We start from the raw sequence: 72089 nt of genomic DNA, 5'->3' as shown, positions 1-72089 counted from the left end.
AGATTAAATTTTGTCACTATGGGGTGCTAAAAAGGTCGCTAAATTCCTATTTAAGCAATATAAAAGTTAAAAGAAATTGTTGTTGAAAAAGAGTTGAAGTCGCTAGATTGGCAACACTGAACAAACCTGTCCGCGCATCACGTTTTTCACCTGTTTATGCGATGTTGCCAAATCCTTTTCACGTGAACTTAGATTTCATTTGAACCAAGGTAATTTGATCGCAGGAAAGTTTTATACAATAGAAGAAGTGTCTGAACTCGGTTCACTTTTCGATCTTCGATCAAAGTTGATCTTTAGTCAGGGAGATTTATACAATTGGGCCTACATGGCCTTAGATGGCAGTTATTTTAAAAACTCATTTATCTCATTAAATATCAGTCCTATTAAAATTTTTCAAGGAATAAAACTTATCGGAAATTATTTTTAAAGAAACTTTTGTTATGTAACATTTTCCACAAAAATCAATAATAAGCGAGATATTTTGATTTATTTAATTCAGGCCCCCTTATAACCCCCCCTTTAAATAATGTATTTTGAATGCCATATAGCCTAAAATCTAAGTTACAACGAACTTAATTTATATTCCAATTTTCATCGAAATCCGTTCAGCCATTATCGCGTAAAAAGGTAACAAACATACAGACAGACAGACAGACATACAAACAAAAATTTCAAAAAAGCGATTTTCGGTTTCAGGACCAATTATTTTTGGAAAATCGAAAATTACCAGAAAAATTTCGGCTACAGATTTATTATTAGTATAGATACGCAACTGGTTTTATATGGTTTAATTTTTGTCCACTACAATAAAATTTTCCCCGAATTTCTGGGGAATATCTCTGAATTCAAAGCTGGATTAGCATTTCACAAAGCCCATGACTTCTAATATTATGTTTACAAGGTTATATAACAAATCAAGCTCTCTAATAACTTGCAGAATCCATTTTTCAGGGACAGAAGTTCCCTTCCCACGACTGTTGAAGATATCTAAACCATGCCATAGGACACATGCAAGGGGACACTGCCCTCCCCTCCCCTCAGCCCTGACCCAATACCCACGCAATCAGACACGCTCTTTAACACACTGTTGTCTGTTCCCATAGCGAGATTTTTAATAAAAATTCACTAACAATATCAATTTTATCTACCAGGAAGTGGAATTAGTATTGTCAGGTCTTGGTAACATCATTTTTCTTCAGGCTAGACCAGAGAGAAAGAAAATATCGTAAACAATAACCACGCGAACATAACACTTCTGAGACATTAAAACCATTTTGTGCGAGATCGTGCGTATTTGCTTGGTTTCCGCACAAAACCAATCCGAGGAAAGTCTCAAATTCCACATTCAGTATTCCCAACCTAACACACATAACAATTTCCCTCTTCTTACCGCTTAAGTGACATATAGATTTTACTGCTTTAGGCTTTTAACATATTATTTTTAGAGACTTTCAATATAGTAATAATTCGAAATTGGAAACTTACCACTGCAATTTCACCTAAATTGCACTGTTAATTATTGTTTTAAAATATTTGCAAAAATTAAATTAACTCTAAATCATTACATAGCCTTACCGTTTGTTTTAAGTTCGCATTTATAGACTGGGGGGAAAAAAAAGACTGACGTATATCACGGCCTGCTGGAGTATAGTAAACACAGAAAACATTTTAAAGCAACAATGTTGAAGATAGATATTTTTGTTTTGCAAATTTGCCGTCATTGAACAGAAACCAAGATGGAGATTTCATTGCAACTAATTAGAAATTCCTCTTTCAGGTATGTAATAAACGATCTTCGCACAAAATAATGTACGATACACGAGCGGTATGTTTTCTTTCAATTCTCGGAAATTAAAAAAGCTCAACTACGTTTCGCTTTTTCAAACTTTTCCTCGAACATGAAAACTTCAACATACCGCTCTTGTAACGCATATTACTATTACTATGTACTTCGAGTAATGATCTTCAAATAAAAATAATAGGCATGGATAATTATTAATGGCGAAAATACAGATTACACAGTTATAGACTGACAAATCGAATCCTGACCGAGTTACTACGTGAGCGCTGGCTGTCTTGGGGAGGAGCAAGTGAGAAAACACGGGGGGAAGGGAGAGAGCACTATGCACTATGTACTTGCAGGTCCACTCACAGTTTGTCAAACCTTCTAACAAAAGCATTAAAACAGTGACCAGCATGTTCCGTGCTCTGTGACGTCATACCACGGAGCCGCCACGCTCTTTGCTCGGCAATCTCTGCATACTGAGCACAGCGAGGAGAGAAGGTTCAACTGAACAGTGGTGGTACGGCGCCTATGCACTGACAGAGCGCGATCCATTCGTCTGAGGTAGTATGGGAACAGCACAATTACAATACATTTGTACGAAAACAAAACTGTACATTCATGATAAGTCAATGTAACAAAATATTTTGGTTTGTAATCAAATTTAATATACTTATAATAATATGAAATTCATAATACAGCCAGCTTCAGGAGCGTTCGCATTATGTGAATGAGGCTCCGAGACTGCTATGAATATACAAATATAGAAATAAATAGTTTAAGCAGTACTACAACACTTTGTCTACTCGGAAACTTGAAAACAGTTCAAGTGTTTTTAACAGACATTTTCCTACACAATATACAGATTGAACTATATAGGCCCTAACTTGGTGAGTAGTATGCATATATTTCAACTTTTGAAACACACCATCACTTTGTGTTACTACCGTGCCCAAGTTGAATGTTTTGTCGAGATCAAACTGTGTTATGGAGTATGGAGGAATGGTGAAGTGTTTGATTTGTGGCAAGCTGTTTTAGCATGTAAAGAAATTCAATATACAACGCCATTATTCTGTATGCCACACAAATGATTACGACAAATATGGGAGAGAATATCGACAAGTACTAGTGCAGCAATTGAAAGATAAATTGTTAAGTGAAGCTAGGGAACACACTGTCAGTGAATCAATGGTAAGCTTAAGGCTTAAGATATAGGATTTCACTAGCCATTGGAAAGAACGTGCGTTCTTTTAATGACGGGGAATTTGCTAAGAATGTTGCCATCATGACCGCAGAGTAGTTATTCCCTAGCAAAATACAGGAATGTGATTCCGTCAATTTATCTCCAAGAACTGTCGTATCATTGCTGCACTGACGCCAATACGCTGGTGCGTGTTAACAGTAACACGACTCAACTGCTCGCTCTTCCGAGCTCTTGAGGCCTGACTGGCTCTTACGTCATAACTGCAGCATCTGCCGGCCACTGCATTAAAAGGTTGACTAGTTGCCTGCAATGCTAGCATAATGGAACCTTCCTAGCCGACAGTCGAGGCAAAAATGAAGAATCCGTTATTGTGGTAATACTGGACAGTGGTTCTTCTATTGGTCACGATGCCCACACACACCCTCTTATGTGGTGATTGGTGACTGAATGACGAGGAGCGAGGGAGAGAGAATAAAGAAAGAGAGAGATTCCAGAAGTTGGCGTGTTTTACGGGGTTTCACTTGAAGTTGTCGAACTATACATTTAAAATATGCGCCTACTTTGAGGTTGCCACGTTCATAACATGCGACACTTACAAACCTCAACCTAGAGAGGTGACTGCATTCGGGAGGTCCGTGGTCGATTCCCGGACCAATCAACCTGATTTTTTCCCTGGTTTTCCATAGTTACTTAAGCAAATGCTGGGTTGGAATTTTCATTGTCATGGTCCATTTTTCTTCCTCTCCCGTATTGAAAAAGAATTTTGACTTCGCAACCGTTCCTGGGTTCCCAGCCTTCCGCAATATCTCTGCCAGGATTAATTCCTTAAGAGCACTTCCAAGGACGCTTAGACACCTTAGAAGGGCCGTTGAAATGGATCCTGTGGTGCTTGGTCATCTTGGCGGTATGAACTTAGGGCAGGAGGGGTAGGGGACCCTATTGGGTGAGGCGTCACATGCGGCCGGTGGGCTGGTACACCTCATCCTCATTTATCCCACACATTCGGGGTGCACAATAGGGCTCAGTATGGGCGACGTGCAAAGGGTCGTCCCTAACCTGCCCCTAGCCACTGTTACCTAACCTAACAATACATCAGGTCAGATTTTTTTGGTAAACATTTTTCAAAATTTTCGTGAAAAATGAATAAAATATCGAACTTGTGGTTAAAAATGACAGTAAGTTCGTGTTATTTTTTTCATCATGTAATGCCATAGTCCAGTGATGTCAAAGCAAGCGCATTTTTCTGATCTTGACGTCGTGCGCAGGCAGCAAGCGCTAAGTATGGAAAGAGGAAGGGTTGTGTATATGAATAAGCAACCTGTTGGATTAGGAAAACAGTAGTGTACAAACTTCAAACGGAATGTGAAATTTTATGTCGTTATCTTTATATGGCTTCTTTCTGTTTGATATTATCTATATTGTCTGTAAAACAAAAGTACTAACACTGATTTCTTAATATTGCACTTGTGTTTTAAATCTTAATAACATAATAGAGAGTTAAGAAGGAATATTCACTTCAATTTCATAGTAGTATAATATTATACTGCATTAAGTGGATGAAACAGATCATTCATAAAGAAAGTGATATTCCAAAGAAAGAGACTGAGTATGACATGATAAGTTGGAATTTATATTGATGGAATCTTTAGCTTTACAAAAGTAATCAATAAACTAATCAAAACAATATTACAGTAAAAAGCAAAGTTACCTAGGTGCTGTATCTGTTTTAACTGTAACTAATATTACATTAACAAAACTCTTATCGCATTATGCTTTTAAGGTGATATTTGTGAGCAACTTCCTATCATCACTTACTTACTTGCTTTTAAGGAACCCGGAGGTTCATTGCCGCCCTCACATAAGCCCGCCATTGGTCCCTATCCTCAGCAAGATTAATCCAGTCTCTATCATCATATCTCACCTCCCTCAAATCCATTTTAATATTATCTTCCCATCTACGTCTCGGCCTCCCAACTAACACACTATATGCATTTCTGGATTCGCCCATACGTGCTACATACCCTACCCATCTCACACGTCTGGATTTAATGTTCCTAATTATGTCAGGTGAAGAATACAATGCGTGCAGTTCTGCGTTGTGTAACTTTCTCCATTCTCCTGTAACTTCATCCCTCTTAGCCCCAAATATTTTCCTAAGCACTTTATTCTCAAACACCCTTAACCTATGTTCCTCTCACAGAGTGAGAGTCCAAGTTTCACAACCATAAAGAACAACCGGTAATATAACTGTTTTATAAATTCTAACTTTCAGATTTTTTGACAGCAGACTGGATGATAAAAGTTTCTCAACCGAATAATAACACGCATTTCCCATATTTATTCTGTGTTTAATTTCTTCCCGAGTGTCATTTATATTTGTTACTGTTGCTCCCAGATATTTGAATTTCTCACTTCTTCAAAAGATAAATTTCCAATTTTTATATTTCAGAATCTCATTTTTTTTAAGATAAGATGGGTTTTGCAATGAACTTCCATTTTGTTTGAGCCTATAAAGTTCCAGAATTTTTTTCATGCACACAATTTCCAAAAAGGACCAGCAACAAAAATAGCTCTGCTTAATGTTTTGTACAGAAAAAAATTGTAGTTCTATGAGATTTCAAGGCAGCATTAGAAAGCATATCCAATAAGAAAACATAAGAAAACCTACAGGATAACTACGAAAGTATCAAATTAAGAAATAAGCAAATTCTTACATTGAATAAGTACCATCATACAGTAGAACCTCTATTATCCGTGGTAATGAAGGGGGTGGACTGAATGGTTAATTGAAAAAATCGGATAATCCGTATCATAAAAAGTTTTAAAAAACAAAGTGCAAAATATTTTCGTAATTTCCTTCATGGTCGTTTCTTTTACTACACGTCCACACCTGTGGAGTAACGGTTAGAGCGTCTAGCCGCGAAACCATGTGGCCCGGGTTCGATTCCCGTCGGGGCAAGTTACCTGGTTAAAGTTTTTTCAGGGGTTTTCCCTCAACCCAATATGAGTAAATGCTGGGTAACTTTCGGTGTTGGACCCCGGACTCATTTCACCGGCATTATCACCTTCATCTCATTCAGACGCTAAATAACCTAAGCTGTTGATAAAGCGTCTTAAATTAACCTACTTTTACAACGCTAGGTACTGGATCACATGTTCACTAGTTTAAGTCTGTTTTTTTACAATTCATGTTTGATTTTCCGATAAGTCAGTTAGTAAACATTATTTGTGCGAGATGGTGTGTATTTGCTTGTTTTCCGCACAGAACCAATACGCGGCAAGTGTGAAATGCCACATTCAGTATTCCCAACGTAACACACATAACAATTTCCCTCTTCTTACCGCTTAAGCGCGACATTCATTTCACTGCTTTAGGCTTTTAACATATTATTTTTAGAGACGTTTAACATAGTAATAATTATAAATTGGAGACTTACCACTGCAATTTCACCTAAATTGCAATGTTAATTATTGTTTTTAAATATTTGCAAAAATGAAGTAAATTCTACTACTCCACGAAACTTATTGCATTCCTGATACAAGTAACATTAAGGAAGCCGTGAAAAAATCGACAAGATTCCAGATGCCGATGTTATTACTGCAATATGTTATATAAATAATATTGTTAAAATATTAAAATGAAAAATAAATCATTACATAACCTTACCGTTTGTTTTAAGTTCACATTTATAGACTGGGGGGGGGGGGAAAGAGACGTATATCACGGCCTGCTGGAGTATGGTAAACACAGAAAACATTTTATAGCAACAATGTTGAAGAAAGATATTTTGGCTTTCCGAAGTTGCCGTCATTAAACAGAAACCAAGATGGAGATTTCATTGCAACTAATTAGAAATTCGTCTTTCAGGTATGTAATAAATGATCTTCGCACAAAATTATGTACGATATACTAGCGGTATGTTTGTTTTCATGTTCTCGGAAATTAAAAAAGCTCAACTACGTTTCGCTTTTTCAATCTTTTCCTCGACCATGAAAACGTCAACATACCGCTCTTGTAACGCATATTACTATTATTGTGCTTAAGTCTGGTTTTCAATGACGGGTTTTTAATGACCACGGAAACTCCTTATAACGACTGTCTGTCAGTGGCGGCTCGTAGTCAAATGTCCAGGGTAGGCAAAATTTACAGAACATTTTTATGTAATTCCCGCGATTCAATGACAGCTCGCTTTCATCATGCCCCCCCCCCCCCCCGAAAACTTAACTCTTGCTTACATAACAATACTGTTACATCAATGAGCCGTCTCATAATTTGTCGGTTTTTTCTAGTTTATTGTTATACTGTTGTCTTGCAACCCTTGTTGTTCAGACATTTCCGAAATTGGATTCAAATTCTTTTCAAGTCTCTTTAGACTTACCGAGTTACAAATATGATCTGATTCCAAGTACCTTCTTTAGATTACAATAACAAACGTGACCACCTACAGCTTAGCTTTAACTTCACTTCCTGTTAGCCATTTATGTGTTTCATACCATACTTACTTACTTACAAATGGCTTTTAAAGAATCCGCAGGTTCATTGCCGCCCTCACGTAAGCCCACCGTCGGTCCATACACTGTGCAAGATTAATCCAGTCTCTATCATCATATCCCACCTCCCTAAAATCCATTTTAATATTATCCTCCCATCTAAGTCTCGACCTCCCCAAATGTCTTTTTTCCTCCGGCCTCCCAACTAACACACTATATGCATTTCTGGATTCGCCCATACGTGCTACATGCCCTGCCCATTTCAAACGTCTGAATTTAATGTTCCTAATTATGTCAGGTGAAGAATACAATGCGTGCAGTTCTGTGTTGTGTAACTTTCTCCATTCTCCTGTAACTTCATCCCTCTTAGCCCCAAATATTTTCCTAAGAACTTTATTCTCAAACACCCTTAACCTATGTTCCTCTCTCAAAGTGAGAGTCCAAGTTTCACAACCATACAGAACAACCGGTAATATAACTGTTTTATAAATTCTAACTTTCAGATTTTTTGACAGCAGACTAGATGACAAAAGCGTCTCAATCGAATAATAACACGCATTTCCCATATTTATTCTGTGTTTAATTTTCTCCCGAGTATCATTTATATTTGTTACTGTTGCTCCAAGATATTTGAATTTTTCCACCTTTTCGAAAGATAAATCTCCAATTTTTATATTTCCATTTCATAGTGTTTCATACCATGAAGGATTAAATTTTCTTGCACCTTTAGCACTGACTTTATGAACAACAGAGCTTAATGCAGGAGTGGGTCGTCCATTGTCCAAAATACTTCTCTTTTCAATGTCATTACGACTCGAAAACGGACAACGTAACAGTTTACTTATTATATCAGTCATAATATAATATTATTGTTATCACTTACATTAATTATAAATCACCAAATATACATAACACTAATATACAGTACCTACTTGCAAAAATCACATTTTCTAAAATACACTGTTAAAAAAACATCTTTTAAAACACACTGTTTACAAACTGTTATACTACTCGTAACAATCTACGTTCCAACTCGTGAAACTTTCAAACAGAAATTTCGCAAATCGTAGGTGTTCGATAATGCTCGTGGGTTCTCGTTAGGGCAGGCAGAATTCAAGCGCGCTGGCTTAAGCATAGAACGCATGCGCTAAGAAAGCATTTAGAATAGCGATCTCTTTTAATGCTTACTCCAGGGCCAGCTTTGAAGTTACGTGGAAGGTCGGCTAACTTCGCTTCTGCCTACCTTCTGAAGCATCGTGATCTGTCCAGTGTATTCTTGTCGCATAAATCGAACTGCCAGTAGTAAGCAACGTCCAACTAACCCTCAAAAAATCCCATTCATAGTTAATTGAAGAATTTCTAAGCATCTAGACAAGAGTATATAATTATATAAGGTTTTCCAAATGTGTTGGGGTAGTTAATAAATATCCACTTTTAGGTTTTTCTAAATGTGTTGAGGTAGGCTTAGCCTACCCTGCCTGCCCTGAGGAGCCGCCTCTGCTGTCTGTGGAAAGATTGGAATAGAAGAGGTCTCATGTTGTAGATTTACAAATTTTATAGTTTATATTTTCACAGTTGTAATTACTATATCGTACTGTGATGTGAGATAAACCACATTTTTTCCCCCAAACCACTCAATTACTTGCACTTTTTTCAGTAGTACAACATGTTTTCTTTTGACACTTGAAGAGTCCACTGCAAGAATGATGGATGTCATTTGGAATACATTTTGCAGGAGAAGCAATTGAAAGTTTGAAATGCTTAGCGCTCAAAGCTTAACTGTGATTTTCCGATCATTACTGGACAATGCCTATCAGTGTTAATGCCATATAACTCTGCATGTACATTCTATATGTCTTAAGCTATGCATTGACAGTCTTGGCTCATTTTCGACAAGAAAGTGACATCCATCATTCTAGCAGTGGACTCTTCACTTGTAGAAGACATTTTGTAGCAGTTAAACAGTACGGCCACTCGAAGAGTAGGCCATTATCGGAAAAATATGCGACCAAAAAAAGGAATTATATTTCATTATCTTTCAATTATTTTTTGTGAATATAAAGAATATGCAGTACTCACCAGTATACATTATGCTGTCTCACCAAGTGCTGAAGAATTACAGTACGCAGTGAGATTCATCCTCAAGTTGTCCATCACAAATGACTGACGATTGTTGCGAAACACTGCCTTGTACTGGGGAAAAGAGCGCCCTGGTCATTGAGATACAACATGCACTCCCTAGAGACATCTTTATGATTTAAAACGAAAACAGATGCAGCTGATGTTTATGAAATTATAATTGCTTCCTGAATCAGCGTTATAACTTACAAGGCACTCCTAAATGACACATCAATGTTCATGTGTGAGCACAATTTTTTAGTGGTGACAGCTCTTATTGCTTGTGGTGAGAGAGCAGACTTACAAGGCATTCCTAAATGACACATCAATGTTCATGTGTGAGCACAATTTTTTAGTGGTGACAGCTCTTATTGCTTGTGGTGAGAGAGCAGACTTACAAGGCATTCCTAAATGACACATCAATGTTTATGTGTGAACACAATTTTTTAGTGGTGACAGCTCTTATTGCTTGTGGTGAGAGAGCAGACTGCAGCTCCACAGACAGGCAATTGCTAGAAACAGTTGCCTGAACATGGGTGATATTAATCTGAAATGGGGCTTTTGTCGAAAGTTATATGGTGAAAACTTGATTTTTATGTAAATATTTAAAGATATGTATTTAAAAAAAAAAAGTGAAATAAAATTTAAAATATATGCTCAGGTGACCTTGTCTGAAACTTAAAACACAATTTTTTTATTTTTGTTTTATTTTCTGTGTGCTACAGTTCAGAGAGAACCAAAGGCAGACTGCACATACCTCAGCAGAGGTGAACGATCATCCAACAACTACAGGAGTAATGTGTGGTCAGCAAATCTCCATTTCGCTACTCACTACAGCTCTAATTTTTTTTTTCTATGGAGGCCATAATCACTGGTATATCTTATCTCGACATGCTCCAATGGTGGTTAATGCAGCGATTGGATGAAGATTCTAATGATTACCTGTACCAACAAGACTGTGCACCTTTCCGCTATCACTGTAAAGTTCATCACTACCTGAATTGAGTGCATCTAAAACAATGGATAGGATGAGCTTTCATGAAATGGTCTCCAAGATCCCAATTTAACCTCGTACGATTTTTTCTTGTGGGTTAAATGAAGGACAGAAGATTGGACTGGAGAAGCTGCAGCCACGGTGACACCTGACATGGTTACCCAGAGTCTGGCAAGAGTTGGATCATCGCATCGATGTTTGTTGCATCACACTTTGGCACTCACATCGAGTGACAAAATTGGATGCCTGACAGTATACTCCAGTTTTCGTTGAATCTCCCTATATTTATCTTAGCAGATATTGTACAAAATTGATCAGGGTTGCCAATCTCAGTCCGCAAAATATTCTGTATAACCACCACATCATTTTATGTTGTTCATTTATCTCTTCAGTTACTGAATAACCCAGACAGGCAAATGAAATCATTTGTGTGTTTGTAGATATTTTTTATTTATAATCTCGACAAGGAATATATTTGACTTCATTTATAAATTGCATAGCTTAAGTAGAAAGATGCATCTAATTAAATTCGTAGATTCACATAAGTAGCTAGCTATTCATACATTGGTAATTGCTTGCTATGACATTATTTTTGCATTTACGAAAATAGGTATTTCAATTGACAGAAATTTTAACAGGGAATAATGGTAAAGAGATTTTCATATTATCTACTTGCCAAATACTAAGGGGAGATATCCTTTTTGAGTTTCCAAACAATATTGTATTATGTACAATGACTTGGTGTAGCAAGGATATACAGTTGACTCTCGATTATCCAAAATGAAGGGGCAAAAAATAATTCCTGATAAGAGAAATCCTGGTTAAACCATTGTGAACGGGAAATAAAAAGAACAGTATTAAAAACAATCGATATTTACTTAATTACTGCTCGAAATACGACAGCAATGAGATATGAGCTTTTGTTTCTTTTTAATAAATTTAAGGCATTAGTGCATGAAGGGGTTATGTAACAATCAGTTTCAATTTTCTTAGTGAACAAAAGTGATATGTAGTGTTCTTTCACATAGCACTTACTTCAGTTTTTCATGTAACAGAATATAGCAATACAAAGAGGCTAAAGGACGTATGTTACAGAAACGAGTCTGCTTCCAGTGGATAAAAATGTTATTTGTGTTGTTGTTTTCTAATGCCAGGCGTTTGACAATAAAGTCATTTGACCTCTTGCACTCCAATATTTTTCAAAGATATCATCATGGTCAGCCACTGAAGCACAGATTTTGAGGTGTTCCGAATCCATTTCTTGGTTTGAGAGCGTTATTTGTGTTTGTAACATAAAAATTTCATCCACTAATGCCTTCAATAATTATGTCGAGTATAATTTGGTCTCCTACATTACATTCATTAATCAACGATTTCACTGTTTGGCCATTTTCAGATATCTTATTTCGATTTTTTTATTTATCAAAAGAACGACTCTTTTATGCTTGAATTGTACAAGGTTGGCAGAAATACAAATAAGTCAAGGAGCAAGTCAGCCATAGAGGAAGTTGATGTGCAGCTCACGACAGGAAGAAATTGGCTGTGAGATCAAACTGAGCATGTGCGGACTTGGTTAATAAAAACCTAAACCAACCAAACCTAACCTTCGTATAATATGCAAGATATATAACCGGAGCAAGAAAAGAACTTCTTGATTTGATCTGGAATGTGCACGCAAAAATAAATCCAGCTAAGAATCACGCTGGCACTGCATAAGAAATCTGCACATGTGCAGTCTGATCTCACAGCCAAGTTTCTTCCTGTCGTGAGACCCTACTATGAAGCTGTTGCAATGTAGGCATCATAAAATAGAGATGTAACTGCCAACATTTGTATTCTATTTTTGGTGCAGGGAAAATACTAGTATCACAGTCTACTATATACAGTCGCGAAGCTTGAGGTGTTTTTTCGCAAATCTCGTGATAAAGTGCTCCAAGCGGTTAGCAACTAGAAACAATAGACTGTCCATGGTCGACTTTGGACTGTGTCGTATTTCTATCGAGTGCTAGCTCGTTGCGTATTTCACATTGATGCTTGTGAAATGTTCGTTATTGGTTGTAATGAAAATGTTAATGGCTAAAATATAATAATTGGAATAATAATATGGGACAAGGAGGAGACGTTTGTAGTGCTATAAATTGCAGCAACAGTAAGAGAAAGAGGCCAGAGTTATCCTTTTTCCGATTTCCGAAAGATTCAGAAACTGTGCAGAAACAAAACTGTTAATTTGAAGTTCTTTGTGACTGTTAGAATACATTATATCCTTAAATTTCACAATGAAATGTTTCAGTCTAACCGAAAGGACATTAGATACCGGTTAAAGTTCTGTCACTTAGGCTGCTAAATTTCCAGAGAAATAAAGGTTAGGTCTACTTTTTTTTAAGAGGATATATTTTTAATTGTAGCTATTAATTTTGTTATTATTTTTATTTGTTGTTTTACTAGAGACGTAGAAAAAGTCTGTTACAATAAAATTTACTGATCACGTTTTATTTCCAATTCTGGTGTGATTAATATTGCGTAACCTCATCCCACTTTGTTAACTACGTAAGCCTGCACTACAAGTACCGGTACACGTAAGTTACTCCATTAATTCATATTTCCATTATTATTGTTGTAAAGAGAAATGCAAATTAATATTTATCGGTTTCATAGTTAATTATCGCTATAATCTTGAATGAGTGAAGCTATTATAGTAAATTTCAGTTCGTTTTGCACAAACAAAAATTATATTAACCCATTTCTTGCAGGTATCTTCGAGTTTATGGTGGAATTTAATATACTTCATTAAAATAATAAATTAACTTTATGCATTTAATATTTCAATAATGGAAGGAAGGTGTTAATTTTTTCCAAAAGAACACGACAACGAAAGTTTAACATATTTTGTCAGCTGCTAGAGTTCTGCGATGATGAGGCGATAGTAGCGATCCTAGTGGTGGGCAACTACCCATGTTTGCATTTTTACTACATATTGAGCTTCGCGACTGTATATAGTAGACTGTGCTAGTATTTTGCTTCTGATTTATAGCATTATTTTTTGTTCCAGGGAAAATCGTCTTTTTGGCAGCAGGCTTGAATGAAATAAGGTTGCTAGCACAAAAGCAAGATGGCAGATCTATGTATATTACAAAATAGGGGGACAAATGGAAAGTAGAGCCTCGACGACAGCAACACAATCACTATAGTACGTGAAAAAATTTAACTGAAATACAAACAGAACACTAGACAAGCCTTACTAGACTAGACGGCATTTCAGAAGGCGGTCGGCTGCTACATGTGCCGTAGCATTTCTGGTATGTGACATCACAAGCTTGTGCAGTAGAAACAATCAGAATCAGTCTATAACAAGTACGTCCAGAGTTCGTTTGTTCACGTGCGAGTGTTTAAATACATTGAATAAGTAAAACTAACATTTACTGTGTGTATGTAAGGTAAATAAATGGAAGAAGAGACTGTGAAAACACAAGTATTACAGAAGCAGGCACGGAAAATAGTGTTTAAGATGTATAATTATTATAAAAACGTTAACGAGCAGAACGCTGCCGGCCATCTCGATGCTGGCAGCAACGTTGCCAACGTGCAAGAAACGACTGCAGAAGCATGTGGTGTGGGATTGAGAACCGTGCAAAGAATATTGTTAGTGAAGAGAGAGGGTTTGTTTGGTGTCATGCTTACAGTAATCAACGGCTAAGGTCATTATTGTCTTTTGATCATTTAAATTCTCTCCTGCGCTATTTGTATTGCACGTACTCGTGAAGTACGATTGGCAATGTTGTACGCTGCCTTGCTCTCTCTATCTGTCTCTCTCAACGCAAATGCTAGCAGACAACCACCTTCGAGTTGCCATCGACTCTAACTGCTACTAAGGACACGAAAGTCAGAACTACCATTACAGACGATACTGTGTTATAGCTACTGCTCAAAAAAGTTTCCGCACAAACAAAACTTCGTCAATTAGGGGCAGTGAAAAATATTCACTTGTCCATAGTTGGCTTACTTTATGTCTAGCATGTAACCCTGTGAGAAATGTTATGTTTTATTTAACGACGCTCGCAACTGCAGAGGTTATATCAGCGTTGCCGGATGTGCCGGAATTTTGTCCCGCAGGAGTTCTTTTACATGCCAGTACTCTCGGCTCCACAAGTAAAGAACCCTGGCCTCATACCACTTCTACACAGATGACAGTGTTTGACAGGCCAGTTAGAGGAAGTAAACTTGCTAAAACTTTCAGCTGTTGCCATGTTTGCGCTTGGCTTGACTCTTTAAATGTATTTTCTTTTGCAACTGGTTGGATTCTTTCAAAAATGGAAAATTCACAACACAGCATTCTCGGCAGTCTTCTGGCGGTATCTTTGTCCACAGTTTCACTAATTGGGGGAGCGTGTCAGTCAGATTTATGGCTTCCTGAACCCAACCCTGCAACGAAGGTTCTTTACTTGTGAAACCAAGAGTAAATCTACTGACATGAGCCTGTCATATTTAAGCACACTTAAATGCCATAGACCTGGCCCGGGATGGAACCCGCAACCTTGGGCATAGAAGGCCAGCGCTATACCAACTTGCCAACCAGGTCGACACCCTGTGAGTGTAACTACCCGAGTTTAAAACATTTGCTTCCTTTAGAGTGTTACTATTAAAACATTTGCGTCTTTGTAATACTGTATTCGAAAAAAAAATATTTGTTTTAGTTTTCTTTATTCTTTTCCTTGTTTTCCTGGAGTTTTCCGGATAATTTAAAACCTGATTAACCCAAACCTGGATAATGGAGAGTCTACTGTAGTATGGCATCATTTTCAATAACTTGAAAGACCAGGCATGTTTCCTCCTGTCTTCAAAATTATTTGTGGCGAGAAAGAAATACAGACACAGAGTACAATCCTCTACAAATAAGTAAAGTTTGCGTATAAAAATACAGTCTTTATTTCGCTCTACTCCCGTAATGGATAGGGTTATGTCAACTTTATAAAGTTATTCGTGCAGATATCTTTAAACCCTAAAGTTGTCTGAAGAAGTTTCGACGTCAATTAGTTTCACAGAGAAAAGAAGTCTCCTTGTTCTATTTCTATTCTGGCTAAGGCTACATTAATTATGATGTTACTTGTACACATAAATTTAAGTCCTATGCATCCTGTCTTAAGTTTTCAAGTGGAGACGTGATTATGTAAATAATAATTTACTTATCATAAATTTAAACAAAACCATGGGAGAGGTGGAGGGGGGGAAATAAGTAAAAATAAAATAAATGTTGGAATCAATTTCCAGTGAACTGCCACTATGTATAATTTTTCATTAATTTGTAATAAAAATAAAATTTGATGTGCAGAATTTCCAGTAGATACTGAATACGAACAAAGTTCGTTCTTTAATTTAGGAGAAATCACTCTTCACAGACAGAAAATCATTCTACTGATATAAGGATACTGAAACGTGTACTTCAGTGAACATTTCTAAACCGATTTTTCGCAGCATCATATTTCTCTTTATTACTTCTTATAATGGGGCAAAGTACAGTAAGAAAAAAAAAAGAGTATTTAAGGATTTTAGAAAGGAAGGATGAAGTGAAATCCCTAAGAAACTTAGTTCTTAGTTTGTCAAGTTTTATGTGATCCAATTAATAATTTTCCCAGTTTTCCTTGAAGGGTTAACTTTATTCCATATTTATGGAACATGGGCTAGCTAAACAGTCTTGTGACATACATAACCAATTTATTTTCAGAAAAAAAAAATGTAAAACCCTGCTGACTTAATATGTATAGTTAAATTAGTATAAATTAGTGAGATGGGGTAGGATCAACATACGAGCCGCAAGCCTTCGAATACTGAAAACACGAACTGCCACACAGTAACAAACGTGAGGCTGTCATTTGTCAGGGTGACCAGAGATGCTGGCCACATCTGTGGTAGTTAATTTTAATGTGGAATACGATTCCACTGAGGCATATGAGACTTTTTTTAGAACAAGGAACTTAGACAACAGAGTACATAAAACCGTGTACTGGAAATTACATTCTAATGTCCTGATTTTTAATTTCAAAATCTGGTCACCCTGATTATTATGTATCATAGAAAATATTGCTATATTATTGTAGTTGTGGGCAGTGCCAGTGCTGAAAGGAGGGCATCTGCCCTCCAATACCCCACGTGCGATCTGCCGACAACCCTGTGACTTCTCTACAGAAAAACTAAAGTTGAACACTGAAAATTATAAATATAATTTAAGTTACTCTATTCTCATTGACACAGATGGTGGCAGAGTCAGAACCAATTGAGTCTGGATTCAAACTTAACTCCCAATAGCCCAACGCAGTCCAGTTGCATCCGTCATGCAGCAACTGACTATGTGCGTGCGGGTTCCAATGCATGCACATCGTTAGCAACCCCGTTTGCGACCACTTTCTTCTCTTCCTCTTCGTCTCTGTGCCTGTTCGGGTCATCTGGCTTCATAGCCGGGAAGAACAGCACTTCCTAAAAAGAATGGACAAACACAGAAGTTAATCTTCCCGTACATGCAACCCCACCTCACTACTCTACTGTTAGATCCCGCAACTACACGGCCCATTCATGAGATTAGTTCATGATGGATCAATGAGACTTACAATTAATTGTATAGCTAAAAACTTGCAAACTCCATGCTTCAGAAGAGTATTTTTGATCAAGGGAAATAGCTGAAAAAAAAAAAAAAAACTTGAAATAATGTCTGTATAATACAGAAACGGTTGCTTTTTTAAATTTGTAACTACAGTCGGGCCCCTCTTTTACAATTCCCATGGGACTGTGAAAAAAATGGCGTAAAATGAGGGAATGTGTAAATCACTGGGAATGGTTTACACATACCAATAATGTTAATGATTTGTAATCAATGCTTGAAACTTTTACAACACAAATGACTATACTGAATATTATAATTAAATATTTAATTTAGAAAAGGTAAAATATCATATACATTATTTTAATCACTTGAAAATCTCAAAACATACATTTCAAAACGAAACATGTCAGTCGTTTTTTTTTTTAACAAAAGAAGTCTGATATTTTTTCTGTTTTACATCTCTTATGTCTTAAGTTTTCTATTTGCTTTTCTAGTTCATACAGATCAAAAATTGAATTCTGTAGCTGAAAGATACCTCCTCAGTTCTAAAGCTAGAACCACATCTGCTCTTGTGGGAACACCAAAACTACCAATAGTAGCAGCACTGTTATCCTAGAGATGGGTATCGAGAATTTTTCCATAGTTCGTTCCTCACCAGTCATAACATTATCCTTCATGAGAAAAATCGTGGTCACAATAAGTTTTTATACTTGAATCTGTATAAATTAACTGTATTTATAGAGAAATTTACAATGACAGTCACAATTTTATGTTCTATTTTCCACATGGACGTGCCATCTTTCTTTTTTTTTTCTTCAGTTTGGCGAAAACAACGTAAATTCTGCGAAGTCTGACATTACGACATTGTAAAAACAAGGGAAAAATATAAGTTAATAGGAAAATTGTAGGGACCAAGAAAAAATGTTGATTATTATGGGAATGTAAAAGCTGGTATGGCTGTAATATGAAGCATAACATAGAACTCTGCATGAAGCTGATTCTAATCAAAGAGCAATTTCAATATTTATAAAATCCTTGTGGGCAAGAGAACACAGAAAGCAATATTCAAAGCTTTTAGATGCAGCCTTGTAGTTTCATGAATGAATTGAAACTTTTTTCTTTGTTAAAGAAATAAAATAATTACATGAACTGTTAAGACACCCTGGTAGTCTTTACAACTGTCCAGCCCTTTACGCTATTTCCTCTACTTAAGAAAGGCACGAGAAATTTTGTGGTCATATACAGTAAGATATATTTTACAAGGAAAACTTTGAAAATCATCAGTTTGAAACCTCACCTGACGAGGCACACAGAGGAACTACTGTACAGACAGGTCAAATGCATTACATTCCTCGTGTCTGAGGTGGCCTTAGCCTCAAAGTCTGATCGCTACACTGTTTTCTTGGATGGTCAATAAGCCTGTGCTGTTTTGGTAAAATGTCCCTTGCAACTTCAGGTTTGGTAATACTCAAGTTAGTGCTTAAAGCACCTTCTAATGCTAACAGGATTCTCATGACTTAAATGTTCATACATAATATTTCGCTCTTTTCATTTGTTATATCAACGCCAGGGGCGTATTTTGCGGGCTACCGGTGGTAGCCCAAGGAAATTACAAAAGAAAAAGTATATAATATAACATAATGTAATAATTTTGTATTATTAGTTTTACCATAGTAATTAAAATTAAAGTAATTGTTAGATATATTTTGTGTAATAATAGGGTCAGCGGTAGCCCAAACCCTTTAACCAGTATACGCCACTGATCAACGCAAAAATTCTCATGTACACATTTAAGCAATGATCATAAATATAATTTCCTGTTCATTATTTTTAATAAAGATTTCACTGCAATGCAACATTGTATTTATATTACATTTATGAACACAAAAACTGTGCTTGAATTTTACATACTTATATGACCACGAAATTTCTCACAGTTCCATTTCAGCACAATCTCCCAACATTCTGTCCACTGCAAGTATGAATAAAGAATTCTGTGCAAAGAGGATAATAAGAACCTCCCAATGAATACTAAAAGCTGGTTCTAAATACAAGACAAGCAACGGATTATGTAGAAGGGATTTTGATTGGAGAAAAATTATATAAGAGAGAGTTAATAATATTGCTAAAACTGAGTCAATTTTTTTTTCTCTTTCTTTGCCTAAAGAACCAATCTTCCAAATGTTGCAAAATCTCTTTAATTATATTTTACTGTTTCATCAGCAATGTGAAACATCCAATCATAACCTCTTCTGAATTGTGAATGTATTCCAGTTATTGGAGTCCACAGCACAAAAGTAGCACTAACTCCCAACATAGATATTTTGAAAGGACTAATTCAAAAGTACTGGAGAGCAAGAGTGCTAATGACTTCACTGCCAAATGGCAGGCAATAAACAATAACATAATTTGGAAGGATGGAGAGCTTCTACGTGGGTTGGTATGAAACTGATGCTTCCTCTTTTCTTTTTCTTTCAAACCTGGTGACCCATAATGTTGAGAATTTTATTTAATGACTAAAAGATGTATCTAATTTTACTATATGGAGTGAGAATGTAACACGTCACAAAAAATGCAAAACAACAGCTGTTCAAAATGGTAGATATTTCTGATATCCAAGTAAAAAAAAAGGCTGTGATTGAATTCCATACTGTGAAAGAAATAAGTCCAACTGAGATCCACACTCGTCTAAGAAATGTGTATCGTCAGAGTATTTTAGATATTAGCACAGTTCGACACTGGGTGAGACACTTCAAGAGTGAAAAAACAAATATCGTTTACAAGTCTCAAAGTGGCTGGTCAGAAATAAGTGCCAATGTCGAATTGATGCACTCATCAAAGAAGACCACAGTATCGTAACTTACTGTGAACTGTGTGATGCAGTAAGCACTGGAAAACCAGTTGAAAGGTACACGGGAAAATTGAACAATGTCACAATTCCTTTAAGGGTGACGTCATTATTTAATTCACTGTATTATTACAAACTTTAGTGTTATTTTTACCAAAAGTGGTGAAGAAGAATTAAAACCACGGATACACTCATCATTTCCTTCATTTCAAGTAGAAACACCAATAAATTTTGCAGTAATACATTGAAATAGATCATTATCTCACCCTTAATGAAAATGTGACATTGTTCGTTTTTCCCATGTACCCTTCAGTTATGATAGTCATCATTAAATATCTTTGTTACAGGAAGGTTTGGAGCTTCTGGAGTGTTAAAATAAGGGGGATATTTTCCGTCACACATTGTTACAGGAGACGAAACCTGGGTCCACCATGATGAGCTGAAACAAAGCATTCCTCTGAAATTGCAATAAGGATTTGATGGAATACAGCGAACTGTTCACAGATGGTGAAAGACTGTAGAAAATGATGGTGACTTCGAAGAAATATAACAAAATGTTTATAAAGTATGTAGGAATATTTCATTTAAATGTCGTAAGACTAGGAATTGAAGTTTACAAGAAAAAAATTAAGAGGCAAAACTTTCGTACTGATGTATTATTAAGATCTGAATTAGTTAAACATGATGCTGATTACTAACACGATAATGATACCCAAACAATCAATAACTGTAACAATGACTACTACTAATATCACTACTACTACAACAACTAACATTGTTTTTCACCCTCTCTAAAAAACTAATGCATTGTTTTTCGTTCTTCCTAAAAATTCATGTTATTTTTCCAACATACACATGTGCACACGCCCTTGAACCCGCAATGCAGCTTGCAATCAAAAGAATAAACATGTTTGCACTAAACTATCATTTTGCTAAAACTACTAAATTCAACCCTTTTATAACTTATTGTAAAATTTGTGAAGAATGAGTCAGGCAAGCAAATGTGTTTCATAAGGTAATTCTTTCTTTCTCTAATTCACAGCATCCATGCACGACCCAGTCTCATGCAGCAGTGATGCTACTCGAAAACATTTCACTGGCACTGGCTCTACTTCAGCGTGGAAGAGACGGAGTCGATCCTATCATTTTTGAAGAACGGCTGTGCAACAAAGAGAGAGCTACAGCTATGTCATGCGTGGATGTTAGTGTAATGCATGCAACTGCAATGCTTCGGGGAACTTTTTGCACATGTGTGACGCAATGCCGGCCAGTGTGTCCTGCAAGAGAAGAGTACAACGTGAAGTCCGGTCCTGATGATTCAGGGCAGAGACACTTCAAGCAGCAGCGTTGCTCTTACCTTGATGTTGTTGGAGTCGGTGAGGAACATGGTCAATCTGTCAACCCCCATGCCCCAGCCTCCTGTTGGCGGCAAGCCGTACTCCAGAGCAGTGCAGAAGTTCTCGTCCACTAACTGGGCTTCGTCATCACCAGCTGCCTTGTCCTGCGAAAAGTTCACAGAAGTAATTCTTAGGCTGGGATTACGATCAACGCTCGTTTGTGTTACGTTGCATTCCTTTTGTCTGTATGTTGACCATTACTGAACATTCAGAGGTTGTGTATTATGATCGACGTTCGTGACAACTATCACACTCTGCCGGCCATAATGAGTACTGAAATACACACGCCAGCCAGTCAACTGTTTATGATAAATAGAGCCCGGATGTTTATCGAAAAATCGAAAAAAGAGAATTGGGAGAAAAAAATTTTAAAAGGTACGCAAAACGCGTCCTTGCAAGGGGTTGGGGGCTGTACAAAACTAAATATGTGAGCTCCAAGCCTGTTGGCCACTAGTCTCACTCCGGGTTACGCTGCTCCACTGAAGGAGCTCTAGAAAATTTTGAAGGGGAAGCCGAAATTGGACGTAACCTCTTAGGTACCACATACGCGAGGGGGACTGAGATTTGATCAAGTGATCACAGAACGGGGCGAGGAGGAGTTGGCTGGTGTTTGCCGTTAGAATGGCAAGACACGGTCATCTGTTGTTCGATGACAAGGCATGTGAAGGCCGTTGGAAGAAGCGCCGTGAAATCTAAATCTGCAATTTGAGAGGTCCCTGTCCTTTCAATTTGCGACTAATTGAGTGACCTCGTATATTTAATAGACAATTTATATTTGTTCTGAACTAGGGCATACGTCGTTTATAATAAAGGGGAATATATATGGGGAAGGGCATATAGGTCCGTGGCCCATTTCTTATAGGGCTCATCCCGACATTTGTCTTACACCTGAGGAAAACCACAGAATACCTTAGGCAGGATGAGTTGTCTCATATAAGAGACTAGCCAATTTGGCTATTATGTAGGAGGTGATTGTTGTCATGAGCCTTGTTGATTTGTCTCAATTTCGAGACCAGCCATTTGGCTATATGATGGCTCAATTGCGAAGAGGGGGGAGAGATGTAATTGTTAATTAATTTAGAGTTAATTAGGGAGATTCATGGGGATACGAGTACCGAATGTTTAGGCATTTATTTTGGTTAAAATAGGCAGGCATACAGGCACTAAAAATAGTAAAAATAGGCAGTGAAATAGGCATTTATTATTCATAGAAACAGACGAATACTTAATAAACTATCCCATACGGTACTCACTTTCCTTGGTTACATGTCACAACAAGATGCTTTCTTAAGTAGTCAACTGTCATAGTGAGTCGCCTGTCAGAGAGAACGTTTTTCATGGTGGAAAAAGATCTTTCTAATTCTACTGAAGTGATTGGAGCAAACTTGAAACAACTTATTTCAGAAGGACTGTCTCTACTTTCTTTCAGAGATCGCGAAAACAGACTGTGTATTGTCTAAAAAAAAAAAAAAAAAGGGTTGTGAGAAGGGACTGGAGACTTCAAAGTATGCGTGACTTGTGCGTACAAGCGACAACAGTAACGGGACCTGGAGACTTGCTCTTATAGTCCCGTCACTCTAATTTCCGGCAGCCAATCACATTGCAGGTCGGCTACATTTAAACATGTGCGTCTTGTGATTCGCTGATGAAGATGTAAAGCATTTCCTAAGGCTGGATAAATACTTAATATATAATCGCCCGCCATTTTGGCTCTTCCGTTGGCGTTCGCAGAAAGCACACAAGGACGTTATTTTCTGCTAAATTATTTGCTGAATTACAGTGCGTTTGATTTATTATCATAGGAGCTACAACATGATAATGTTTAACGGTGTGGCAAATAGATCCCTCGTCTGGTAGCTCGGCAACGAAAGAACAAAAATGGCGAACGATACTTCCTACCTAGACTTTATAGAGCCTTGACTTCCTAAGACGTAAGCAAAGAGGAGGAGTCACGCCGGGAATAACAGCATCGCGACTATAATACTTCCCTATCCCCTTTCTTTCGCTGGTAAATCCCGAAGTGACCTGAATACTGAATAAGATTCTCAGCAAATATTTGTGTGAGGTGAATATATATTTTTAATTTGTACAACAGTTCTTTCTTATTTTTTTTTTTATGTAATTTATGTGCGGTTTATTTTAAATGCATTAAAAATATAGAAAATATATAATGACATAAAAAGGCTAAAAAAAAAAAGGCATTTAACCTTAAAACAGGCAACGGGAGCTAAAATAGGCAAAAAAGACAAAATAACAATTGGGCCTATCATTCCCAAATGTGTGGAAACGTGTTTATCTCTAATAGGTCTTTCATACATACACTCAGTTTAAAAAAGGCATTTTGCCTAACATCCAGGCTCTAATGATAAACATTGAATTTAATGGGAACTTTGTTTGAGATAACATAAATAAAATATTATTTAAAAAATATGTTACGACAGAATAATATAGAACGACGACGATGATGATAATAATAACAATATTAATACCATATTATACAACTAAATAACTACTAGTGCGAATTACATATTTTTTTAGTGACGTGTGTATACACATTAAGCACTCTATTCACTTATTATAGCACACATTGATTTGAAATTTTAGCCACTTAATGAAAAAAACCCTACTAAAATTATTAATATATCTGCAATATTATGGGCATAGGCTTATACCAATCGTGGAACAGAAAGATACAACTCCAAACTTTCACAACATCTTTCATCAGTAATTTGTAATGTACAGCACCACACCTTTGTGGAATAGGTTCCGTACGTTAAGAGATTTTTAGTTAACCATTAATATTAGTGGACGTTCTTGCAACACAGCATAAATATATTTGAAGATACCACACCTTCATTTCCTTGGACATTACACTTTCCTGCTTTTTCCATCTCACAGACCTACAACTGAACAACATGTCCACGCAATTTCCTGAGTTTTTACAACTTCAATTCTGTTACCTTAGCTTGCTGCTCGAAGCGTTCACGCTGTACAGCTGGATCGTTCAGTTCTGTGTACGCATTCACCACCTCCTTCTTCATGACGAACAACTCAAACCTCTCTGTGAGGCCGGGGTACCGAGCGATGCCACTTGGCAAGGGGGCTCATGATCTGCGGGTGCTCACAGATGAATGTGGGGCTGATGCATTTCTCCTCCAGGAACTCTCCAACCAACTGCAATGAAACCATCTCGTGTAACACCTTCTATAATTTAATAAATAATTTCCAACTGGTTCATGTAATGTCAGAACCCTATAAAGAAATGTTGGTTGGTTCCCAATGCTGAGAACTGAGCAACAAAGACACTGGTTCTTTTCAACTCGTCTTGGCTTAATTGGTAAGAAACTTTCTTTACATTTATTTGTGTGTTTATTATTTAAAATTCTAATGCTGGGTTGCAAGAGAGCATTTATAGGTTCGTTAAACACTATTGGTCCTATAACTGTTCATTTAGCATCAGTAAGCGTTGCAAGAACGACCTTTAAAGCTATTGGTTCGTTAAAGCACTCTGTAAACTATAGGTCGAAAATCGGAGCTATAAACTGTTAACGAATTGTTAGCCACCATATTGTATGTATATTTCTTGTTTTTGTATCTGACAGTATTAAGTAATTTCGTGGATATGTTATCATCAGAAGTAAATAAGTGAAATGTAATATACATATCACAGTGAACTCGAGATTCATGTGTGTATAGGAAAAGTTTTGTGAATAAAACAATTTTATTACTATTATAGAATCATCTGACGTAGAGGTTATGTTTGATATGGTACAACATCTACCAGGACCAAGAATACTGAGAGACAAATCGAATCCTCTAGAAGAATACGATAATATTGATTTTAAGGTTAGATTTAGATTATCGAAAGCCACATTCATGGCTCTCTTGCATGAAATAGGGCATCATATTGGAAAACAAATCGCACGCAGTAAATTGCCTTGCGTTATTACGCAATAGGAGTGTTTCAGAATGTGATAGTGGATCATATTCCTGTTTATAAATCTACAGTTTGTAGAATAATAGGATGTGTGACTGCATTGCAAGAATGAGAGAACAATACATTACTATGCCTCAAGGAAATTCTGTACAAACAGTGAAACAGGATTTCTTCTCAATTTGCAATTTTCCCAACATTACTGGTGCACAGACTGTAGCCATATGAAAATTCAAAGCCCTAGTGGACACTTGGATGAGATGTACCGAAACAGGAAGGGTTACTTCTCTATCAATCTGTACTAAGAATCGTTGCATGTTGTCCTGGGTCAGTATTTGATGCCTGTCTTGTGCAAAGTTTGAAAACACTGACTATCCAAAAACACAATATTACCATAGCGACAAGCACATATAATAAGCGAATTATGTGCGCCGGCTACGATGGCTCTGTCGTTTTCAATCTTTTCCATTTAAAGATGGAATAGCTAACAGATCGTTAAAAATCACATTTGCAACGATCTGTACTTTAAAGACTGGAATAGTTTAAAGATCCGTTACTTAACGAGAGAATAGCAATTTATGGAACAGGTTTCTTGCAACCCAGCATAAGCCTTATAGATTTCTAAGTGTTAAAAAAGAGAGATTTAGGAATTTATGAAATCCAATTTAGGACTTTTAGAAGTATACAAAATTAACAATTAATAATTTTAATTTTAGTAAATATTCCATTTTAGGTGGAAAAGATACAAAGAACTGTGCTGACAATGAGTGCTACTGAACTGAAGACTTAAATTCTATCAGTGAAAGAGACTGATTACCGATTTGTCAGTTTCATTTCGCGTAACAGGGGTTGTATTGACTCAAAACTTATCACCTAACGGGGCTCCAATGAAGCTGAAAGTAACTTGTAAGCTTTTGCCTAACCTGAACAACCTGCTGCCCTCTTACGCTAGGATGTACTTTTGCAAACTAACTTCGGTTCCAGAAAATTAGGTAAAATCTTCTTCCCTCCCTTTCTAAGACGAATATGGAACAAACTTGCCAGACCAGTGTTTGTAAGATAATTTTTTTTTTAATAGCAATTTTTGGGCATTTTTATATTACCGCTATTTTTATTTTAAATATACGCAAAATACTAAAAAGGCGCTTTTCAGGCACAAACATAGTTTTCAGGCAATTATAGGAGCTTATGTTTCATTTAGGCATTTTATGTCCTATAGAATTTCAATAGGGGGATCCTGTGTATATGAAATGTAGAGATATCTGAATAACATACATCAAAGATGTAGCAAACAAAACAGGTACAGAACTAAAAACGCATTCTATACTTATAACTGAAGACAGGCAAATATGAAATTTCGTATTCTAAACCATTCCTGCTAATGGTATGGGGAACAAAGATTTTCACAATTCACAATCAGTAGAGACAACACTAATTTTTTTTTTTTTTCATATTTCATAATATTTTGGTAAAATTTTTTTGTATTTCTTAAACATTTCATATTCTTCTATATTTTTCAAGATTCCCTTCCACCCGCCATTAATATTTCTGTAACTACCACTGAACCACGCGTTCCAGATATTATAAGGAGACAATTGAGATATTTTCCAGGAAACACTTGACAAACTCAAGCCAATTTTCCGGGACTCCAAGGGCAAATAAAATCTCAAAATTGTCCTTTGGTCATAACTCCTAGTGTCAATCAATTTGAGAAGCCAGAACAAAATGCATGGTTCCTATTCCATGTTTGCTCATTCTTTCGAATCCAGTGGAAGTCTTTTCAGTGTTATGTCTAATTTTATACGTGTAAATGAATGTTTTATGTGGATTTCAATCATCAATTTTGTTTTCTAATTAATTTCCCCCCCCCCCCCCCAACAACTTCATGGATTTGTCATTGCACAAAACAATATTAAATGACAAAAGATATAATCTTTCATCAGAAAACAAAGTTACTTTTGTTGTACTGTAACCAGTGATGAGTACAGCCAATGAAAGAACTTTTTTTTCTCTTCAGTGTAAAAAGTTGAGTTATCTGCATTCAGGTCAGGGTTTAATTATGCTGACAAACTAATTATGTAGTTTACTGTATTTTACTTGATAGCACATTAATCTCTAAACTTAAAGGAAAAACAACAAAATAAATATTAATTGATGAGGACTTTCAATTTGTCCTCCATTCAAATATACATAGTGTAAAGTCATTGATTGCTTTTATACTAAAGGGTGATAGTGAATGCTGCTTGGGGAGAAAAAAAAGTCTCATATGAAGCAAAGGAAATAGTAAAACTCCTAAAAAATAAGAAAAAGCAATCATTTTCAATGTTGGTATTTCTGGAAAAAGAACTGTTGTTCTGCTAGCCAAGAAAGGAACAGAACTACACTCATTTCAACACCTATGGACACCAAAGAAGTTACAAGACTTACAATAAAGCGAAAATTATTCTTCACATAAGGGTCAAACCTAGCCAACACAAAATTCAGAAGAACATTAGGGGACACATAATGGGGGGACAAAACCAAACCCATCTTGCTCACCCACATGCAAGCATATACACAGACTATTTCTCTATGATGAAAATTTTGTACAAAGCTGTACATCACCTTGTCCAGCAGCCGTGCAGCTGTACGTGGAGGAGGGCACTCCACCCCTTGCTTCTCACAGAGGTCGCTAAGGAACTTGATGGCTTCGGGAGTTCCCAACTTGTCTGGATCTGGCAGCTTCACGTTCAATACCTCTTCCAGTGATGGGAACATCGAAATTCGCTTGAAGGGTGGTGTGAAGTCTAGCTCTACCTCCTCCCCATCAGGCCCTTCTGGATGATACTTGATCTTGTATGTGCCGTGGATACTCTTCACCATACCTGCAAGGTTACGAACTAACTGCATACAACTTGACTTCCATGTCACATGTGCATTTTTTTACAATGTGTTAAAGTGAGAAACTTGTTAATTTGAAATTAATTTAAGCAATGGACGATACTTAAGCATGAAGTTTTCAGAATACATGTTGGACTCATGCTATACAAAAGCCCAAATCTTGAACAATCGTTCTGTTTTGCTAGGTCTAAGACAATCTTTATTGAAATTGTTCACAAAATATAGTTGTATCCAAATGCGGTCATTTCTTTATTTTTTACTTTAATAAGCCCAAAAGTGAAAAAAAACAGTATTCTTCAGAGGACAAACTGCTGTGCGTAATTTGTTTGTATTGACGTCTGTGTTTATGTGAAAGGTAAACAAAATAAATCTGACTTCTGTGTTAATAGTGTGTTTATATCCATCTTACAGGTAAACAAGAGAAATCTAAGACACATCTTTCAGAGAATTACAATGTATTAAGTTCTTCAATTTCGTCAAATATTTTATAAAAACAAGGGTTTGGTAATTAAATGTTTCTGACAAAAATTATTATTATTATTATTTTTTTTTGTGGACATAATCAGAATCTGATGAAAATTCACAAAACAAAGTTGACCTTAAACGACCTTGATAACCTCCAGTAAATAAAAAATTACTGCTTTTTTCTTCTCCTTCAAACAAAGAAATGTTTCTCGAAGTTGTATTTTCGCAAATGTATTGTTTTAGAGATAAGTCAAATCGAGATAAAAAAAGTATACATATGTATATCCGCTGTGTAGATCTGTGTGTGGAGTTGGAAGGGAGGTCTCGACATAAGATCATTAACAGTTTCTTGTCAGCATACAACTGATTACATACGTTCACTTTCAAACAACTGATTCCACGCAACTTGTTGTATGAAGGCTGCCCAGAAAGTAGGTTACCTTAGAGCCATTCACAGAAAGAAAACACAATTTCATGGAAAGATTTATTGAAACAGATATAGCAATTATTGAGCTATTTTTCAACATAGGCCCCATCGAAATTGAGACATTTGTCATACCGTGGGACCAACTTTTGTATTTCTATGTCGTAGAAGTCTGCCACCTGGGATTGGAAGCAGTGTGTGACAGCCATCTTCACTTTTCTGTTGATCCCATTGTATGACAAATGTCTCAATTCCGGTGGGGAATATGTTCAAAAATATCTTAACAATTGCTGTATCTGTTCCAATAAATATTCATCTAACATAAAGAGGAACATTAAATCCACAAGTGTGAGGTGGGCAGGGCATGTAGCATGTATGGGTGAATCCAGAAATGCATATAGAGTGTTAGTTGGAAGACCTGAGGGGAAAAGACCTTTGAGGAGGCGAAGGCATAGATGTGAGGATAATATTAAAATGGATATGAGGGAGGTGGAATATGATGATAGGGACTGGATTAGTCTTGCTCAGAACAGGGACTGATGGCGAGTTTATGTGAGGACAGCAATGAACCTGCGGGTTCCTTTAAAGCCAGTTGTAAGTAAGTTCCAATAAATCTTCCCATGAAATTGTGTTTTATTTATGTAAACAGCACCAGGGAAACTTACTTTCTGGATGCATCTCGTATTAATGTCAAAGCTGCCTTAAGGCACTAGAAGTGCCTGCATAAGATCTGCACATCAAGTTGATTTATGAAAGCACAGTGATGGTTTATTATTATGATGTACCGAAGTACATATTATGATATTTCTGTGCAGAAATTCTGCGTCATCATACGATGAAAGATAAGTGGAACAGAGAAAAATTCTCTCCGGCACCGGGATTTGAACCCAGGTTTTCAGCTCTACATGCTGACGCTCTATCCACTAAGCCACACCAGATTCCCATCCCGCTGTCGGATTGAATCCTCTCAGTTTAAGTTCCACCTCTTGGGTTCCCTCTAGTGGCCTACCCTCATGCACTGCGTCATAGATGTACGACAGTGGCACAATGTCCACACATGTGCAGAGGTGCACTCGTTATGAGTGACTAAGTGGCCAGGATCTGACTGAGTAAGCTTACTTACTTACAAATGGCTTTTAAGGAACCCGGAGGTTCATTGCCGCCCTCACATAAGCCCGCCATCGGTCCCTATCCTGTGCAAGATTAATCCAGTCTCTATCATCATACCCCACCTCCCTCAAATCCATTTTAATATTATCCTCCAATCTACGTCTCGGCCTCCCTAAAGGTCTTTTTCCCTCCGGTCTCCCAACTAACACTCTATATGCATTTCTGGATTCGCCCATACGTGCTACATGCCCTGCCCATCTCAAACGTCTCGATTTAATTCTGACTGAGTAAGCACCGTCTTAAATCACTAAGTGATTATTTTTCGCATATCATATATTATTACGATGTACCAAAGTATGGACACTGTGCCACTGTCATACATCTATGACGCAGTGCATGAGGGTAGGCAACTAGGGGGAATTCAAGAGATGGAACTTAAACTGAGATGATTCAATCTGACATCGGGATGGAAATCCAGAGTGGCTTAGTGAATAGAGCATCAGCATGTAGAGCTGAAAACCCAGGTTCAAATCCCAGTGCCTGAGAGAATTTTCTCTGTTCCACTCATCTTTCATCACAGTGATGGATGCCAAGATCCTTTCTGCTTCTGCTAAGATCAATGAGTGCCACTTTCAGCAGTTGTTGAAAACCAATCCAATAACACAAAACTTGATGAAGACAAGTCGTTCTTAGATTATTGTGTGTTTCTTTGACAAGGCAACTTTGTTTCTGTTAACCAAGGAACACACGAATTCTAACAAGTTCAAAGAAGAAAAGAGAAGGCATACTAATGACTGCATCATTGAGACTCCTCTTGCCCCCACTCACCTGACAACAGTGACTCTGTGAGATGAATGAGGTCGTGATAGTCAGCGTACGCCATGTAGAACTCGCATGTTGTGAACTCAGGGTTGTGGGTCAGGTCAATGCCTTCATTCCGGAACTGGCGTCCTATTTCATAGACCCGGTCAATTCCACCCACCACTAGCATCTGCCACAGCAAAGACAACACATTTCAGTCGAAATGGTCCACGTACTAAGGGTAGAGTAACAAAGATTTTGCAGAATGGCAGTCAAGAAGCAGTGAAGATTAGAGGCATGAAAATATCGCAATTGCAGTAAATGCTATAAAAATAAACAAAGCACTTCATGTTCCTTTCTTCAGTTTCCTTTATATTTCATCATAATTGCAACTCTGAAGCCAGTTTCATTATCGCGAATTAATGCTATAAATGGATACTATTGTGATAAATTGTATTTTCAGAGAAATACAAGCAGTTTCGAAGAATGTGTAATCTTTTGTTAATTTTAATAAATTTTCTAAATTTTGTTTCGTTCTTCAGGATAAGGCCAGGAACTTTGTTTTTGTGGAGTCTGGGATACAGTGAATCGCAAAATATTGATCTTTGCATGTGGACCAAAGAGTATGACTCTTGAAACTCTCTGACAGATATGAACATAATATCATTCCCGGGCAGGAGTGAAGGGAAGCACCAACTGTTTGTAATATTTTGACAGCTCATTTTTAAATTACAATTGCCAGTTGTCATTGAGTGTTATACTGTTATAGCAAAATGGGTCATCCTCTACGTATTTTTACATTCTTTTTGCAGTTTCATGGATTTTGCTTGTTAGTTTTTTGTCTTTTTTGGCAACATAATTGAAACTATACAGTCTAAGGCTCCCCCAAACAGACGCGATTGGAATGTGTTACGATAGCGTTACGATTTTGCGATAAATGTTTTCATTGCGTTCAATGATTGTGTTCACACACACACGATTATCGCAATATGCGTTATTACCGCAGCAAGTAGAACGCGACGATTCTGCGTTCTATTCTCCCGGAGATGTAGATCGCGAGAACGCCACGCGTTTATTTTGATGCTGGGTTGAAGTGTGTCATTTATGGATTCATCTGCAAAGGAAGAGGAACTTCTCTTTCTTGGATGAGAATCGTCGCAGGCAAAGCAGGTGCAGGTAAGTCCATGGTAGTCATGTATGGTTAAGATAAACAATATAAAAATGTATAAAGTGATGATTTAGCTTTTCTTTGCCAAGAATGTGAAATAAATAACAAGTACGCCTACCCGATCATAAACTTTATTTTTTTTTAATTTGCTCTTTTTGTTGCAGGAGGTTGTGGATTCACGAGTTAAATGCCACAAGGGAAGAAAAAGATTAATTTTATACCTTAGTTCAACAACTAACCTTAGCACTCTGCTAACCTTGAAGAGCCTGCTAGTAAAGAACTTCAATGTTTAGAGTACCCATAAAATAACGAATTTTAATGTGAAGTAAATTCAGTAGTAATTTATTCTAAACATACCTACGTCTAATGATTTACTTACATAAGTGTATCTAGAGTGTGGTAAGATATTGAAAGTAATAAAATCCGACAAACAAATTACATAACTTTTTGTTTCCACATACTTTATTAATTTTATATTTCTGCACAATTATTTATAATATTGTACAAGCATTTTGCAATTTGCACAAATAAATGTTTTTTCATTTGTGAATTTTTGCGACAATTATTTATTTTCTAGCGTAAACCCCGCCTAAGTCTACAAGCCAGTATGACATCAAATTATAAATAAATAATTGCACTTATTGTTTACATCTAACTTTGTAGCTATCTCCTTCCATTTCTTCTCCTTTTCCATGCCAAGGATTTTCCTTTACGAACTCGATAAAAAATTCCACGTTCGTTTACAAGTAATCCGAAATCGCAATCTGTGAGCACAAGTGATATACACCTGCTGAAGGTAACTGGTCTTTGCGCTGTGGCTGGAAAACTAAAATCCGCATATGTGGTCACCCATTACGATACTCTGATTGGCTGGGGACGTTAGAATATCGTATATCGCGGACGCGCCAGTTTGGGCACCTCTTCGCGATAGTGCGATATTGCGTTATCGCGAAATCGTAACGCTATCGTAACGCATTCCGTATCGCGTCTGTTTGGGGAGGCCTTTATAGTATAACTGAACATTGTAACAATGATCAGGTCCATTACCATTTAGGTTGTATATCTTTATTTTCATTAATCCCTCTCAAATACATAAACTAGCAAAACATATTTAAGCTAATGAAAGCTATTTATTCAAATAATTAATACCGTCAACTCCGGTTATAGTGAACCTCAGTGGACCAGCATATTTCGTTCACTATATCCGAGGTTCACCAAAACAGAAGTGTGTGTTTTTATACTAGTGACGTTGCTATACATATAATATTAATGTCCATTGTTCAAGAATTAAAACAGAAAATCAATATCCCGAATTTAAAAGAAAACCTACAAATTAAACCAAACCCTTTAACTCTATTAAATATAGAATATAATCTAAATTTAACAGAAGAAATACTAAAATCAGAAGTAAACAATGAAATACTAAAACAATTGTCTTTAGAGACAATTAATATTAGGTACCCTCCACAAAACTGGCTTCATTTATACACTGATGGATCCTTGATCTCCAGAGAACAAGGTGCCGGTGCAGGTGTTACGTGCTGTCTCTTCTCACTTTATAGATCTCTTGGATATGAAACAACAAGTTTTGATGGAGAAATCATTGCAATAAGTGAAAGTCTCGGGAATCTTCTGTGCCACATCAATAAATTTAAAAATGCAGTTATATTGTCAGACTCCGAAGCAGCTATTCTATCAATCGTCTCTAAACACACACCTTCATCTCAAACAGCAGAAATAACTAAAATGCTCTCTCAATTAATATCACTCAATAAAAGAATTGTATTCCAATGGATACCATCCCATTGTGGAATCCTGGGAAACGAGAATGCGGATGCTTTAGCAAAGAAGGGCAGCACTGCTACTTACAGACCTGTTACTAAATCTACGTATTACTCTGTGAAAAGATTTATTAAATCTATATACTTAAACTTCAACAAACAAAATTTGATGACACAATCTCAAGGGAAAAAATGGAACTCTCTGCATCAAAATCCACAGTTAATTCCCGATTTACCACGAAAATCGTCTGTAGCTGCATTTAGATTGGCAACAGGCCATGATTGTTTGGCCAAACACCTGCATAGAATTGGAATATATCAGTCCCCTAACTGTCCATTGTGCAACTCAAACCAAGAAATGGATTCGGAACACCTCAAAATCTGTGCTTCAGTGGCTGGTCATGATAATATCTTTGAAAAATATTGGAGTGCGAGAGGTCAAATGACTTTATTGTCAAACGCCTGGCATTAGAAAACAACAACAACTACAATGTCCACTTGGGACAGACCACGTTCAATATCAGTAATAATGTTCGCTTTATCTTCCAACTTAAACATTCTGAATGTTCACAGTTCCAAACTTGAATCTAATCTGGCCATGTAGGTAGTAGGCACTGACCGATTTCGCACCTCTTCCCACTAGAGGTATGCTACTGTGTACTCGGCCTTGGAATTTCCCAGGGTTCACTTTTACAACGATGTGGGAGGAAGGATTGAGGACCATTATACTGTAATCCTTCTTGTATTTACCCTTTGGTCATCATTCCACTCCCTTTTACAAAAGAAAACACTTCCTCTTCCTATTCTTCAAATAACCTCTTTTAAAGTCAGAACTAATCCTTCCTTTATTCCTCACTGCGTACACTATTCTCTTTAACATGTTTCAAGCTGTCCAGGAAGCTGAACGAATCCTTTGTCTTTCAATGCACTTAAGGAGTAGAAGGTTCGAGATTTTGTTCTGAACATATTCTTGGAAGCTTATAGGAGAAAGGGTTTCCTAAATTACTATTTTGGCCATTTTAAAAATTACATTTTCTTGGGGAAGTTCTAGTTTTAGGTTCGCTATAACTGAAGTGAGGGTTCACTATAAATGGAAATATTAATGTACCTTTTAATGATTGCGTGTCGGGACAAACGATTTAGGTTCACTATAGCCAAATGTTCACTATAACTGAGTTCACTATATCCAGAGCTGACCTGTACTACAAAATGCTACTTTTAAAATCAATTTTAATACAAAAAATTAATGCAATAACTTCACCTCTATTTATAGCCCATATTTCTGTGTAAATCTACATTGAAGTTGAAAACAGTACATTTTTACAGAATTTACCCAGAATTGCTTTCAACTCCCATTCCAGAATCTTCCTAGAGGAATGGCAAAACATAGCACTCCTTTCACACATGATAAGCTAACAAACCTGAATTAATCTTGAACTGTTCGGATTTTTCTGCCAAAAAATCCATTCCGTGGACAAAACTGCAGATGGGAACAATACTTCCCAAGAAGAAGCAGTAGCAGAAAATTGGCAATATCTCAGAGTGACTGACAACTAAGTAATACATAGACAAAGTTGCAATATCGAATCACTCGCCTTGTGGTACAGCTCAGGGGCGATCCTCATGTACAGGTCCATATTGAGTTCGTTGTGGTGCGTCACAAATGGCTTGGCAGTAGCTCCACCAGCAATCATGTTCATCATGGGCGTCTCCACTTCCAGGAAGCCCAGTTTGTCAAAGAACATACGTATGTATGATATGATCTGTGCACGAGTGTGGAATTTCTGCCGTACTCTTTCATTCAGAATCAAGTCCAGGTACCTCTGGCGGTAGCGGGTCTCCTGCAAGAAATTAATTACAAACAGTTGAAAATACTCAGAACAATAAACTGTTATACAGTGGAGACTGGTTAATTAATCTCTGGATGAAAGGAACTAGCCATTATTCCCCTTCAAGTTACTATTCAAATTAATGTTAAAACATAATATTCAAATAGAATTTTTAAACAAATCATTTAGATAATTCGTAAAGGGATTCTAATGGTTAGTGAAGATTAAGAACAGTCAATGGATTTTTCTTAAAATTTGTCTTGCCGTCTGCCCAAGAATTTAACTCCGAGGGATGCTCAGGTAAAAGAGGAACTGGACATGTGGTGCTGGTACTGTGTATTGTTACTGGAATTGTACAGTATGTACGGAGCTCTTATTTAAGTTGTTTCAAGAATTTCATCAACTGGCAGGTACATAGAAGAGTGGCAGTGGCACTGTCGAATACTATTGTTTACAGAAGTAACTAACTGTACTTCCTAATTCCCTTTCAACTCATTATACAACACACTCCAGATTACACTCAATCACAAATAATTATCAACAAACCCAAGATTTTATTCAATCACAAATATGTAATTATCAACAAACCCCAGATTACTAAATCATGAATAATTATCAAGAAACTTCAGATCTTATTCAATCACAAAAATTATAAAAAAAAAATCCCAGATTTTATTCAATCACAAACAATTATCAACAAACCCCGGATTACTAAATCACAAATAATTATCAACAAACTTCAGATTTTATTCAATTATAAATAATTATCAACAAACATCACATTTTATTCAATCACAAATAATTATCAAGAAACCCCGGATTTTATTCAATCACAAATAATTATCAACAAACCCCAAATTACTCAATCACAAACAATAATCAACAAACCCCAGATTGTTCTCAATCACAAATAAATATCAACAGATTTTACTCACTCACAAATAATTACCAACAAACCCCAAATTACTCAATCACAAACAATTATCAACAAACCCCAGATTGTTCTCAATCACAAATAAATATCAACAGATTTTACTCACTCACAAATAATTACCAACAAACCCCAAATTACTCAATCACAAACAATTATCAACAAACCCCGGATTACTAAATCACAAATAATTATCAACAAACTTCAGATTTTATTCAATTATAAATAATTATCAACAAACATCACATTTTATTCAATCACAAATAATTATCAAGAAACCCCGGATTTTATTCAATCACAAATAATTATCAACAAACCCCAAATTACTCAATCACAAACAATAATCAACAAACCCCAGATTGTTCTCAATCACAAATAAATATCAACAGATTTTACTCACTCAGAAATAATTACCAACAAACCCCAAATTACTCAATCACAAACAATTATCAACAAACCCCAGATTGTTCTCAATCACAAATAAATATCAACAGAATAATTTCGAGGGAAAAATTGTTCCGGGGCCGGGTATCGAACCCGGGACCTTTGGTTAAACGTACGTTTGGTACGTTTAACCAAAGGTCCCGGGTTCGATACCCGGCCCCGGAACAATTTTTCCCTCGAAATTATTCAAATTAACTTTACAGGGAGTTATTCCTGAAAGCTTAATTTGCAAATATCAACAGATTTTACTCACTCAAATAATTATCAACAAACCCCAGATTTTACTCACTCACAAATAATTATCAACAAACCCCAGATTTTACTCAATCACAAATAATTATTAACAAACCCCAGATTTTACTCACTCATAAATAATTATCAACAAACCCCAGGTTTTACTCACTCACAAATAATTATCAACAAACCCCAAATTACTCAATCACAAACAATTATCAACAAACCCCAGATTGTTCTCAATCACAAATAAATATCAACAGATTTTACTCACTCACAAATAATTATCAACAAACCCCAGATTTTACTCAATCACAAATAAATATCAACAGATTTTACTCACTCACAAATAATTATCAACAAACCCCAGATTTTACTCAATCACAAATAAATATAAACAGATTTTACTCACTCACAAGTAATTATCAAGAAACCCCAGATTTTATTAAATTACAAATAATTATCAACAGATCTTACTCAATCATAAATAATTATCAACAATTCCAGGCTGTACTCAATCACAAATACTTATCAACAGATTTTACTCAGTCACAAATAATTATCAACAAACCCCCAGATTTCATTCAGTCACAAATAATTATCAACAGGTCTTATGCAATCAAAAAATATTATCAACTGATTTCATTCCAACACAAATAACTACCAACAAACCCAGATTTAACTCATTCATAAACGATTATCAAGAAAGCCCAGATTTTACTCAATCACAAATAACTAACAGATTTGACTAAATTGCAAATAACTATCAACAAATGCCAGATTTTATTCATTCATAAAAACGAACCCTAGACAACACTCATAAAATATGTGCTGGAAGAGGAAGTAAACATGAAAATTGGTCCGGCTTGGATTACAGACATCTCTCATTGATGAAAGTTTGTGTGGTGTGGTTGTATGGAATGAAGATAGGAGGTTATTTTTATACAGTAATTTGCAAAGACAAGCAGCCGAAAACAAGTAAGAGAACAATGATATAATCTTTTCTACCTTTTATACATTACAGACTGCAGTATAAATAGAAGTCTGCTGTTCTCGGGATAGTTTGTACTACATCCACAATCCATTCAAAACTTTTGAAGACATGTGGGTCAGTGTTAATCCTTGCCACTATAGTCCTTGCAGAGTCCTGGCCTGCCTGACAATTTTTTAACATTCTGATATTCCTGTCTCTCACGTCCAACTTTCCTATATCCTTCACAACATCCAATCATCTCATCCTGGACTTTCTGACACACCTCCTATCCCTAAGCTTTCCTCCACACAGGTTTTACATGCCAGACACGCAGCCTTCAATGTTCTAATTGAAAAAAAAATTTTCTTCACGAAATAAATAAAATATGAAGAAAATTGTTATGGCTTATTTCATGAAAACTGGCATTTTATTGTTTTTAATTTAAAGACAACTGTCTCTATTTCTTCAACAAAAAATCTGAAATTCTAAGTTTATTGTTTATTGTTAATAAAATAAACATTGACAGAAATACAATCTTAGTACATACCTCTTTCTTTTTGTGAATCGGATAAAGTACAAAATATGAATAAAATCTATCCCACAGTTTTCAACCAAAATTACGTAAACAGCATGCCAAGAGACTTTTTTTTTTTGTTATCAGTATCAGAAATAATGAAAATATGTTCCCATCAAAATCCAGTAGTAGTGTTTTTTTAGTACATTACAACTTTTTTATTGAGAAAATATGAGTAAACATATTTTTTTTTATACTGGGTATCACCATCTCACGTTATTTAGCGTCTGAATGAAATGAAAGTGATAATGTCAGTGAAATGAGTCCAGGGTCCAGCACAGAAAGTTACCCAGCATTTGCTTGTAATGGGTTGAAGGAAAACCTTGGAATAAACCTCAACCAGGTAACTTGCCCTGACCGGGACTCGAACCTGGGCCACTTGGTTTCGCGGTCAGACGCGCTAACCATTACTCCACAGGCGTGGACAGTGAACATAATTAAAACTATAAAGTTTTGTATTTATTAATTTTTTGTCACCTTGTCTTTCAGTCCAAAATGCAAGTGTGGCAGCATGTGCAAACAGGGTGACAAGAGCTTCACTTTCTTGGGAACTATGGACAACTCTCCTTTTTTCGTTTTCCCAGGGTTGCCAACACAACCAATAATGTCACCTCGCCTCAACTTGGCAGTGTCTACCAGGAACTTTTCTTCTGACTCGTAGAGTTTGGCATTGGCCATCACTTGGATCTTGACCCCTTCGCCTCTCAGGTCGTAGAATATCAACTTGGCCCCTGACTCCCTGATGGCATGGATGCGACCTGCAAAAACAACAGTGATAACGTGAGAAAAACAATGTGTTTTGTTGTACTTTTCCTTATCATGGTCGCATGAACCCACGAAATGTCTACTAAGTGCCAGAGACAATTAAGTTTATATATCAACACTTACGAAAATACAGTGGAGTATTATGTGCTTAAAGAACAAGTCCACTCACATAAATCCAGGTAGTTTGGAAGCTATTAAGTCAAATAATTTGGAATACGTTTAATTTAGGTTATAACATTTCCACAGTGTGACCTTTTTGGACACAGAGATAGTGACAAGTATAACCAAATGTATCTGTGGCGATGCTAAGAAATCGTTTCTATGGAAACATACACTGTTATTATTAACCCATTATATCCCAGTGTCCTATTTAGAGGACAGTAGCTTATTTATTTTTTTTAGCAATCACAATAGCCTAATTATGTTAATTGTGTGTGTCATATTACAAACTGAACTGTTTTGATGTACAAAATAATATTTTGGACTTGGTTTCTATTACAATTTTATTTTATTTTATATTTTTTCTTCACCCTACACAATTGCACTTCATATTACAGCCTATCACTGCCAATATCACCCGAGATTTTGTTAATGTAATTATTGTTTTGTGAATATATATACCAGATAGTTTAGTGTTTCAATCTGGTATATAATCGTTATCATCAATAATGCTAGCTGACTTTGACAACAATGCAAATATTGGTGTCCTCTAAATAGGACGCTGGGATGAAGTGTAATATAATATAACATTCCTCTGCGTATGATGGCATTCCATTTGTTACGAACATATGACTACCCAATATTTAGTGATATCAGATATTTTTTTAATTAGGTTATTTTACGACGCTGTATCAACATCTAGGTTATTTAGCGTCTGAATGAAATGAAGGTGATAATGCCGGTGAAATGAGTTCAGGGTCCAGCACTGAAAGTTACCCAGCATTTGCTCGTATTGGATTCAGAGAAAACCCCGGAAAAACCTCAACCAGGTAATTTGCTCCGACCGGGATTCGAACCCAGGCCACCTGGTTTTGCAGCCAGACGTGCTGACCATTACTCCACAGGTGTGAACATATCAGATATTATTATTACTATTCCGTGCGGAGTGGTATCAGAGTGAGTAAGCACTGCTTCCGACGGCCATGTTCCTTGTGTGATGCTGATTCAGACTCAAAGTCATACCTCTCATAAAGATGACAAATACTTCATTTCAGCAGTTCGGGATTTTTTTTAGGAATTTCTGTCTGTGGATGAAATGACTGTTAAGTATTATTGGCATCACAGTCTGAAACAGTTCATTCGTGGGAAGCCAATCAGATTTGGGTACAATTATGGGCTCTTTGTGGAACCAGTGGGTACTGCTTCAATATCGACCTATATTGTGGAAAGGATGCTGTGGAAAATGAAAAAGATGATTTGTTGTTGGATCGAGAGTGATTCTGAATATGCTCGACTGTGTTGAACACTCAAATAGTTATACTGTGCTCTTTGATAACTATTTCACAAATCATGATATCCCTATTCATCTTCAAAGTTAGGATACAGAGCAACAGGAACTGTAAGAGAGCGCCTTACTGAAGAATGTCCACTACGGAACAGCAAGGAATTGAAGAAGCAAGATCGAGGTACATTTTACTATTAGTATGACCGAAATAGATCCCGCGACATGGTCTAAGCCATCCTGCCTAGGACTCGCGTTACGGAATGCGCGCTGGTTCGAGTCCTCATGGGGGAAGAAATTTTCTTATGAAATTTCGGCCCGTGTATGGGACTGGTGCCCACCCAGCATCGTGATGCACTTGGGGAGCTACGATAGGTAGCGAAAATTCGGTTTCGCAAACCAGCTATAATGGCTGGGGGGTTCATGGTGCTAAACACACGATACTTCCATTCTGGTTGGATGATCGTCCACCTCTGCTTCGGCATGTGGGCTGAAGCGCCATGGAGTTTTTTGGATGACTGAAATAGAGAAGTACTTTTCGTCCGGTGAAATGACAACAAGTATGTCACTGTTTCCACAAATTATGGCACCACAAATCTCGGAGTAATGAAGACTACATTTTCCTCACGGAGGTGTTGATCATCATGATTGGCTAGTAGGAAAATACGTAATTGGTGTCCCAAGAAAGAAGTATTACTGGTCCATATTTACAACATTGATAGACATGGCATTGGTGTATGCATGGCTCCTATATAGACATGTACATGGGGCAAATGCACTGGACCTTCTAAATTTCAGATGTGCAGTGACTATGTCCTATCTCAAACTTGACACAAGCAGGAAGCAACTAGGGCGACCATCTGCATCACCATCTAAGAGTTGTTCTGATGTCAGGATGGATGGAGTTGGACACATCATTGTCCGAAGAAAGGAAGAGAGAAGATGCGCACAAACTGGCTGTGGAGGAAAACCGAAGTCATACTGTGTGAAATGTAAAGTCACACTGTGTATGCAATGTTTTGCATCATTTCATAAAATATGACTGTATCAGCCAAATTTAGTAATAGTTTTTTGTTATTTCATGAGATATGACTGTATCAGGAAAATTTGGTTCTTATGATTACAGTAGATCCCAGCGTCCTATTTAGAGAACAGCTATTTTCTCTGAAACCAGGCATCTCAAAATATTTTGTATGTTAGGTATGTGTTCTGTTGGGCATTCTTACGTGTTTCCAATAAATAAAACACCAAAATGTAGAAAAAAATAATTTGGGACTTAATGGGTTAAGAAATTGATCTATTTATATTTTTGTCAATGTTTTATGCTTTATCTTTGTTTTCAATTTTTGTCAATGTTTTGTGTTTTATCTTTCTTTTTCGATCCGGAAAAAAAAGGTATAAAATTACTGCTTCAATATTCTGTGTCTGAAGACAAACCTGATTGAGGTTACAACTTACAAATGGCTTTTAATGAACCCGGAGATTCATTGCCGCCCTCACATAAGCCCGCCATCGGTCCCTATCTTGAGCAAGATTAATCCAGTCTCTACAATCATATCCCACCTCGCTCAAATCCATTTTAATATTATCCTCCCATCTACGTCTCACCTACACTGGTGAGCAGGAAAAAATCTATAGCTTTGGTGCATCACTCATAGATGGAAATGCTTGCGTGAATAATGCAAAGTACCCAGCATTATAAACTTTCAACAAGGAGGTTTATCGTGACATAATCCAAGAGTTCACTGTACTATTGTAGAAGAATGAACGACTTTTTGGTTTCAGCAAGATGGAGCAAATTACCACACTGTTAATGCAACTATAGTCATGTTACATTTTTCAGTACTCTCTTGCTCTCAAAACAAAGACAGTCCTTCTTAATTCTCAATTTTTTTAACTTCGACGATTTTTAAAGGGTGTAACATCTGAAAAGGATCCCCATACCAGTACAGTGAAGAATAAAAGCCAATAATGGAAGATTTCGAACACAAACGAACAAACATTGCAAATGATACCTTAAGGTAAGCGTTCACTACATCGTATTGCACGCATCGGACGAATCACATGGATCGGAAAAAGGCTATCTTTGCTGTAATTGTTATGTAACTGCATTCCCTACATCATATTGGACGCATCACCTCTAGGCAAATCCGTCCACGTTTCTCGGATGGGCAACTTTTCTGATGCGTGCGATCATGGCCTTCTTTAATAAATCAATTTTAATTGCTCAACTGTTACTATTATGTTGTGCCATGTTCAGTGTCGCGCCAAAATGGCAGATGGAAAACTTATTTTGCGTGTAGAAAATTGCGAAGAATAATAATTATATAATTTAATAAAGTCATTTCTTGCAAATATATTATGTAACCAATAATTCTTTCGTTTCTTCCTTTTCAATTAAGACGCATGAAGCAATTACAAATTCTTATTCGCTAACAGACGTAATTAATAGACCTAACCTCAACTCCTGTGCTTTCAGCAATGTCAATATCGTACGACGTCATGTTTCAAACAGCTGATAGGGAATCCGATGAGGCGATGAGGTGGAGCCGTTACAGTGAACGCACTGCACTTAAAATATCCGTTGCGTGCGATTCGTACGAGGAGTGCGATACGATGTAGTGAACGCTTACCTTTATAATGTCATGGAAAAGGGTTCAGCTCCAATCCAAAACAGGTGAAACCATTTTCAATATCTTTTTTAAAGTTCAAAGTACCAGTAGATGGGTTGTGTCCTTTCTTTGGAGCACACCGTATTTACTAAGTTCACTGTAAACATATATTCAAGTGCTGTAACTCACCGGCCACGCTGACTTGGGTGCTGTCCAGTATCTCACCATCTCCCACATTGCTGTATGTTTCTATGAAGTCAGCGAGTGAGATGGACACGTGGAACTTGTGTGGGTACGGGTGATCGTCCGTCTGTTTCAGCTGTGCAACAGCCTGTGTGCGCAGTCTGAAGTACTCCTGAGGAGGCAAAAGTAACAGCTATCATTATTTTCAGCGACTACTACCGAAGTTTATTTCTGAGAACCACTCTTAAGTGAACTGCGCTTGAAATGTCAAGCAACAACAAGCAACAGCCCAACCTCTTGCTAGTTCTGTGTAAGATTACAGCCTAAGTGCACACAGTCTTCAAGATACCACACACATTTCCCTAATGCAGAGTACAGTCACAGTCTAATATATACAGTCAAGAAGCTCTATACGTAGTAAATATGCATACATGAATAGTTGCTAACCACTAGGATTGCTAATATCGCCTCATAACAGACAATGCAAAATAGTACCGGCACAAACAATTGTTCCTAGCACCCTCTAAACTCAAGCTTCGTGACTGTATATACTAGACTGCGGTATGGTGATGTAATTCTTGTGTATGGATATTGAGATGTGTATTTGATGACTCCAGCAAATGCTGGTAATGTATCCTGAATAAAATTCTTACACATCAGCTCTAAAGGAACAGCCAGATTGACCTACAAATCAACTTGGAAGTTCGCCAAGAATGCAGCTTATCACTTGTCCTGTTCTATTTATACTCTGACAATGCCTTAAGAACCTGGAAGGCCCAGCTGAATATGTCACATAATTTTAGAAGTAAACATATTTGTAAAATGAGATGTTCAGATCCACCATGGAAATAACCAGATTACACTGTATCCAAACTGATGAAATAAGACACACACTTGGAATTTATAGGCTAAGTGACACAATTCAGCAATAAAGAGAAAACTGAGTTGAACATCTGCTTCAGGTACCATAAGAAAGGATATTCCACAACACCCTTAACTTCAGACAAGATGGGAAAATAAATTAGGATTGCCCAATAAAAAGATGGAGTCAATACACTTTAATTAAGACAAAACGAGTACAAACCTAATGCTTGTTGAATATGATGATGATGATGATGATGATTATTATTATTTTAGTCTCCTATTTAACAATGCTGTATCAACTACTAGGTTACTTGACTTTGATGGAATTGATGATAGTGAGATGGTATTTGGCAAGATGATGCCAAGGATTAAGTTTGAACTACCTGGCATTTGCCTCACAGTTAGGGAAAACCTTAGAAAAAAAACTCAATCAGGTAATCAGCCCAAGCGGGGATCGAACCCACACCTGAGCAGCCTGAGCTACAGTGGTCATGGTGATGATGATGAAGATTTTGCAATGAAAATGCTATTACCGGTACTGCTGTTGTGGAATATCAACAATTGATTTCTATACTTATCTTAGGAGACTCAAAGCTGCTTGCACACAGTTATATAATGAGCATAACTCCACATCAGCTGTCGCCTACGACTTTGAAACCTCCAATAACACTGAATCCATTAACTTAGAATAATCATCAATGATCATGATACCTTACTTTTAATAATGGTCTAATTTTCGTTCTGTGCCTTACTATACTTTAATTTTGTAAATTTAAATTAAACTCTGTTTTCACCTGCAATGATAACTCTGCAACAATTGAAAACCTGACTCAAGTTTATAGAAACAACTAGTGGCTTGTGCAGCAAATGCTGCAAACTAAGTTCATTAGACGTTCAAATAAACATTTTTCAGATTTATTTTCAATGAAGGATGCCAGACATTCGGAAAGTTATTTGCTTCCATAACAATGAAAGATAATCTCTCTCAAGCCAATACTGAAGAGAACCACGCATATAAATATCTACACCACACCGCCATTAAATATATGAAAAAGACCCAACCCCACTTGATTAATAACTATAAAAATATTTGATTTTTAATAATATTATTATCTTACGTAAGTTTTATAGCTTTCAGTAACATATACTATATATACTATATAGCTGCCACTCAGTAAAATATAGAAATCAAAATCTAATTTAAGTTATCCTCTACATCTACTTATATAACCCCAAAACGTTTCACTTTCATATCATCAATATAGCATTAATATGTATAATTAATGAAAAATAGTCACATCATGGCATTAACTACAAAAACACTTCATTTCTAATGGTAATAATGTCATCAAACCACCTCAAGTTTTGTAGTTTTTAATATCCAATACACAGCTGTACCCAGAAAATTACACACCACAGAATCGAACCTGTAAATTATTTTTAGTAAGTTAAGTTTTTAATAACCAATTTAATTTGAGCTCTAAATATGCCAGCATTCTTGCAGATCATGGTCTTCGTGTAATATTGTTTACTGTAGTATATGTTTTGTTTTATTCTGAAATGCAACACGACCGACTTGATGCTCGCTTCGCTTCTCCTTTACAAAAAAGCAAAGGGAATATCAAGTCGGCCGTGAATGCTATTAGCTAATTCTCAAAACTGACGACAGATGGATTTTAGAAAATAGGAAAATTATATTTAAAAATTGACATTTCACTGAAAACTACTATTTTTCCGAAAAACTTTGAGTTCCAAGCTTCAAAATGAGGGGGTCATTTATTAAAATCTGTCCAGCCGTTTTCCCGTAATTTCCATTACCAGTTCAAATTATATATATAGATTCTTACCACAGTAACATTTTATTTGGTTGTTTTTCTAATACAATAAAGCTTCATTTATATGTTTTTGTCCGGGTCTGAAGAAAAAACAAACCGCTGAAGTACAACTGAAATTACATTTAATAACATCTGAATAGCATTTGAAGACTATATGAGGAAAAACTAATTTTCACAAGAGAAATTTACAACTCCACAGTCAAGTCTTGTGTATAACACAGCACTCAGAATTTATAACACATATACTGTACTTCAAGATGTGGATATGGAGAACACTGGAGCGTGTGAAATAAACAGACAAAATAAGAAACAAAGCTGTACTAGGAACAGTGGGTGAAGAAAGAATAATGCTGAAACTATCAGGAAAATAAAAAGGGATTGGTTGGGTCAGTGGCTGAGAAGAAACTGCCCACCCTAGGATGCAGAAGAAGGTATCAGATGATAGACGACATTAAGGTACAGTATCTGGATCATATACGGAGACTACAAGAAAGGCAGAAAATAGAAAATACTGGAGAATGCTGTGTTTGCAGTAAAAAACCAGAACGCTATGAATGAAGGAATACTTCAAGAATGTAAGATTACTTGTAGGACGTCGTAGCTACTTAAACATGCATGCACACGCGCTTCTTTTGCGAAAAAAGGCAATACATATTTTGACTGATTCTGATTTTAATGCTCACTGCATACCTTTATTTATGAAAGAATTTTAACTGTTGTGAATTTGTACATTTTTCATTGTTTGATTAAAATTAAGTCAAATTTAAACTGTTAATACCCACATAGTGAGATTCATCATTATGGTATAAGACATAATTACCACCTTGTGACCCCTAGGGTTAGATTAGCCAAGTCTAAACAATGGTTTACATCAATTGCATTGTCTATGTTTAATAAACTTGCTTATAGTGCACATATTGTTAATTTTAATAGATTTAGGTGTGTTATTCGTGGCTGGCTAATCAAAAACTCTTTTTACAATATAAATGAATGTATGGAAACTAGTGTTAATATAGTGTTTTAGTTTGTTTGTCTTGTTTTTCTTTTGACTTTGTCTATTTTATCTGTGATACCACGACTGTTTTAATCAATAAAGTGCACGCACGCACGCACGCACACACACCCCCGCTCGCTCTCACACTCTCTCTCTCTCTCTCCCCTCATTTCTAGCATGCAAAAGTATGATATTACCACAGCCTACTATATACAGTCGCGAAGCTCAATATGTAGTAAAAATGCAAACATGGGTAGTTGCCCACCACTAGGATCGCTACTATTGCCTCATCATCGCAGATCTCTCTCCTAGCAGCCGACAAAATATGTTACACTTTCGTTGTCGTGTTCTTTTGGAAAAATTAACACCTTCCTTCCATTATTGAAATATTAAATGCATAAAGTTAATTTATTATTTTAATGAAGTATATTAAATTCCACCATAAACTCGAAGATACCTGCAAGAAATAAGTTAATATAATTTTTGTTTGTGCAAAACGAACTGAAATTTACTATAATAGCTTCACTCATTCAAGATTATAGCGATAATTAACTATGAAACCGATAAATATTAATTTGCATTTCTCTTTACAACAATAATAATGGAAATATGAATTAATGGAGTAACTTACGTGTACCGGTACTTGTAGTGTAGGCTTACGTAGTTAACAAAGTGGGATGAGGTTAAGCAATAATAATCACACCAGAATTGGAAATAAAACGTGATCAATAAATGTTATTGTAACAGACTTTTTCTACGTCTCTAGTAAAGCAACAAATAAAAATAACAACAAAATTAACAGCTATAATTAAAAACATATCCTTTGAAGAAAAAAGTAGGCCTAAGCAATAATAATCCCACCAGAATTGAAAATAAAACGTGATCAATAAATTTCATTAAGACAAACTTAATTTTTCTACGTCTTTAGTAAAATAACACATAAAAATAATAACAAAATTAATAGCTACAATTAAAAATATATCCTCTGAAAAACAAAAGTAGACCTCACCTTTATTTCTCTGGAAATTTAGCAGCCTAAGTGACAGAACTTTAACCGGTATCTAATGTCCTTTCGGTTAGACTGAAACATTTCATTGTGCAATTTAAGGATATAATGTATTCTAACAGTCACAAAGAACTTCAAATTAACAGTTTTGTTTCTGCACAGCATTCTTGTGGAAACCCAGGAATCTTTCGGAAATCGGAAAAAGGATAACTCTGGCCTCTTTCTCTTACTGTTGCTACAATTTATAGCACTACAAACGTCTCCTCCTTGTCCCATATTATTATTCCAATTATTGTATTTTAGCCATTAACATTTTCATTACAACCAATAACGAACATTTCACAAGCATCAATGTGAAATACGCAACGAGCTAGCACTCGATAGAAATACGACACAGTCCAAAGTCGACCATGGACAGTCTATTGTTTCTAGTTGCTAACCGCTTGGAGCACTTTATCACGAGATTTGCAAAAAAACACCTCAAGCTTCGCGACTGTATATAGTAGACTGGATATGCAGCACCCCGATTTACTATTTGTGCTGAAGCAAATAAGACAGAAACATAAAACTACATCTGCGTGAAAATCCCACACTCACATTGGGGCTGATTTCGTCCTCCTTGATGGCGTTGCTGATCTTCTTCACACTCTGCGTCTCTTGCTGAGCCTTCTCCTTCTCCTTCTCTGCCTTCTCCTTGGCCTTCTGTTCCTGCTTCAATCGCCTTTTCAGCTCACTAGAACATAATAGGCGATGTCACAACCTGAGGGCTATCTGCCACACATGCACTTGAGAATGTTCAGTCTCCACACACCTACGATGCAGCCATGTCTGGGATCCACAGAGCTGCCGGTGCACGGCACCCAATTCCCACACCGATTTCCCAATCCCTCTAATACCACGTCCCAACATGTCCGCTATCTGCAATGACAGCATCATGTCAAATATAAAGCACATCTCATTGCTGAACATCATATTGGGCTTCGTGGTTGTACAGAAGGATTGGAACACACATCCACAGGGCTCAGACAATTACGTAAATACAAATGACCACTAAAAATTAGTGCCTTGGTAGATATTTGAAACACATACTTTTTCATATTTTGGCATTAAAAAAACTTGAATAGGTACATTACCTTACTTATTTCCTTTATTTTTGAAGAAAACGTCAGTATTGCTGTAACTTGGGGTTACTTTGCTCCATTTTTCTGATATTTTAATTAATACTACAGACTTAGAAAATTGCATTTTTACGGAATTATTATTTTTTTGACAATTTTCTTAACCAATTTGGGTTAAACAGACTTTCTCTGCCTTCCTTGATGACAGAACTGATATTCAGTATAAAGTTCCAAAATGCTGAATGTCTCTACTACTATGACAGTGCAAACACAAAAAAATTCAGCATGACAAGGAACATAATTAAAGTTTAAAACCAGCTGGTAGCTCAGTTGGCAGATCACTGCCTTAAGACGATTGCGGACCAGGGTTCGAATTCCGATGATGGTGGAGTCAACTTCAATCTGCCAGGAAATCAACCCCTGGCTGACAGTATAGATAACTGATGTTAGTTCACCTAAACGTGCTACTTGAAGGCATCAACACTTCAAGAATTTAGCATGTTCAAGAATAAAAAATATAACGCATGGTGAAACTTTGATGTCTCCCTCCCCACACTACATACGGGAGAGAGAAGTACTTAAATCATTGAATTGTATGACATCATACCTTTCCACCGTATCTTTAAAATTAATCAAATCTCTAACGTTGATTTGGATGTTGTACAAAGTAGAAACTGATGCAAAAAAAAAAAAACGAGCTAGGTTGCTGTAGTCACTGAATAATAACCAATCATATACTCAGATTTTAAAATTATTTAAATTCCACAATGATGTCAATACTGAATAGTGTATTTCAAGATCAGACTATAAAATTGAACAATAATAATCTAATAACATGTGAAAGCGACAGTGATTCCTACAACTGTATGTTAGGGGCAGAGCACTTGCATCCAAAATCTGAAAATGAAATGCAGGCAATGCCCACAAAAATTAACTGGGGAAATAATGCTATACCGAAAAAACGTGGGGTAAATACTGTCTCGTGACGGACGCTTTGAAATACCTCGAACTGCGGGATTGTGCCTCAAAATGAGGGATGTTTGGTCACTCCAAGTGAAGGCCAGAGGGAAAGATCCCGCCAAAAATGTAAGAAAATGTCTATAGGCCTACTACTGAGACCAAAGGCAGAATCTGATAGGAAAGAAGGAAGGAAATAAATAAATAAATAAAAGGAAAAGGGATTGAAGGTACATAGAACTTTATTATGATCATGGACTAGAGTTTTTACCTTGACATCAGTGTGACTTCAACTTTTTCAGATATAGTCTGATGTTTACCCACTACCCACGCTGTATGACACTACTAAATACTGACAATCTTGGCGTCCATACCAAGTCATCATATTTTATTTTGTACCGTATGTCATTTTACTTACATTCCAAATGAATGTATTGACATATTGTTTTCTTTTCTTTAGCGACCATCAAATGCTGAGGGTAACAAGTTACAATTGAGAAAACAATTTAGAGGTTCTTTGATGTTAATACATATTAATAGCATATTATGAAGTAATTATGTAATATTTTTAATAATTACTGAAGAAGGGACACCCTATCCTAGTTTTAAATTTGAAGTATACGTCACGAATTGATAACTTTACGCAATCCTTCTAATATTTAGAATCACACCAAATTAATGCCACACATCGTTTAAGACCAAGTGAATATGTATTTCGTTGTTAAAGTACTACTGACCTATTATCTGATACGTGTCAAGGCTAAGTCAGCACGAGGTTTTACCATTCAATATATTCCTCAATAATGGACGTTCAAGAGCTTCCCGAACCACATAAATTCAAAATACAGACATTAAATATTGTATAAGAGTTCAAAATGTATATTGTATTATATTAAATTGTTAGTATAGAACTCACTTTTTGGACAATTTTTCTCCTGCCGCCTCAGCCATGCTGGCAAGTTCTTTGCATCACCTACCATGCGGCAAAATCGTCTGTCGTTGATTTGAAAGTTTTCTGTGTCGAATGTTTTCTATAGGCAGGGCTTCTAAAACTTTCTACAACTTCTAGATGCCTTGATCTGTAAGGACGTGTAAGACCAAAGGTAATATTAAAATCACAGATGTAAAGAACAATAATAATAATAATAAATGCGTACAAATATGTTGTCAGACACACATAATGTCATTATGTAGCTTTAATATAAACTGCAAGTTATTTTCTAGCATCACTATATGGATCACACATTTCACGACGCATCTTTTGTTCCGTTCTTTCTGGGAGCAGATTCCGGTCTTGACGTAGTTTGCGTCCGCCCAGTCACGATGTACCATAACGTCAGCATGGAAATCAGAATACAGTTTGAGTATCATACGCTAGATGGCAGTATGACATTCTAACATATTTACTTGGTAATGTGGCCAAATCACGTCATTTAACGTCATACTACATCAACTAAAAAAATTAAATGATAAATGTATTATCATAATGTACTACGTGTATATAATCGAATGTATTTCATCATTATAGCATCAAAGAAATCATAAACATACTCTCTAACGTCACAAAAGAAAATATGAAACCAAATATTGCAAAACGCTAAAATATGCAATGCCACATTTCAATATGGAAACAGAGGAAACAATAAGCTCTTTCGCATAGAACAAACTTATTTCATACGAATGATAATTAATACAGAATTTTCGGAAAAGGATTTACAATATAAAATAAATAAAATAATTACGGCATTCAGTCAAAGAGGAAAGGAAACCAAGTCGTTGCCATAGCAACGTTGTTGTTTTAGTCTGAGCTCAGTAGGCCGAACTGAAGAAAAGATTTCAATATTGTTTAACAAATTAAAAGCGAAAGAAATGGAACTTGGGTACAAGGATTTAAGAAGATTGGCTGAAATGCTGAAACCGGCTGATGAAGAATCAGATAGTGAAGATGATTTGCCGCAGAGTGGATTATCCAAATTAGGTAGGTAGGCCTACTATACTGTATAGTAATGTAGTAACTCGGTAAAACTTTCGTGTGTATATCTAGTAAAACGGCTCATAGGCGGAGTTATGGGGGGGGTATCGGGGGGACTGCCCCCCCCCCAACATTTATGAACTCTTCTTTTTCTTTTAACGTTAGAAAATATTGAATTTAAAATATTTTTCTTGGTTTTGTTAATGATTAAGTTTCTATGCTTAAATTAACAAATTGATATCTTCAGATCATGTGTCTGGACTATGATATTTATTTTAAATTTCAAGAATTTCTATCATTGAGGAATGGAAGCACTTTTTTGTTTCTTTTGTAATAGCCTGTACTCATGTTTTGGAAGTCTGCAGGAATTCTGGCCGCCACTTTGAGAAATATGAATAACATATTGTACAGCAATGCAGAAAAAAGGAAAGTGATCCCGGTATAATGTGTAAACTTAAAGACGAGAGATTAAGTAAAATCAGGGTGCGATTGTGGAGATTTCCCCCCTGTTGAAAAATTATCCCCCTTTTCATAAATTCATATTAACATCCCTACCAGGGATAACTTCTATCCCCCCCTCACAAAATATAATTTTATTGTTTTAATACCAATATACTTTATAAAGCATAAAATAAGCAAAGAAAATAATATTGATGTATTATCATCACCGACAAGCTGACAACAATCAATAACTTAGGAATTACACATCTTATCTTAAGCCTACTCATGGATATAATTAAGGTATTTTCTATCTAGGATTCTACCCCCCCCCCCCATCAGAAATCTTAATTCACACCATGAGTAAAATAAATAGAATTTATATTTCATATGATGACTTCAGGAAGTAAGCTTCAAATAAAAAAGTTTCTGTTAGCACTGTTACGTAGTGTTATTTATGTATGCATGTGTTTGTGTACGAGAGAGAGAAAAAGAGGGAGATTGTTATTATAAATTGTAGTAGACCTACAGTTCGAGCCCTATACAATTCGGTCCGAAACATCGCTGACATGAATGTAACATTGTAAGAAACATGCCCCTCGAAAATAGGTGCCTTTATTAATGATTATATTCCGATATAGGCCTATTACACCACGGTCAAGCTATAACGGAGGAAGGATGTCCCGTTATATCGGAATTCTTTTTTTATTGGGTTATTTTACGACGCTTTATCAACATCTAGGTTATTTAGCGTCTGAATGAAATGAAGGTGATAACGCCGGTGAAATGAGTCCGGGGTCCAGCACCGAAAGTTACCCAGCATTTGCTCGTATTGGGTTGAGGGAAAACCCCGGAAAAAACTCAACCAGGTAACTTGCCCCAACCGGGATTCGAACCCGGGCCACCTGGTTTCGCGGCCAGACGCGCTGACCGTTACTCCACAGGTGTGAACTCGGGATTCTATGGTTTTGCTTTGCCCCCCCTCTCCCCCAAGGAAACGGTTCTCTCTCCGTCTATGAAAGGACTCAACCAGGGGCGGCCCGTCCTTATGTGCTACAGCACAATGATAATTTTTGCTCAAATAATGTATTTGCAATACCACCATAGTATCTGATCTGCCATTTGACAATTTCCCGTGGTTATGTTCATGACGCGTTAAAGAGTATTTAGTCTTCGCTCTTAGCTCTTTGGTGCCTCAGGGGGTACAATGTGCTACTCAAAACTCTACATGAGAATGTAGACAATTAATGCGCATGTGCGAAGCTGAAATCACTGCCCTGATTGGCTATTTTTACGCGGGGAAGTGCTGTAGTCAGCTTCAGCACAACACAGCTTGGAGATTGCAAAATTAAAGCGTAACGAAAGAATGCTTGTTTGTGGAAGAACTCGGAACCACAGTCTACTATATACAGTCACGAAGCTTGAGTTTTGAGGGTGCTAGAAACAATAGACTGTGACGGTACTATTTTGCATTTCCTGTAATGAGGCGATATTAGCGATCCTAGTGGTGAGCAACTATCTAATGTTTGCATATTTACTACGTATTGAGCTTCGCGACTGTATATACCAGACTGTGTCGGAACTATGTACAATGTATTTGGTAATTCAAGTGTCCGACTGCTACTGCCATCTACCTGTTTTTTTAGGTTCCTCCTGAATCAGTCAGCAAGAGACGGAAAATGGAATCCCAGAAAATTGATACCAAGGAAATATATGACTGTATAATTCAGGGAACTACTCATCGTTTCCAGTCTTTAAGCTACTTAGACGCAACAAAATTGTTAAACAGCAAATTTTCTGGCAATTTTTCGCATAGCCTAATTTTCTTGAACGCGAACTTGAAGATGCTGTCAACAGCTATACTGTACTGAACAAGAGAGTGTTAAAGACACAACTTGGAGTTCTATACGGAAAACCCGACTTCCAAAATATAGATGTCTGTTCAATTGTTACAATACACAGTCTCCAACAATTTACATGATCCATTCTGTGAAATAACGAAGTTGTTAAATATTTTGGTTACAACACCAAAAATGACCTCTGCTGAGCCAGAAAGATGTTTTTCTTGCTTGAAACGCATAAAAACGGTTTGTAAGGAACACTATGTCCCAGGATCGCCTCACTGCTCTTGCAAAACTGTCAATAGAAAAGAGTATGATGTCCAAGATGGAGGGGTTTAACACCAGGGTAATTGACAAGTTCTACAGTAGGAAGAAACGTCGTATAGACTTCATATTTCGTCACTAGGCGAGTCCCAAATTAAGATAAAGACATATAAGTGTATACAGTAGGCCAATATACTGGGTGTTCAGTTCAAAATGTGTCTTGGCTCGCTGTATGCCGTCACGTGGCTAGCTGATGAGCCTAGAGAATTCAATCTTCCTACACTTCCGCAGCTCAGGTGTATAATCTAAGAGGCAGAGAAGTTGGCTAGCAAGTACGGCGTTCATTCTGAAGAGTACGTGCCGATACGTACGGTAACGCCGGTAGTGGCAGGAATGTGAACTGTTTGGAAATACGTACTGTCGGGATATGGGGAGAGGGTTAAGACGATTACTTACGTATTTGTTGACATTAACTTCGACGGTCAACATGGACACGGAGCATTTGATTTGTGTTGTGGAATGTTACCGTACGCAACCGATGGTAACAAATACCCTGCGTACGACTTGCCGGCGCAAAACACAGTTCGAAAGAGGTTATGGTAGCACACAGACCGTACAGACCGCCATCTGTTGCTACGACGTTCAAGTTATACCGTACACGTTCTCAAGTTCAGACTGAAGAACGCCTTAAATAATAGGCAACTTCTCTAACATATCAGCTGAAACTCGCTTCAAATCGGTGACCCAACAACAGTGACGTCATGACACACTTTGAAATGAACACCTAGTAGAAATTGTAGCACACTTATTATTTTGACCATCAGCCGCTACTGGACTTAACCACTATTGGTTTTACGTGGTTTTATGACCAACGTAACTCTGCATGTGGACGAAATTTGCAATGAATTCTGGCCTCGGAGTATGATACTATCATCCCTCAACAACCACTTTCATTTTTCAACTTTTGTATCAGGGAAAGATGTATTGTACGTTCGCTCGGAGAAAAACCAGGGGGCGAGGGCTGAAAGCAGAAGGCCACACAAGCTGCTGCTCTTTCGTTCGTCCCGCGCAGAGGTAAACACCACATAGTTTATGACTTGGAATGCACATAGTTTGCATTATCTGTTTAATTTTCTTAGTGTACGTTAAAATTAGTGAAATATATGGCTACTATGGATGTCTATTGAAGAGTGAACATCAATAATTGTAATGTTCGTACTTCTCCTGTTGGAAGAGGTCATTCATTACAGAGACAAGCTGCAGTTGCCTATATATGCCTATTTTTTCAGTGAAGGAGAAGGCAAATGTGATTCACCAATAATTGCTAAAACTGTTTGCTCTACGGGTGTTTTCAAGACCATAAAGGTACGGTCACACGTCGCTACTTTTGCAGCGCTGCAGTACAAAAAACTGCGCAACTCTCGTACTGCGACGTGTGAACAACGGTGCAACCCGAAAAGTAGCGGCTGCCGAACCTGCTGCCCGCTACTTTTCCATGCTGCGCGCAGCTTAAAAGTAACGACGTGTGAACAGGGTTCTCAGGGTTGCAGCCGCAGCATTTTTGATATCGGTTTTGTTGAAACTTTTGCTGCGGTTGCAACCAGTGTTACCATCCAAATGTGCCAATGATACTTTTATTGTTTCGATATATTTTAATGTTAGATGTGATGAAAATAAATTATTTATAACAGTTATTAAATGCACAACACAGTCTGAACATATTTGCTGACGATATAATTCACTTTTTTAATTTTCTGTAGCGTAGTTTCAAACAGGAGGGTTGCCAACATTGATTACGTGAATATACTGTTGGTTATCATTTAAGTATATAGGCGTTTTTAAAAGCTTTATAGTAAAAATAATGCCAATTTATGAATACTAGTTAGGACAGAAAAGCAAATAATAGATAAGTAAGCTTTCGCATGAGTTTATTAATAATGCGAACATAACCACAAAATGTATACTGAGAAGTCAACACGGAGATGGGAACCTGCAGCATGACTGCGGCTGCAAAAGTAGCGCCTTGTGTGTGAACAGACTCGCAACCTCCAGTTGCAACTTTTGCTGCACTCGGGTTGTGCAGCACGAAAAGTAGCGTGCAGCGTGCTACTTTTGGCTTACGTGTGAACACGACACGCAACTTTTGCAGCTGCAGTACAAAAGTAGCGCTGCAAAAGTAGCGACGTGTGACCGTACCTTTAGTGAAGAAAATAATTTCTATCAATATAACCGAGTATAACACTCCTAAAGAGAAAACTCAGACTGCATCACAAACAGTCACGAAATTCAAGAAACGATGATTTCGGACGTGATATAATAAGACGCATCATTTATGAATGTTACAACAACCACATATCTCCTATATTGGACATCATTTTAAGTGAAGTGCAAGAAAAGACACAAGGTACAGATTGCGAATTGCTGTATTGGCAAAAAAGTATACATATATTTCAAATTTATTTATTTAATGCAAAGGTTTACGCTACATTAGGCATTGAAATCCAAAAGAGTAGAAGCTAGGGCGCAGTTCAGCCTAGTTATATAAAATTGAAGTGTGTTTATTCAGCACAATAATATTAATATATAGTAAAATACATACATAACTCAATTGTTAACTTATAGGTTATACAGGAACATCATTTTATTTTTACTTCAATTTTTATTGTACCTGAGTTTTTGAATGTACTTCACTCCCACCCCTTCTACTAATGAAGTTTCAACTGTTCTCCAGACAGAATCAAGGCCGCTTATAGTAAACAGCACTGAGTTACTGAGTATAGTACGTTCCAGAAATATGTTCGCGTTTTCCAGTGACGAAAGAACTTTTAATATTGAATCATATTTTCGCACAGGTACTGTCCGTTTGCCTACGTCACATCCCGATTTCCCCCACCTGCTTCTGCACGGCCCTCTGTAAAAGCAGGGCTGTCTTAGCTCTTTTCTGAAAACATTAATTTCTGTTAGGAATTGGACGTTTACGTAATATTATACAACTGTTTAAAATAACTTAAATAAAAGGGCCTAGTTAAGTAATTAACTGTCACGTGATTTCCCTCCTTTCTAAGATCCTGCGGCATAACCTCTTGGACGGAGAGTAGATAGCATGTCCGAGTAATTTTATCTATGCGGGTCAGGCAGAAGTGAAGATTGAATTTACATTACATAAGGTACTCTTTTATAGAGTAGGTACAGAATTATTTCAACATGAGTTACTAGTACGAAGGACGAAACTGGTAATTGGAATTAGATGCAATAGTCTATAGTGCGATAATATGCATAAAAGAACTGAAGCCTGTAGGCTATCGAAATGAATGGCTACCATCTTCAAAAATGTGTTTAAATATCCATTTTATGATTATTTTTCAATTGAACTTCATTATTCTCTATATTGTACGCTAATGTGCTGTAGACAGTATAATATACACTACATAATGAACACGTTCGCATGGATAGCTCAGTTCGTGAGTAAAAACACTCATTGTTAATACAGTACTGCATTTTGATTAAATAAAAATCCTAATGAAAATTATCGAACTCAAAATCGCGATATTTCCTAGTTTACGTAAATGGATGAAGTACCTTTCTTCCCTCCTATACCTAGTAAAGTGATGTGTTTGTATTTTACGCCAGTATCATCGAACTCCAGTTGTGGAAGGGGTTAGCGAACGGGTTTTCCGGTTCTCTAAAGGTATAGCCAGGTTAATATTAAAAATGTTAGTAAAAATAAAATGATGTCCCTGTACTACTCTGAAATTTGTGAAATTCACAAATGTGTGATAACTGTATAGGAGAATAAGACTATTATTATATGACTCAAATAAATATACTTTTTCATATTTATAAAATGGCTCACCACTGATCGTCTTATAATTTAGTGCCGCTCATGATCCATGATATTTATAGCCTCTTATTGTCTCTCGACTGCGGGAAGGCACACTCAGTCTGTTGAGATAATTCCCGGACTGATGGATGGTCTGTTGCGGAAGAAGGTGGATTACATATGAGATTGTATGATAATCAAGGGTTACGGAAGGAATAAGAAGAAAGAGGCTAGGGATGGGGTGTGACTTGAAGACCTGTGATTTTGTCGCTGTGACAATCTTGTCGCTGGTTCCGACTGCACCACAGTTCCAAAATCACTACTACTATTATGATGGCATCAGAGCCCAAAGTTGAGCCTTAGCCTCCTCAATTTTCTTCCTCCAACTGTCCCTGTCCTGTGCTAATCTTCTCCATGCAGTTGTTCCGAGATAAAGACCATGTTCCGTCGCTTAATTCGCTGCCGGTGTTTCAACCAATTCCGAGGCTTCAATTGAGGCTTCTCAACAAGTAGTTTTTTTTTACAGTTGTGGGGGTGTCAGCCCCACGAACCAACCCCCAACCTGGAGGACCAGGTCTCTGTATTTATGTCCTCCATCACAGCTCCGAGAAATCGCCATTCCTGCCCGATATGTGATTCACAGCGATGGCGACTCTTGTACATACATATGACAGCTCCAGAGTCCAGACAACTGCAAATCAGAAGATCAACTTGAAGGACAACATAACTGGGATCCAGGGGCGGATGCAGGATTTTTTTTCGGGGAGGGATTTGAGGAGATAGTAAAAATGGAGTAATGAGAAATAAGTTTATATACTCACAATTTGTTTCCGAGTCACAAACATTTACAAGTTGGCCTGAGTAGCGTAGTCGGTATAGCTCGAAGTTGCGGGTTCTACCCCAACCCAGCTCGATGGCATTTAAGTGTGTTTAAATGCGACAGGCCTCATATCAGTCGATTTACTGGCATGTAAAAGAAGTCCTGAGGGAAAAAATTCTGGCACACCGGCGACACTGATATAACCTCGGCAATTGCGAGTGTTGTTAAATAAACCATAATTTTTTAATTTTAACATTTACAATGACTGCAATACAAAAACAATGACAGAATGACATTTACAGAAGAAGGCAACGAGGCTTCTTAGACATTTCATCCAGTACTTCATGAGCTTTTAATTCTACATTTTTATGTATATATATATATATCAAGGCCAGTGCATTTAATCTGTCTGCTCCCATCGTGCTCCTCAAGTAAGTCTTCAAATACCGCAATGTTGAGAACGACCGTTCTGGTGTTGCTGTAGTTACAGGCAACGTGCAGAAAAGTTTCAGCGCCTTGCGATTGCAGGGAAAAATAATTTCATTGCACCTGTTCAAAGATGATATAAAATCAGTAGGTATTAGGTGAAGATTTTTCTGATCAAGGAAATTTCTTCTCCACATCTTCAATTCATTGAAGAAAGATTCTGGTGATGCATCAACATCATTGGGCCACTGATTTACTACAGCCTGAACAGCAGTTTCTAAATCTTCATCTGATGCTCGCACTATGTTTTCAGGCAGCAAAGTTTGTATGGACTTTAGGATTCTCTTATGATTTAAAAACCTGTCCTTGAGCTGACTAATGAAATAGTCTAAGAAGAGAAGGAAAATTAAAAGCATAAAATACTCTTCATGATTCTCTGTCTTGAAGTAAGAACGCTGTGTTTGTCTTCCTGCAGTTCTTGGAATTTAACATTTTAGCAAAGAGAATTTACGTGGAAAACTCTCTAATTCCTAGGTAAATTCACGAATTAAAATTAATATTATTTTTGTTTCTTGTTTCGTATTTTTCTCAAAATTTCGGGAGGGGATATATCCCCTTAATCCCCCCCCCTTGCATCCGCCCCTGCTGGGATCTAATTAAAAGATTAACTGGATACTCTTTGATACTGGAGCTATATTATTCTACGAATGATTCACTTAATCATTCATAAACATTCTTGGGCGAACATATACATCACTCAGAGCGTGTTTTGTTTTCAGTATACTCACCGCGCTAATCACTATTGTTGATATAAGACATGGCACCGGTGTATCACTTCAATTCGCAGAAGAGCATTAACCATAATATATCTATATGGTTTTCCTTGTGGGTTGTTCAGAGATAGGTAGATGGCAGTGATATTGAATTCTAGACGATATGGAAATTTTCAGACAGGAAACGGAGCCCCACAATCGCCAAGAAACATCCGAATACAAAAATCAGACTGTGACAAAATCGCTATTATCTGTAACAACGATTTTTCTGGAGCTGTCACAGTTCGGATCTAATGACAAAGGCAGACTACGGCGCGAATCGGAGTTATCTTGGTTTAGTCATGGCCATCGTGACAATCGCCTAATATAAATACTGGGTGTTCAGTTCAAAGTGTGTCATGGCTCGCTGTATGCCGTCATGTGACTAGCCGATGAGCCTAGAGAATTCAATCTTCCTACACTTCCGCAGAGGTGTATAACCTATGAGGCAGAGAAGTTGCCTAGCAAGTACGGCGTTCATTCTGAAGAGTACGTACCGATGCGTACGATAACGCCGGTAGTGGCAGGAATGTGAACTGTTTGGAAATACGTACTGTCGGGATATGGGGAGAGGGTTAAGACGATTACTTACGTATTTGTTGACATTAACTTCGACGGTCAACATGGACACGGAGTATTTGATTTGTGTTGTGGAATGTTACCGTACGCAACCGATGATAACAAATATCCTGCGTACGACTTGCCGGCGCAAAACACAGTTCGAAAGAGGTTATGGTAGCACACAGACAGTACAGACCGCCATCTGTTGGTACGACGTTCAAGTTATACCGTACACGTTCTCAAGTTCAGATTGAAGAACGCCTTGAATAATAGGCAGCTTCTCTGACATATAAGCTGAAACTCCTTCAAATCGGTGACTCAACAACAGTGACGTCATGACACACTTTGAAATGAACACCCAGTACATGTTCAAAGTTCTAAAAAACAAATGAATTGCTATATCAAACTCATGTTAAACGTGCATTTATATATAAACTTGTTCAATGTTGGCCACGTTATGACTGAGAATGTGATGTCGCGCCATAGTTTGTCTTTCTCGTTAGCCACGGTCGTGGCACTAGTGACGAACAAATAGCAATTTAAAAAAAATGTATTCCATAGCTGTGTAATTTCCTCTGTACTGAGAAAACCTGGTGCACAGTATTTACAAGATACTGTTGGGTTGTCCACGCAGGTCCGGGCCACATCGGGCCGAAGGGATCCTCCACCGAATTAAAAACGCGGGACACAACCGCTAGTGATGGCGACGCTATCTGGGACGAGAGTGAAGTGCCAGAAGACAGCGTGGTCGACGATAGCTCGGATCCCCGCGAGAAGCCTGAGTTCGAACTGTCATACCGGCAGGCCGTCACCCCTGAGGACGTGTTCCTCCAGGTAAGCAACGTTGCCTGAAGGGGAGAGGTTGGTTTTAAGGAGGAAAACCAGTGAATTAAAAAAAAATTGTATATAAAGGTTAATTCACTCGAATGAATGCGCTCCTTGTGTGACGACTAAATATAAATTATGTAAATATTCCCATACACAGGCCTATAATATGTCGAACACGGAGTAACGCCACTAAGAGAAAGAACCAAAGGAAAAGGATTTGATCCGGTGATGTGGATTGAGCCTCGGCGTAGCTCAGTGGTTAGAGCACCCAGTGCGTAGAACTGGGGGTCCCGGGTTCGATGCTCGGCACCGGAGCGAATTTTTCTCCATTAATAACTTTGATATGTGAAGAATAGGTTACACAAAACTTGATGCGCATTTATGGCCTTGTTAGCCACTGCAACGCTATTTTCAAAATTCCGGCGCACAGGGTTTTTAAATGACACTATGACTGCAATTTCTCTTAGCTTTAATTATTTATTGCTTTATTCTCATGCCTAAAGTTATATCTTCAGAACTATTAATGCTATATGCATGATATTTGCAACACACGTTCTTTAGGCTATTAGGAAACTTTTCTCCGAAATAGAAATTTGTGTTTTGTTGCATTTGGAAAATACGCCTCCAAATTTCTATAAAGATACCTTTAAAATTCATTCTTAAAATGTAATCATTTATCTTATTTTTTATGTATTATATGTTTTAAGAGAATGATTATTGGTCAAGTTCTAAGCTGCATAATTTATCTATATATATAATTTGAACTGGTAATGGAAATTACGGGAAAACGGCTGAACGGATTTTAATGAGTGACCCCTCATTTTCATGCCTGGCATCCAAAGTTTTTCGGAAAAGTAGTAGTTTTCAGTGAAATGTCAATTTTCCTACATAATTTTCCTATTTTCCAAAATCCATCTGTTGTCAGTTTTGAGAACTAACTGATCTTCGTTTTAGACAATTATATCTTTGTCCCATTTGCTGTGGAGACCTTCGGTCCTTGGAGTCATGACGCTAAAGTTTTGGTATCTCAAATCGGCCAAAATTTGATCTCCATTACTGGTGATCGCCGTTGCACTACTTATTTGCGTCAACGCTTAAGTATTGCTATTCAACGCGGAAATGCAATGAGCGTTTTGGGTACTCTTCCAGAGTCCAGCCCTTTGGACGAACTTTTTCTCCTGTAAAATTTTTTAACTCTATGTAAATGTTTATATTTAGTGTTTATATATGTGTAATTGTAACAAATTTTATTGAATCACAGCCAACTTGATTGAATTTCAGAACAAAACACACACTACAATAAACAATAGGCTATTACACGAAGGCCATGACCTGCAGGATTGCCGACATATTTAGAGCTCAATTCAATTTGTTATTAAAAACTAATTCTGCAGTGTATAATTTTCTGAGTACAGCTGTGTATTGGATATTCAAATCTACGAAACTTGAGATGGTTTGATGACATTATTACCATTAGAAATTAAATATTATTATAGTTAATATCAAGATGCGTCTATTCTTCATTAATTGTATATAATATTGATGTTATATTGATGACATGAAAGTGAAACGTTTTGTGGTTATGTAAGTAAATGTAGAGAATATCTTAATTTAGATCTTCATTTCTATAATTTACTGAGTGGCTGCTATATATAACTACAAAACTTAAGTAAGATAATAATATTGTTATTAAAAATCAAATATTTTTATACTTATTAAACCAGTGGGGTTGGGCCTTTTTCATATACTTAATGGCGGTGTAGTGTAGATATTGATATGTGTCATTGTCTTCAGTATTGGCTCGAGAGAGAGCAAAAATTACAGTTCCTAAGGAAAGATAAATAGGTATTGCTTACTGATAAAATAAGAGGCCTAGAAAATGTTGTATTCTCCAGATCATTTCAGCAAGATCTCTTAGTAGGATAAAATGATTTTACGCTCTACATTTCAAGTTCTTCATGCAGCAGCTATACGAAAATGCTATTGTTTGAAAGCTTAGCAAACCTGGCATTTTTTTTAACTTTTGCCTACAATCCACAATGACCTGAAATAGCTACTGCTATCGTCCTGTAATTGATACTTGCGTTTTCGCGTTGAAACTCAAAAACTGAAGTTGGATAGGTTCAAGAAAAAGCATTTGGCCTAAAAAAAAATCAATTCAGAGGGAGTATGTTTCATTATTATGGAAGCAAATAACTATCAAAAAGACAAGTATTCTTGATTGAAAATAAATCTGAAAAATGTTTATTTGAACGTCTAACGAACTTAGTTTGCAGCAGCATTTGCTGCACAAGCCACTAGTATATATATATATATATATATATATATATAATCTTAAAAATCTCAAAGCCAATATCAAAATCATGCTACATACATTTTAAACGATGTGCTTTTAAGAGTAAAATGTCAAAGGGATTTCGAAGTTATCTTAAAAAATGGCTGAAATATATCCATTTTATTGAATTATTGTATTCTGGTACTTACTTATGTCTTTTAAGAAACCCGGAGGTTCATTGCTGCCCTCACATAAGTCCACCATCGGTCCCTATCCTGAGCAAGATTAAACCAGTCTCTATCATCATATCCCACCTTCCTCAAATCATTTTAATATTATCCTCCCATCTACGTCTCGACCTCCCCAAAGGTCTTTCTTTCTCCGGCATTTCAACTAACACTCTGTATGCATTTCTGGATTCGCCCACACGTGCTACATGTCCTGCCCATCTCAAACGTCTGGATTTAATGTTCCTAAATATGTCGGGTGAAGAATACAATGCGTGCAGTTCTGCGTTGTGTAACTTATTCCATTCTCCTGTAACTTTATCCATCTTAGCCCCAAATATTTTCCTAAGCATCTTATTCTCAAACACCCTTAATCTCTGTTCCCCTCTGAAAGTGAGAGTCCAACTTTCACATCCATACAGGACAACCGGTAATATAACTGTTTTATAAATTGTAACTTTCAAATTTTTTGACAGCAGACTAGATGACAAAAAGCTTCTCAACCGAATAATAACACGCATTTCCCATATTTATTCTGCGTTTAATTTACTCCCGAATGTTATTTATATTTTTCGTTACTGTTGCTCCAAGATATTTGAATTATTTTTTATATTTCCATTTCGTACAATATTCTGGTCACGAGGCATAATCATATACTTTCTTTTTCGGGATTTACTTCCAAACATATTTATTTTCTTGTTTCAAGTAAAATTCTCGTTTTTTCCCTAATAGTTTGTGGATTTTCTTCTAACATATTTACGTTATCCGCATAGACAAGAAGCTGATGTAACCCGTTCAATTCCAAACTCTCTCTGTTATCCTAAACTTTCGTAATGGGATACTCTAGACTAGAGCAAAGTTAAAAAGTAAAGGTGATAGTGCACCTCCTTGCTTTAGCCCGCAGTGAATTGGAAAATCATCCGACAGAAACTGACCTATACGGACTCTGTTGTACGTTTCACTGAGATACATTTTAATTAATCGAACTAGTTTCTTGGAAATACCAAATTCAATAAGAATATTTTATAAAACTTCTATGCCTTTTTAAAATCTATGGATAAATGTTGTAGGCCTACTGTACCCTTATACTCTCATTTTCTCCTCCAATATTTGTCGAATATACAAAAAATCTGATCAATAGTCAATATATTACGCCTGAAACCACATTAATGATCCCCAATAGTTTCGTATTTATTTTATTTATGTTTTTATTTATTTATGTATTTATTTTGCTAATACGTAATTGTAACAAAATATAATATAAACAGATAACATTTTGAGCTCACATTTATATATAAAAGAATATTGGACAAAATTTTGTATGACGTCAAAAAAAGGTGATATTCTAGGAAATAAAATTAATTTGTATTAACGTTGTATCAGATTCACTTTTTATAATGAATTAACAACTCTTAAATTCCATTCCTATATAATCGATTTTTTACTGTCCATAATGTTATTTGACTTTCATGCTCTACCTAAACATGATGCTTGCCGATTGCAGGGGACTTGCTCCGCGTGTTACAGGTAAACATTGACTTTCTCCTAAATCGACGGAGCAGTGCATGTACAATTGAGCTATACAAGGTGATTCTCGAGGAAAGGTAAAAAATTTGGGATGTCAATTCTGAAGTCATTGTGAATGAAAACGTTCATATGAATATAGGTCCGTTTTCGAACGGTTACGGAGATATGGTTCTTTGATTTCACAAAAACTTCTGAGATTCCATTGTAGTAACTCGGATTTAGAGACAGATAACAGACAAATTTAAAGTTTATATTCACGTATGCATACATATCTAATATTCTAGAAGTCAGGGTCGATGTTTTCGCACATTTTCAAAGGCACCTCATTCTGCTTCAATGCAATGTTGCGCTCGGGCGTGAATCGCGCTCATCGCTCGGGAGAGTTGCACGTAGCTGTCTTTATGCCGCATCCAAAATAGGTCGATTAGCGCCTCTCTCGTTTCCCCATTCCTTTGCTATACCAAGTCTTTCATCCAACCCCATAGACAGTAAATATTCTTCGATATGGTACCCTTCTGTTCGGAAAGCGTCGTTCATATTCAGTGACGGCACGCTAGGAACTTCCATCGCACAAACCATAAACATACACAATATCGGCGTATTCTGCAGTCGAAAATTTATAAGGCATCTTGAAAAACACAACTTAACACTTCCGATAACAGTACCTTTATAACTGCTGTAATGCAGTTAGCTTACTGAACTGCTGTGAACCGATAAGTGATAGCGTATTTGTTGTGACTAGACTTCGTTGAATTGCCACACGCACCATGCAATCAGGTTGCCGATGTACGGTAGTATAGAGGAGGTGGGCGACCTCCCGGTCTCGTAGTATAAGCAGTTCATGTTAAGAGTTATGTCCGGTCCAAATAGATAGAGCAGCTACAGCTAATGTATACCTATGTAAGCACTTGTTTTTGCATTACTGTGGTTGGAATAGTCAAAGCTTAACATTTGTTCAGTGCAGACAAGAATTCAATCAAACATGCTACAATGAGAGTGTTGCTGTGCCAAATAATTGCCCCTGGAATACCCTTACCCCCGCAGCCAGTCTTGACCCGTTGGGGAACGTGGTTGGATGCTGTTAATTATTATGCAGAACATTACGGCAAAATAATGGAGGTAATTGATGCATTGGATAGCACAGACAGTTCCGCTGTTGCAGCTGTAAAATCGTTGTCTTCTGAACAGCTATTGGAAGATATTCTGTTCATTGATTCTAATTTTAAAATCGTGTCCAAAAGCATCACCCTGTTACAATCGTCTAAACTATAACTCTCAGAAGCCCTTAATATAGTGGATAAAGTATCACAAACCGTTATCCAAAATAACAATTCACTAATTTCAGAAAAAGTGAAATGTAAGTTGAGAAACATTATTGCTAAAAATTCTGCCTATTCACAAGTACGTATTATAAATGATGTACCATCAGGTCACGACAAGACGTCTGAAGTTGGCGTACTAAAAAGTAGTGACTTTCAAATATGTACGTATTACATCGTGTGATGTTGAACGTATATTTTCCCAAAATAAAAGCTGTTTATGTGACCATCGGAGGAGGTTCACTTTGCAGTCGCTCAAAACGTACGTAACTCTTATCTTCAATGCACATATTCAAGAATGATGTGAGTATCTTACATTACATTTTAAGAGTTAATATATCTCACTACAAAATAATTGTGTATTTACATGTTTAGACATTTCCTACTTCAATGATCATTCATTATATTTCTTGAATGCAGGATACAGGTTTTATTGTAACCGCAGTATACTGCTCAGTGTTTACATTAGAGGCATACTCTATCCTTTCCACGCCTCCTTCTCATACAGTCTATACTGCGTGCATAGTAAACCTAACGGTTCTCGTGGCAATTCCACGAAGTCTAGTTGTGGCATTTGTAATGCCCCACCACACGGTTTATTTCTCTTCTCTTATCTACATCGCTCACAATGCAGATTCCAATGTTACGTCGTTCATCGGTGACCTTGTTTCACGTCAGCAGCATATGGTAACGTCTGATTCACATTGGGGCGAGACGTTTTACCAAAAAAGTGCATCTAGCTCCGCCATCGTTCGAAAACGGGCCTATGTTCATATGAACTTTTTCACTAAAAATGGCCTAAGATATCGTATCCTATAATCTTTTCGCTGTAAGAAAAATCCTAATGTAAACAATAGCACGTGACTGAAGTGAGGCTTCATTGGCCACTATTTGGCGCCATAGATTTTCAGTACGTGTTCCCACCTACTGTTGTACATTCTGTTTCGTGTTAAACATTTTTCGTTACTCGTCAAGTAGACCTAACCTCACTACTATGCATTCGTTTGCTTAGGAAACATTTACTTTATAATTACTGCAATTAAATCATTTTTAAGTCTTATGTCCTCACAATGGTCAGTTGAGGATACAGAAACCATACTTCAGTATCACATGCTTACGTGAACAACTACGAGCTCAAGTGATGCCAGCTTGTTACAAGAACAGACTACCTCGGTATTACTGTTGGTATTCATCCGCGTTCATAGTACATAACAAAATATAAAAGTGGCTTTTCTTTTACATAGAGTTTTACACATGAGTGAAGTGAAATGTTTCATCGCATTTAATAACTAGAATTCAATTTTTTATTTTCAAATAATATAAGATTGTGGTTTCCAAATACGAACTATATTTTCCTGCGACGTGTGAGTGTTTCAACTGGGAGCCAATCACGGGTATGACAGCAACGTGCTTATGTTTACATTAGGATTTTTCTTACAGCGAAAACAGTATAAACTTCTGACCTGTCCTCGTGAATCACCCTGTATAATCAGAGCTACTAACAGGAGGGCTATTACAGCTGTGATATCTGTCACTTGGCACGCTACTGTTGCAGCTAGGGGCGAAGACGCCCGGCACGGCGAGCTGCGAGGACCTGGTGGTTCGCGTGAGTCTGCCGGGGGAGGCGCGGGACCAGGTGCACCTCGCCGTGAAGCGCCGGCACCTGGACGTGCGCTCGCCTCGCTACCGCCTGGCCCTGGCGCTGCCGCATCCCGTGGACCCTGACGAGGGGCGCGCGGAATGGCGCGACGGCCAGCTGTGGGTCGTCATGCGCATGCGCAGAGAGTTTGACTTCGTCAACTTTTAAACGCATTCCATAACCTCGATCTGTTAAGTGAAATAAAACAGCTGATGCAAATCGCACATACTTTCTCATTTACATATAGGAAGCCTCCCCATCCTGCTGCTTTGTTCTAGTTATAGCGCTGAGGCGTATGGGTTGTCAGCCACTCAGACGATGAGTCCCAACTTTTCGTTCAAAGTAGAAATAGGTACGTGGTGCTATAAAAAAATAAAGACTTTTTGACACACACTTGATATATGAAAAGCAAAGTCTTGAAAACATGTTCAAAATACAGTCGAACTTCAAAAACTCCAATTTTTTCGTTGTTGGTAACTCTATAGCACCTATTATAGTCGCGACGCTGTTATTCCCGCCGTGACTCCTCCTCTTTGCTTACGTCTTAGGAAGTCAAGGCTCTATAAAGTCTACGTAGGTAGTATCGTTCGCCATTTTTGTTCTTTCGTTGCCGAGCTACCAGACGAGGAATCTATTTGCCACACCGTTAAACATTGTCATGTCGTAGCTCCTATGATAATAAATCAAACGCACTGTGATTCACCAAATAATTGAGCGGCAAATAACGTCTTCGTGTGCTTTCTGCGAACGCCAACGAAAGAGCCAAAATGGCGGGCGATTATATTAAGTATTTATCCAGCCTTAGGAAATACTTAACATCTTCATCAGCGAATCACAAGACGCACACGTTTAAATGTAGCCGATCTGCAACGTGATTGGCTGCCGGAAATAAGAGCGACGGGACTATAGATGCTTTATGGTTGTGCTAACAGATGGAGTTACTTGTCAACAATGTGACGCTGAAACGTGTCCAGCGACAGTCCTGATGTATTTTTATATTTGTGATGATTGGTTAATTAATATTAACCCGGCACACTCACATTCATACAAATTTCCAGACTCTAGACACCCAGGGAATTCTTCTTCTTCAAGAAAAATTCACCGAGAGCCGAGCCCAGGAATCGAACCCGGGACCTCCTGATCTGGAAGCCAGCATGCTGACCAACAGACCACGGAGGGAGTCTAATATTCGATATCTCGAGGTAATTTTAATTTCCCGGCAACATCGCATATAATTTGTGTGTAAAATTTATTCAGTACCGGTAACTCGAAGTTCCGTTACTCCAATTTTTCCCTATCTTGAAGGATATTTTACCTTCCAAGCGTAAAACTCTTTAACTCGAAGTTCGAGTGAGAATGTTAAATATTGTACAATAAAACGAAGGGGATGAAGCACCGCTATTTTAGCGGGCGTTGTTCAGTAGACCTCACTGCTTTCCTTTCAGTACAAACGTCCTCAAGAAGTGAAAAATAATACCACAGTCTATAGTCGCGAAGTTGTTATTCCCGGCGTGACTCCTCCTCTTTGCTTACGTCTTAGGAAGTCAAGGCTCTATAAAGTCTAGGTAGGTAGTATCGTTCGCCATTTTTGTTCTTTCGTTGTCGAGCTACCAGACGAGGGATCTATTTGCCACACCGTTAAACATTATCATGTCGTAGCTCCTATGATAATAAATCAAACGCACTGTAATTCAGCAAATAATGTCCTCGTGTGCTTCCTGCGAACGCCAACGAAAGAGCCAAAATGGCGGGCGATTATATTAAATATTTATCCAGCCTTAGGAAATGCTTGACATCTTCATCAGCGAATCACAAGACGCACACCTTTAAATGTAGCCGACCCGCAACGTGATAATAATAATAATAATAATAATAATAATAATAATAATAATAATAATAATAATCCGTGGCGCTATAGCTCGTGAAGGGCCTAGACCGACCAGCCGGCTGCTGGCCTCACGCCCACATGCCGAAGCAGAGGTGACGATCATCCAACCAGAATGGAGGTATCGTGTGGTTAGCACGATGATCCCTCCCATCCGTTATAGCTGGTATTCGCAAACGGATTTCGCTACCTATCGTAGCTCCCCAAGTGCATCACGATGCTGGGTGGGCACCGGTCCCATACACTGCCCGAAATTTCATGAGAAAATTTCTTCCCCCATGAGGAATCGAACCAGCGCGCATTCCGTAACGCGAGTCCTAGGCGGGATGCCTTAGACCGCAACGCCACGGCGCGGGACCTGCAACGTGATTGGCTGCCGGAAATTAGAGCGACGGAACTATAGTATATACAGTCACGAAGCTTGAGTTTATGAGGGTACTAAGAACAATAGACTGTGCAAGTACTATTTCGCATTATCTATAATGAGGCGATAGTAGCGATACTAGTGGTTAGCAACTATCTATGGATGCATATTTACTACATATTGAGCTTCGTGACTGTATATACTAGACTGTGGTAATACTGTTAGCTGGTGTCCCTTCTCAGGAATCCTATTTCTGTTTTTAATACAGTTAGACGGGAGTACAATAACTGCTGTACACTCAATGGGATCCACCACTGTAGT

General features: G+C 37.2%; 2 protein-coding genes across 2 annotated transcripts; one reads left to right on the top strand and one right to left on the bottom strand.

Moving 5' to 3' along the window:
• Positions 1–16220: 16220 nt before the first annotated feature.
• On the bottom strand, positions 16221–51812 carry LysRS (Lysyl-tRNA synthetase). The gene is given in 12 exon segments (XM_069842619.1): positions 16221–17058; positions 21388–21531; positions 24388–24504; positions 24506–24601; positions 27966–28225; positions 31069–31231; positions 35586–35831; positions 39453–39733; positions 43983–44148; positions 49273–49408; positions 49487–49593; positions 51667–51812. Coding segments are annotated over 11 exon segments (1836 nt in total). The 5' UTR covers positions 49585–49593; positions 51667–51812; the 3' UTR covers positions 16221–16929.
• A 576-nt stretch (positions 51813–52388) lies between these two features.
• On the top strand, positions 52389–69743 carry Dnaaf6 (Dynein axonemal assembly factor 6). The gene is made up of 3 exons (XM_069842601.1): positions 52389–52728; positions 62339–62538; positions 69436–69743. The coding sequence occupies exons 1-3, from the start codon at positions 52620–52622 to the stop codon at positions 69685–69687; spliced, it is 561 nt and encodes a 186-aa protein (XP_069698702.1). The 5' UTR covers positions 52389–52619; the 3' UTR covers positions 69688–69743.
• The last annotated feature ends 2346 nt before the right edge of the window (positions 69744–72089 follow it).

Source organism: Periplaneta americana, chromosome 12 (genome assembly GCF_040183065.1).
Source record: "Periplaneta americana isolate PAMFEO1 chromosome 12, P.americana_PAMFEO1_priV1, whole genome shotgun sequence".
NCBI lineage: Eukaryota > Metazoa > Arthropoda > Insecta > Blattodea > Blattidae > Periplaneta > Periplaneta americana.
This window is presented reverse-complemented; position numbering and strand designations above follow the sequence as displayed.

Excerpts from the sequence above, each read along its gene's own strand:
- Dnaaf6 (XM_069842601.1), top strand. The coding sequence starts at position 52,620 with ATGGAACTTGGGTACAAGGATTTAAGAAGATTGGCTGAAATGCTGAAA. Across the intron at positions 52,729-62,338 it reads GAGTGGATTATCCAAATTAG|GTCCGGGCCACATCGGGCCG; the intron begins GTAGGTAGGCCT and ends TTGTCCACGCAG. Across the intron at positions 62,539-69,435 it reads CTGAGGACGTGTTCCTCCAG|CTAGGGGCGAAGACGCCCGG; the intron begins GTAAGCAACGTT and ends CTACTGTTGCAG.